The 72,089-nt window shown below is 37.9% G+C and overlaps 1 pseudogene; it reads left to right on the top strand.

Moving 5' to 3' along the window:
* The first annotated feature begins 56,950 nt into the window (after positions 1-56,950).
* Positions 56,951-62,457, top strand: LOC119530801 (annotated as a pseudogene).
* Positions 62,458-72,089: the final 9,632 nt, after the last annotated feature.

The following is a 72,089-nucleotide window of genomic DNA, read 5'->3' as shown; positions in this document are numbered from 1 at the left end:
GTAAAGAAGCTAGCTAGAAATGACAATCACTGCAGCTTTGGATTCTTAGAAAGATCACCTGATAGAGTTTTATTAAAGTCACTGGCCAAAAGCATCAGACAAATTTAAAGCAGATTTAATGCATAATTATCCCTGGGAATATAGCCCCATAGTTATTACTTTTGGATGCAGTTGAAGGTAAGCCCTTTAAAGATCACTTTAAAAAAACTGCATAGAATTTCTGTTTCTAGAATATTGCTAGACTAGTTATTAGGATTAACTCCAGCACTAAAAACAACTAAGATTCTGAATTTTAAAAATATTTTAAATATTGAAAGTATAATTTTCTGACAAGCAAATAAGGAATACTCACACATAACAAACTGAAGACAATAACACAAAGAATATGAGTACCATTTCCACCCTGGGACATTTACTGAAACTGCAGTTTTCATGCCACCAAGAATGAAAGGAACAGAAGCAAAACCCAGGACTCACACAAAATGGGGAATCTAATAAAGGGTCCCTCTCACCGTGAAGTTGAGACCTCAGAGGGTTTAATACTTGTAAGAATAAATGGCAATAAATGTTCAACATCATTAGTCATTAGGGAAATGCAAGTCAAAGCCACAATGAGATAACTACTTCATATCCACTGGGAATGCTATTACTTAAAAACAAGACAAAACAAAAATAAAAATAACAAGTGTTGGTGAGGATACAGAGAAGTAGGAATCTAGTTTGATGTTTCCTCAGAAAGTCAAACATATAATTACCATAAGACCTGCAATCCCACTTCCAGGTATTTACTGAAAAGAATTGAAAACAGGATCTCAAACAGATATTTTATACCAATATGCATAGCAGCATTATTCACAACGGCAAAAAGGTGGGAGCAATCCAAGTGCTCATCAACAAATGAATGGATAAACAAAATCTAGAATATGCATACAATGGAATAATTATTTAGTCATAAGAAGGAATAAAGTTCTGATACATGCTACAGCATAAATGAACCTTGAAGACACCATGTTGAGTGAAATAAGGTAGACAAAAGAACAAATATGGTATGATTCGACTTATGTGAACAACTAGAATATGCAAATTTATAGAGACAGAGAACAGATTACAGGTTACCAGTAGCTGTGGGGCCCAGGGGAAGGAGATAGTGAGGATGGGAAGTAATTGTTTAATGGGTACTGAGTTTCTGTTTAGGGTGATGAAAAAGTTTGGGCAGTGGATGGAGATGATGGTTGCATAAACATTGTGAATGTAATACATTGAAGTGTACACATGAAAGTGGTTAAAATGGGAAATGTTGTGTTTATATATATATATGTTATCACAATAAAAAATTTAAAAATAAAATAATAAACAACAATGAATCTACTTAGCACCACCACTGGACTGAAAAAATAATTATTTTCAAGCACTCTAGAGTTAAGCTGAAGGTAGTATGTTAGCAATTCTCACTGACAAATTCAAACCACAAATCAGCACAAAGGTGGGTTTGCAGCCTCAATTTACAATACCTGGGTGGGGAAAAAAATACCCTTAAGTTAAAAATTAAGTTAGAGGAATCCCAGACTGGAAATGACTCGAAGAACTCCAAGCAAGCACAAAGCCTCTCTAAGGACTTCATCCCAGGCCTCAAAGGCTTCCAGATAAAAAAGTACAAGGGAAATAAGCAGATGTTAATAAAAAATAACTAAACACACAAGGAGGTAAGTTTCCATGAAAGAGAACCAACAAATAATGGAATCATCAGACATAGACTCTAAAAATGACTATGTGTAGAATGTACAAGGAAATATAGTCCATTTCTGTCTGTTTTAGTTTCCTTGTTGCTAAAGCAAATAGCATGCAATGGTTTGGCTTAAAAATGGGAATTTATTGGCTCACAGTTATGTGGCTAGGAGAAGCCCAAAATCAGGATGTCATCAAGCTGATGCTTTCTCCCACAAGACTGTGGTGTTCTGGGATTAGCTGCAGGCAATCCTTTGTCCTTGGCTTTTCTGTCACTTGGCAATGCAAATGGGTGGCCTCTCCTGGCTTCTCTTCTCTCTTCCAGGTTCTGTTTGCTTTCAGCTTCTGGCTGCTCCCTCTGGCTTTTTCTCTCTGTGACCTTCCTATAAGGCCCTTCAGTAATAGGATTAAGACCCATTCTGATTCAGTCAGGCCACACCCCTAACTGAAGTAACCTCATCATAAGGTCTTATTTTCAATGGGTTCACATCTACAGGAATGAATTAAGTTTAAGAACATGTTTTTCTGGGGTACATAGCTCCAAGTCACCACACTGTCATTCTTTTTGAGGTTTGATTTGTCCTAAACTTGGCCACTGAGAGTGCAGACTGCACTTCACTCCACACTCCTCCCCTTGGCTGGTGCTCTTGAGCAGTGATCAACCTGCAAAACCATACATGGGGGCTCTACCACCACATTGGAGCAAATGGATTGTAGGGCCAGCTGCTTTTACTCCTTCCTCCTCAGTCATAAATTCAGCTCTCTGCCTCCACAGTCATCCCCATCTCCCATCACTACCACCACCAAAGTCAGTGATCAACATAGAAGCCAAAGTGATCTTTTTAAAATACATCATATTGTGTGACCCTCTATTCAAAACCCTGCCCTGACTCCTCATTTCACCACAAGTAAAAGGCAATGATCTGCCAGTAGCTTCCACGGCCCTATGTGATCTGCCAAGCCCAGCACTGCTACCTTTCTGACCTCATTGCCCTCTGCTCCCCAATGAACTTGCTCTACTACAGTTACACTTGCCCCTTGGCTGTTCTGAGACACATCAGTCATGTCCACCCTTAGGGCCATTGTCTGACCTCCTTCAGGTTTCTGCTTAAATGTTAACTTCCCAATGAGACCCACCCCAACTATCCTATTTAAAACTCTAGTCTGCCTCCCTAAACCCTCAATAGCGGCTCCACTGTTCTGTTCTTTCCATAACACTATCATCTTCTAACTTTCCATATTTTTTTAATTATTATGCTTATTTTCTTTCCCCCATTAGAATGTAGACTCCACAATGGCATGGATTTTGTCTATTTTGTTTATTGATATATCCTAAACACCTAGAAGAGTGCTTGGCACATAGTAGTACTCAGTAAAAATACAGAAATAACTATATTACTTGGGATGCATAGAGAGTTGTTTAAAATATAAAGAAAAGCAAGGAAATAATTAACACAAACTTCTGGATCAGAGGTACTCTAGGACATGGATGGGGATGCCAAGAAAAAACTTCTAAGGAACTGACAATTTTGTTTCACAACCTGACTGATGAGTACACAGGTATCTGCTTTATCATTACTATTATCATTGTCATATTACTTAAAGTAATAGATTTTTTCTGCATGGATCAATGTGTGTGATATATTTCAAATTTAAAATATAAAATTATATTTTTTTAAATAAAGCAGTACATTAAAAAAGCAATGCAGTGAGTGGCACAGATGGAAATCACAAAGAACAAACAGGTCTTTTAAGTTGGGATAAAATTTCCAATTACTGCTGAATATATTGATTCAAAAAGTGCTGTAAATCAAACAACCAATGAAAAAGAAGAATGTGTGCAGGAAAGCTATGATCAATGGCTCAAAATAGAGATTAAGAAACAACAAAGACACTAACATTGAAGTTTCATGAAGAGTTTGAATAAAATAGTTTTATAAAATTAGGAAAAATATTTTTAAATAAGCAATTTCAAATATGTGTATAAGTACATCAATTTTTAAAAATAGACTGGGAAATTTCGTCTGTATCCTTGAAAATTTATAAGCTTACATTTCTATATGGTATTGTATTTGTGCATATATAGTAAGACTGTAAGGGATCCATCAATGTAATCTAATACATAGTAATATCCATCAAAAGGGCACTGTTTAAATAAATTAGGGCATGTATATATGATGGAATACTACTCAACCATAAGAAACTATGGAGAAATTCACAATTATTTGCATAGAAAGTCATATATTGATGGTGGGAAAAAAGCAATCTCATAGCATGTCAGATAGGGTCTTATTTCTATAAACTGGTTACGGACATAAATATTTACATAGAGGATGTCTGGAAGAATCCCCATAAAATGTTTACTCCTTATGATATAATTTCAGGCAATTTTTACATTTCTTGCTATACCTCTCTATATTACAATTTTTTAATGATCCTGCATCAGTTTATAAGAATGATAAATCTTTTTTTGAAAGAAAAGAAAATCACATAGCTTTCATATAACATACAGATTCCTATGCAACTGTAATTTCTCATGATGTCATCATAAATATCCCTGACCTTAATTTTAATTTCAGTAGCCTTTATATTTGTGTTTACAACATCAAAGAGAAGAGAGAAAAAGAAGACCTCCAAAACCATAACAATCTATTGAAGAGTATTTAAATGCATGAGATTTTGGCCCCGTGTAGCTCAGTGTGATTCTGCTGCTTTACTTCAAGCTTTTAATATGGCTGTTTTTATGTGCTCACACCCTGACTTATTTGGCAAATATCAGTTGAGTACATACTATATTAGAAGTCATGGCATAAACCATGATCCCTGCTATGATGTCAAGTTTTCAAATATTCAATTAAAGGCAGGATGGGAATGTGTTCTGTGAAGGAATTCAAATGCTACAAAAATTTGAAAGAGAACATCACTTTCAACCCCATGAGCAAAGGCATATCAAGGAGGTGGTGGCATCTGAGCCAGCCTGGGAAAGATAGGGAGAATCCAGGAGAGTAGGATAGAGAGAGGAAAGACACCTCCCCAATCCCATCCCCAGCAGAGGAGAAATGAAACCCAGTTCTCATATTCAGGTAGACTGAAATACAGATTTATTTTCTCTAACAACTTGTTATTCCAAGCCCCCACACTGTGGACAAATAGGAAATAGTTAATGTCAGCTCTACCCTTTCCCAAGGTTATATGAAGTGCCAAGGCACTGTGGGCCTGGGGAAGAAGGTTAATAAGGAGAGAACAGTCCACACAAATGGGTTGCTTCTGCGACATCCTTTATCTCTGTTGACATAGCCCCTTCAGTTTTTATGACTCTCCACAAATTCCGTTCAACAATTAAGGCAGAGAAATCTTATATGAGGCTGCAGGGTTCCCATCTGTCTAAATGAAACAGACAGCCCCTTCCTTTCTGGGGTCTTGAGCTGTAGGGATGGCACTGGCAGTGAGCAGGCCCCAAGCCCCTCTTCAACTGAGACCCCTGAGACTCTGTCCCTTTCCTCTCTTTAGGCCCTGAGGAAAGCTTTTTCCAGTCTGGGGCTGGTATAGCCTTGATCTCTTTCCAGCTTCTGCTCAAGCAGTTGATGTATTTCCACAAATCCTCTTCCCATAGCGATTTAGAATTTTGAAACACAAAGGACAGAGATCTACACAACATATGCCTGTTCCTTACTCTTTTGCAGCCCTCCTCTAAGGCAATGAGCCTATGCTGGTTTGAATCTATTATGCACCCCAGAAGAGACCATTTTCTTTTAATCCAGTCTTGTGGAGGCAGACTTATAGTGCATGGGACCTTTTGATTAGGTTGTTTCCATGGAGATGTGACCCCACCCATTCAAGGTGGGTCTTAATCCCCTTACTGGGGTCCTCTATGAGAGGATAAAAGGCAGAGACATTTTGGAGATAGCTCAGAGAAGCTAAGACAGAAGCTAAAACAGAAGCTAAGATAGAAGCTAAGACAGAAGCCTAGAGACATTTTGGATAAAGCCACAGAAACCAGAAGCTAAACCCAGGAGAGGATCAGCAGACTCCAGCCATGTGCCTTCCCATGTGAAAGAAACCCCAGATGCCATCAGCCTTTCTTCAGAGAAGTCATCGTCCTGTCAATGCCTTAATTGGGACATTTTCATGGCCTCAAACCTGTAAATTTGTGAACTAATAAACTCCCTTCATAAAAGCCAATCCATTTCTGGTATATTGCATTTTGGCAGCTTTAGCAAACCAAAACAGAGACCAAAATTGACTGCTTGCCTAAGTATGGAGAAGAGAAAGGAAAAAAAAAAAAATACTATGGAAGAATGTTTCAAATATTATGCCAGTCATAATATTTTAAAAGGCTTTCAGTCAATTCCTTGTGCCTAAAGTAACATTAAAGCACAGCTATATATCAAGAAAGACTTCCCCTGAGGGATTAAACTGAGAGTTGTCTTCTTCCCCTGTGGAAAGGTTGCAGGCAAGAGAATGACTTCCACAGGACTCATCCATCTGAAAGCACAACAAAAACAGCAAGTTGGTCACAGATCAGTCCTGACTTCAAGTTACATTGTTACTTTTATAGTTATGGGGAAAGTGAGTTCAATAAATCATTAAATCACATTCTCTAGGAAGACTCAGATTAAAAGTTGTTTGCTCCAAGAACACTGGTTATATTAGTATTAAATCATTTACTCACAGTATAGCCAGGGGTTCCTAGAACTGGGATCTCCTACTGTGTGGCCTTTGAGCAAATTCAGCAGCAGGAAAGATATTGTCCACATTGAAAGCAGCTTTATGATGTAGAGAATGCATCATTAGTGCCACCTAGTGGTAGTATTCAGTAAAATCCTAAGGTTTGGGTCTTGGTCAGTGAAATCTGAGCAGTTAAAGGCTTCAGGAAAGAACAGTCTCCATACTTATCTCCACTTCCCTCCAATCCCTGAATTTCCCCATGTTTCAACCAGCGAAACAGAGAGCTGTTTGATGGCAAATGCTACAGTTTGCCAGACTGGAAATAGCACAAACTCTGGATTTTCATAGTGTTCAAGTCTCAGAACCCATCTCCCATACATTTCCTCTGACTTCTTTTAAATTCATACAATTGGTATTCTTCAATTTCATTTCATTCCTCAAGTTAATAAAAGCGCACTATGTCCCTTTCAGTGTCTAAACTTACGTATAAGAATCTCCTCTCCCTTACTCACCAAATACTATCAATATCATAGATAAAGAAGGTAGCAGGCTGAGCACAAGGCAAAGTTTCCATGTTAGCAGGCCTCAGATGTGTGCTGCCCCCTGCCACTTTCCCAGAATGTGGAGAACCCCGCGGAGTAGAGGAAATCATCACAGCACTTTATTGTTTGGAAGGATACTGTTCTAGTTTGCTAATGCTGCCTGAATGCAAAACACCAGAAATGGATTGGCTTTTATAAAAGGGAGTTTATTTGGTTACACGGTTACAGTCTTAAGGCCATAAACTGTCGAAGGTAATGCATCGACAATCAGGTACCTTCACTGGAGGATGGCCAGTGGCATCCAGAAAACCTCTGTTCAGCTGGGAAGGCACGTGGCTGGCATCTGCTCGGTAGTTCTGGTTTCAAAATGGTTTCTCCCAGGATGTTCCTCTCTAGGCTGCAGTTCCTCAAAAATGTCATTCTTAGTTGCTCTCGGGGCATTTGTCCTCTCTTAGCTTCTCCAGAGCAAAAGTCTGCTTTCAAAGGCTGTCTCCAAAATGTCTCTGTAAGCTGCACCTTCTCTCTCAGCTCCTGTGCTTTCTTCAAAGTGTCCCTCTTGGCTGTAGCAAGCTCACTCCTTCTGTCTGAGCTTATATAGTGCTCTAGTAAACTAATCAAGGCCCATGCTGAATGGGCAGGGCCACACCTCCATGGAAATTATCCAATGAAATATCTCGCCCACAGTTGAGTGATCACATCTCCACGGAAACATCCAATCAAAAGTTTTCAACCCAATCAACACCAATATGTTTCCTGCCCACACAAGACTGCATCAAAGATAATGGCATTTTGGGGGACATAATACATCCAAACCAGCACAGATACCTATCACTTTTTTGATGAGGAAATTGAGTCCCAAAGAAGTTTTTATATGTCCAGTTTGATGAATCTAATTAGTACACACCTGAAACTAGAATCCCTGCATTTTAATTTCCAGTTCAGTATCCATTCCACGAAATGTCAGTACCTAACTTCCCTCTGGAACATTTCCAGCATAGAAAGCAGATTGTCTTAGAAGAATGAGACCAAGGTTCAAAGAAAATCACTGTAAGTCTTGGCCCAGGTCCTAAACTTAAGTATGCAGAATGGGAAAAACATTTAATTTGTAATCAACAAAGCTTGCCTCCTAATGACTTTTTCATCATTAGGCAATGTTTCACACTGCTTTTCGGTCCTGCAATTATTGGACCATGTACCGCTGAATTGTATTTGCTATTGTTTTATTCATTTTATAGAGTACAGAGCACCCACACATGCTCCCACATGTAGTCCCACTTCTGTCCTGTTCCAACACAACCTGGATTGAGGTATTCCATCACTGTGTTGTCAGGAGCTTAGGAATTATCATCTCAGTTGTATTTTTCATAATAAGTCATACTTCTTGCTTCAAGGGTAAAAGTTCTTTAAACACAATTACTGAGTTGCATCTTGCAGATGGCATAATTACAAATTCTCTCCTAAGTAGACAAAGCATTAAAAAAAAAAAGCAAAATTTTGTCAACCTCTTTATATTGTACACACAAAGCTAAGGCAAAAATAGCTAAAATATCTGACGTATTTTCTTATATACATTGTCCATCCTCCTCTGAAAGGAGAGTCCTTACACTAAAGGAAAATAATATTTTACATATTTTTAAGCTAATTGCCCATAAATGTGGGTGTCTTTACAATATATGAGAATAAAACTGATTTCACGATTATGTTTTAATTAGAAATAATAAAAGAAAAAATTAAAATCTAGTTGTCCTTTTGTTCATGATCTTAATTCATTTTTCAGTTTCTAATTGCTCTTTTTCTAGGCCAACTGATTCTTTTCACCTCAGGTAAATTTCATTCAAACTTCTATTCTTTGTTTTCTGTATCTATTTACACAGTCAGAAGAATAGACATAGTTCAAAAGAAAAATACTGAGCCCAATATTCCAATCACTTAAACCTTCTCGAAAATGAATGCTTTCCTATGCTCTTTGTAACTATGAGAGTGTGGCCTTTCACACCGGGGTGATGGGTGAGAATTTAGGAGTCACAATCTTGACAGCTGTGAAGCTAATGAGAGCAAGCATCCACGCTGATGTAAGCTAGTCGTCTTGGTACTTTCCTATAGAAAAAAGCCAAGAGTTGTTATTAAATCTCAAATGTTATAGCTGGAGACTTAATAGCCTCACCCCAAGTAATTTTTATTTCTCTGCGTAAATATAGTTTTCTAGAGTTCCTTATGCTGAAAAGAGAATCTGCTGATTAGCCAAATGGAACTTAAGCCTTCCTTCCCTGGTCTAGTAAACAGAGTTGCAGGCTATGTGCCACTCACCCCTCAAGTGTTTCTGGGCACAATTTAGTTCACTCGAGGTCCCTCAGCATCACCTCTCTATTGTCCCACACCAAGCAATGAAGTTGATGACAGGCCAAGCCATTAATTTGTAACTCTTCTATAATTGAGGTCACATTAAAGAATGAGAAAATATTTGGCTAAGAAAAATAAATCAGCCTTCCATGTTCTTTGCAGTACATACTATTTGTTTCCAGATTAAGCTGAATAAATGCTGCTTTCCTGAAGATCATACAGAGCCAAAAGCAACTTTAAAGACATTTCTTGGCTGCCTTTGCCTCACCATCACCATCCCCACTCCTGTCATCATCCACCAACCCCAATCCTATCACCATGTGAAAATTCTGAAAAATTCCAGTTTGGGAACTTATACAAAAACATTTCATGTGATGAAATTTGTTAAATTCCAAGCTCCTATCCCATTCCCACATGAACAAAAATAACTTCCAGGGAAGACCACAAATGTGGAAGTCAACATTAGACATTTCTTAGAAACAGGGGTGCATCATGAAAGAAATTGAGAATATTGCTAGTGTTTGATCCCTGTCTCCATTGCAAAATGACTTCTGTCTCAAGCAAGGGTAATGGAGAAGGAAGACGGGTATGAAATTTCCTGTGCATTTATTCACCCATGGAGTCAAAGCATTGAGTATAGCTGATAACAAGAGGCAAGAAAAAGGATGTATATGGTTCCAAACCAAAAACATGGCCTCTGGTTTCTGGTAATCAGGGAATTGCAAGACATCTTTTGGCACAGAAACAGAACCCAGTTTGAATGCAAAGTAAAAATGTTCAAAAGAAAGATGCTTTAGGCTGTCTCTATGAAAAACTTCACAGGTAGCATGTTTGCAGTTAATGTAATCTATCCAAACAGTAGAGCCCTGTTTCTCCAGAAAAGCATCTATTCTGATGATGCAAGTGAGCTAGCAGTGAACACCTTTGCAATAATTAGGGGTAGAATGCCTTATGCTTGCTTGGGAAAAGATATTCCCCTGGTTGGAAAAGGAAAGAACATAAGGAGAAGAATTGTGTCATCATTGAGCCAGTTGCCTCAGACTCTCTCTCTCTGCAGATGATTTCTTCCCCTTTTTGCCTCTTTTCCTTTCTTAGTTCCTGTCTACACTTTCTCTTTTCTTTGAACTTTTATCTCAGGTCCTTCATATGCTTCTAAGTGATTTGGCTGTATTATGATTAAGAACAGCCTGAAGAACTTACTTTAGCCTTTTCTGATAAAGGAGGCAGTTGGGTAGCAAGTCACCCATATCAATGAAGGACATTTTACCATAACAGCTAATGAGTGAAATTGTAGATCTAGACCTAAAGAGAGAATCTAATTGCCTTATCACAACTGAAGCATCCCCATTCCTTAAAGGTCTTAGGAAATACAGCTAATCAGCCATTCTAACTTAGAGGCTCACCTATTTGTCAGCCAATCAGTCACTGTTATAGCTCAAATATTTATGGAGCAGAGCTCTGTGCTAGGCACAGGAGATAAAATAAAGGAAAAGATAGCCATGAGCCTTACACTTAGAGCTTAGAATTGAAGGCAAGTGCTTTCTGCAGATGATCTGCAGTTGCCACAGAGGCTTTATTCATAGACCTATATTAAAACACAAGCTTCTCAAGCTGGTCCGCAGCATTATGGTTGGGCAGGGCACCTAGTTGGGGGGCTGAGTAAGGACTGAGAACCAGCTTGCATTCTGCTTTCCAAAACTCTGCCCCACCAGGAGGGGACACCTTTTGAAAAATCACACAGAGGCAGCTCCAGGGAGCCCCTGCTGTACGTTAAAGCTCTTCCCCTTTCACAGGAGTTAAGGCAACTTTCCTCTCCTCCCCAGTCCCACTCCCTGGATTTCCCCAGAACTGCAAAGGCTATGCCCCACTCCTATCAGACCTGAACTGTGGGCCTAAAGGGCTGAAGTCAAGAAGAATGCAGTATTCAATTTACAGTAGAAAAGCAAAAATCTATACACTAATGGAACAATAATCGTGCAGCTGGTTTCAGATCTTAGGTGCTTGGGCTCAAACAACTGTTTTTTGGTTGTTGTTCTATTTTAAAGTTCCTGTCCAGCTTTTCCATCTGATTAATAAACACTCTGAATTCCAGAGTTCTTTGTCCAAGTTCTGACTGCTTTATTATGCACTTTTTCCCTCCTAATGAGAGCAATAGCCTTTCTCCAACTGACTTACTACATCCATAGACTTGTGATTAGTAAATATGTAAGAGAGCAAAACACAAAAAAGGACTATGAAGGAAGCCAAGTAAGACTGCATAATTTTCAGATAAAGATATGGGACTACTTTTATACAGTTGATCTGCTGCTGGCCAGTTCTGCAGATTATAGGGGATAGAAATGGTGTGTTTTCATCATGTGTCTGCTGCCTCTGCTGCAAAGATAAACCTTTAATTGGCAAGTCTTTGAAATCTAATGGCATGTCATGTTATGGTCTGCTAGAAATAATCTGTTCAGGCTTTGTAAGAAAGTTGTTTTGTAAATCCCTACTAATAATGGAGGAAAAGCCCTGATAATGCATGTGTTCTTATTATGGTATTAAAATTTTACACTAGCTTTAGTCAAAACAAATTCTGATCCTGTCACTTAAAAATGTAATTCTTATTCTTTCAATTGTAGAAAGTTAGTAGTAAAAGCTTTTAAAAGCTAGTTTTATACATAGCTCTCTGCCAGGTTACTAATAACATGGTTCTTCCATTAATTATTTGAAATATGTTTTGCCCATAAAGATATTCCATCCAAAAAACAAAAACAAACAAAACAAAAAAAAAGTGCATCTTGTATTTTAAACCAAGTCCCTGATTGCCTCCCACTGCCTCACAATTAAAAAGCTCCTATAAACTGTTCCTGAATCAGTTTTCATCTATTATTAAACCTCATCTTATATGGACAAGTAAGCAGCAGTCAACACATGGATTAAATGGTATCTAATAATCATTAATCCTTTTGATTTTTTCATCAAATAAATTAGCTTTATTGTTCTTTGAACACAATTTTGCTGCACTGCCACAACAGGCTTCAAATGATATCATATGGCATTGTTCTGTCTTTTATGAAACAAACCAAAAAAAAAAAAAAATCCTTTGTCTTGGTGCTGCTTTGAAGCTGTTTTGTACCCCCAGAAAAAGGCCATGTTCTTTTAATCCATTCTTGTGGGTGCAGACCTATTATGGGTGGGACCTTTTGATCAGGTTGTTTCGATTGAGATATGACCCACCCAATTCAAGGTGGGTCTTAATCCTTTTACTGGAGTCATTTATGAGAAGATAAAAGACAGAACAAACCCAGAGAGTTCAGAGAGAAACACCCAGAGAAGTTTGGAGAGCGCTTAGAGAAAAAGCCCCCAAAGAAGCTGAGAGAGAAAAGCCCCAGTGAGAGCTTTTAGAGAGGAAAAGCCCTGGAGACGCTAAGAGAGGACCCACAGAAGCTCAGAGAGGAGGCCACTGGAACCAGGAGCTGAAAGCAATGAAACCCAGGAGTGAAGGACCAGCAGACCCCAGCCATGTGCCTTGCTATCTAACAGAGGAACCCCAGATGCCAGCAGCCTGTCTTCAGAGAAAGTATCTTCCTCTTGAAGCCTTACTTGGGACATTTTCACAGCCTAAGAACTGTAAACTGTAAATTAACAAATCCCCATTGTAAAAGCCAATCCATTTCTGGTATATCACGTTCAGTCTGCTTTAGCAAACCAAAACAGCCATTAATATGAGAGGAATCCTAGGGACATAAACAAATAACATAGGTTATACCTCAAGGTATTCTTATAAGCATCCTCTCAGGCAGCCCCCTCAGGGATCAGACCCCTCCCCATAAACCCAACAAAAACCCTTCTCATGACTACTTCTGCCCATACCAAATTCCAAGTAGCCACAAAGTAGAGAAAAACCTGGTCCCAAACTCTGATATTGTGTTTTCTCCCCCTGGAATGCCTGTGTCCCCTACCTACGTCTCTCTGGTCCTTCAAGATTTATCTGGGACAGCTCTTTCTCCCAAGCCCTTTATCTGCCCCCAACTCCTCTTCCAGTCTGGATTATATGTAGCTCCCTCTTAGCACTTACCACAGTATAAAAAGCATCTGTTTACTTGTTTTTCTCCCACTAGAATGTGAGTTTCTTGAAGTCAAGAACTGTGTGTTTTAGTCTTTGTATTCCTAATGCCAATCATTCTCCTGGAATATAATAAAGCTTGATAAATGTTTGCTGGATATAAGAACTAAGAACATAAGGATAGAGCAGTACATTCCCTCCAGTGAAAGACTGGTTCGGGAATACCTGCTCTATTCACTGACTCCCTGAAGAACTAGATATAGCACTACAAAAAGTTGGCTTCCCTTCAAACTTTTTCATTTTCAGCAACTCCCACAGCTTAGTTATACCTCTCACAATGTCTGGTCAGGCCAGAAGAGCCAAAATGGTATAGAATACTACCTACAGTGTTTATTAGAAGTTAACAACAGATAGTGATCACCTAATTGTTATCTGTGAATGTCTCAAACCTCCCAAGTCATTTTCTCTTTACCTTGGCTTCTAAACTCTGCAAGTCCTGAGAAGCTAGGCTATTTGACACATGGGCAAAATTATCATTTCTGCTCCTTAGCCATTCATCTTGACTGAAAGAATAGTGTTTCAAGAATATTGTTCCCTGGCTATTTGCTTTCATTTAACCACACGCACCCTTATTAGGTTAAGCTCCTGAATGAGTTCACAATACAGCCTCTAAGCACACATCTGTACTCATGAAAATGGACAGTCTTCATGCCCCTGAAAATTAAATTGTTACTTCTTAATTTGAAAAAGTATACATATATTGCCTTCGAATATGCTGCCGATGTGTAGATTTGTGAAAATCTGGCATTTCTAAAAGGTTGGATCTTGATGTGTCTGTCTCACAAACAGGTGCAGTTCTTTGTTCTTCAGTTGGAATCGCTAAGGTAAGCTGTTCATGAGCTGAAACCGTAGGCATCATTTCTCCATTGCTCCACAGCACCACTGAGATGCCACGGGCCCAAGGAAAGCAAAAGGCACGAAGAGAAAGAACATTTCTCCTTTTTTTTTTTAGCTTAAATGCCTGCAGGAAATCAAGCCCAAGAATCTAGCTGCTAAGGAAAAATATAGAATCCATCAGCATTTCCCTGGGAGAAGGTGGGTCAGTTGCCCAGACACAGAAAGATGCTGCTGTGAGAGAAAGAAGGGAAATTAAATCAAGAACTAAGCAATTCTAAATAGCATAATGTTAAAACTCTGAAACAATGAGTTAATTATTAAGGAGACCTCTTTTTAAGGGCTCACATTGCCTGGCTGTACTATAAAATCATTCTTCTTGAAATTCTCTACAAGTGAACCAAGAAAAGATGCCCCCTAACAGTGAGGAAACATTATATTCAATTTCACATGATGTGAACACTCAATTTGACATGTGGTTCCTAGAGCAGGCCATTACAACACACAAAGTAAGAAGTAGAATCCTGTGTGTCACACACCCAAATTAAAAAGAAATCAATCTGCTGGCTCCTTAACCAAGGATGACAATCTCTCCAGACTGAAGGCTGTGGCCGTTAGAACTGCAACTGGCTATTATTATCCCCTCTCTGTGTTATTATTCCATTCTTATCCAGAAGAGTTACTCTATCAGCCTGAAAGCATCAGTCAAACTTCTGTTTGACCACAAGAGCACTGATTAATATGGACACCAGAGGAGTTCTGTTAAAACTGCAGGGTCTTCCTCCAAACAGCTCAGGCACACAAAAAGTAAAACTTGCTACTGCAGAAGCCAGTGTAAGCAGCTTGTTATTTTTAATTACATCCCCTCCATAGCTAGGTCTCCCCTTTGGAACAGGATTTTTATTCAACAACTTTTGAACAAGAGGAGTGTGCACACCATCCAGTAGGGAGCCAAGAGGGTTCTCGATGCTTCCTGTGTTAGACTTGCTAATCGATTCTCAAATGAATTGACATGGCTAAAATGAAAGTCAAGGTGCACAGTGAGTACTAGGGTCTTAATTTTAGGCAAACAGCACTACCCACACAACACAATACATCTTGAATTTAAATGTATGGATACTAACAACTTACAATTCAAAGCCCATGGATTCTTAAAACAACAGGATACTTCCAAGTGAACTCTAAATGTTTTTGACATGTTGCTGAACAACATTTGGAGAGCTTTTGTGCCTCTATTTTTCATATGTTTTTAATGTTACTATTGTGTAGGTTTAGAACATTGGTTCTCAACCAAGGATCAATTTTGTCCCATAGGGGATATTCAGCAATGTCGGGAACATTCTTGGTTGTCACAACTGGGGGATGCTACTGACATCTAGTGGCAAGGGATGCTGATAAACATCCTACAATGAACAGGACAGCCCCCCACAACAAAATCTTTTCTGGTACAAAGAGCCAATGGTGCCAAGGTTGAGAAACTGAGGTTTGAAGGGAAAGAGAAATAAGAAATATATTTTCATTAAAAAAAAAAATTATCCAAGTAATAATGCATGTACATAATTTTAAAAGTTAAATAACACTAATAAAACTTCTCATAAGAATTAGCAATCCTCTGCTCTACTTCTTTCACCCTTGAGTTTCCTTCCCAAATGTTTCATTATTTCATCTTACTACCTTTTATTTTTAAAGAATATACTTACACCACTAGTTCTTATTTAAGCAGCTTTAGATATTCTTGATACTTTATTATGCAATGAAGGGATTTAGCACTCTTTCACCATCTCACTCCTTCACTTCCCTCTTAATTATCTTTTCATTTTTCTTCCCGTTTTCTACCTCTCTCTAGAAGATTTTCCTAACTTCATCTCTAATTCTTTTGTCAAACTATTAATTTCAGCATTTGTACTTTATTTATACAATTAATTGTACAATTGTACAAAGTACAAAAAAAAATTGTACTTTGTATTCCCAAAGGCTTTTCTTGATCTCTTTTCTCTTATTGTTCCTTTTTAGTAGCAACCTGCCCTTGTCTCATGGATAAAACGTCTTCTCATATCCCTCTAAGTTATAAATTACATTATTTTTTAAATTTTCTTTTATTCCCTGCTTTGTTTCTATTTCCTCTCAGATTTATTTTTCGTTTGTTTATTATGGTCACTCTCTTTAAAATACAAACATTAAATGTCTGGTGATCTCTAGCTGTCCCGTCCACTACGGGCTTCACTGAGAATGATCAGCATCAGCCATATGGATGGCAGTTCCAACTGTCAGCCCCAGCGTTAGTCAGGATAAGCTGGTCCTAACAATCAATCCCAAAATTTCAGTGACACAACACACTGGGGCTCCGATTTAAATATGTCCACGGCAGGTCAGGTGGCACTGCAGGGCCTCTGTGCTCCTTGTGGTGGCTCGGCATCCAGGCCACCTGCTGGCTGCACCTCCTTCATACCAACACACAGCTTCCATGGTCACCATGGAAGGGTGACCTGTGTCACTTCCCTGTACTTCCCTTTACAGCCCATTGGCCAGAAACAGTCACATGATTCCATCTAACTGCACAGGATGTGGGGCATATGGGTATTTTGTGAGGGCTCATTCAGCTTCCCTACTGGCCTGACTCACATGTGCAGAAATGGAGTTTTGAACCATAGGAGAGTTTGGAACATTCAACAGGAATATATTACATCTGTCTTAACTGCCACCCAGTTTGTCACAAGCTCTCCTTTTTCACTGCTTTAGGGTTGGATTGCACAGGAGAGGTTTGTCATGGTCCAAGTGGGCCTTTGCTGCCGAGAGACCAAAGAAGACACTGGGCTTGTTCAGACGCATGAACTTTTTATTCAGGGCTTACTTACAAGGAAAAATGGAAGTCGATCACGTTGCCTGGATTCAGGAGATGCTCTGAATGGATTCAGGAGCTGCTCTGAAGGTGGCGGATTCAGAGCTCAATGGGAGGATACTCTGCCCTTCAGGGGTACTGAACAAGCTGGTTATAAGGGCTTGATATTCCAATGGGTATGAGAGCATAAGGCTGGAGCGGGCGGGTCTTGCAACATAGGGAGGGATCGATTGTAATCAATAGGGAGGAGGGGTGGATTATAGATTATCTTGTAGATAATAGTATCTCAGAAAGTTTCAGGAAGGAGGTGGTTTCGGGAAGGAGGTAAGTTATAGATTACGTTTCCTGATTTTACAAGGAGAATAGATCAAACCTTAACTGACCTAGGTCACACAAGCTGCTGTATATAGTCTTCAAGGCTCTTGGGAAGGCTCAGGGCCTGGGGTTCCCACAAGGTTAAAGAGGAGAAGAATCTCATTCCTGTTTGTTTTTATCTCTTGGTATTTCCATGCATGGAATTCCCTTTAGAAATTCAAATCAATAGAAGGGTGATCAGTGTGACTGTGACCATCAAATGAATTGTTAGCAAGGACCGGGAAACAATGTAAATTTTTAAGTTTTCAAATATACTTTTTTAGACTTCAATAACTACATTTACAAAATTCACTGCCTTCAAAATGTAAGGCTAGATGCCTACGCCAGTTATCTGTTGCTTCTTAACATACGACACCAAACTTAATGACCTAAACAACAATCTTTTCATTATGCTTATAGATATGTGGGTCAGGAATTCAGAAAGGTTTATGTTCCATGACACCTGGGGCCTCAGCTTGGGACACTTGAAAAAGGAAGAAGGTGACCAAACAGCTGCGAGCTAGAAACATCTAAAAGGGCTCATTAACTCACATAACTGGCAGTTGATGCTGATTATCACTTGGGACTGAATTTCTTACTTGGCCTCTCCATGTATCTGCATTGTTTATCCATGGAATCACAGTCTAGTTTGCAAATGCAAACATTCCAAGAGAACAAGGCAGAAGTACAGTACATAGTATTTTTATGAGCTGGCTTTGGAGGTCAGATAACCTCACCAATATTCTACTGGTGGAGGCATCACAAGGGTCTAAGAGAGAGAACATAAACTCCACCTTGTGATAGAGAAGTCGTAGGAAAGCATATTAAACACGTGAGACAGTAGATATTGTTGCCTAAGATAGAGAAGCAAGGTTTTACCATTTTAGTCCTGCATAACAACTTACATAGAACTTAACTCATACAGACTTCATTACCACTTACCAGTATCACCTTGTCCTGTTCAATGGAAAATCTGAAAGTCTAGGCCTCCAAGAATAAAATCCCAGCAATTCAGGGCAAATGAAAAGCCCAAACTCACAAAAAGTGAACTTTGGTATGTAATGTGTAATATGCTACATTATCCATCATCTTCTCAGTCTGGCAGTGTCTGGGTGAGGAGGATGTAAAGGGAAAGACTATTCTGTGTGTATCCCACACAGAATTTCATCAAAGGAATATCTACTCTTTCATTTCCCTCAATTATTAAAGATCAATAGAACAGGACAAAGAACAGGATTTCACAAATACATCTCTGAGCTGGAATTCAGTTGCCCAGTTCATTCATTAACACAAAAAAATTTTTTGAGTTTCTGCAGCATAAACAAACATAAAACAGAAACAAGACCTTTCCTTGCTTGCAAGAAGCTTCTACTCTAACAAAATAGCAATACATTGTTTTAATTGCTATCTGGGTAAACAAGGGGTCTCCTCCTGAGGGTCATTTAGCCAGCGGTTCATAGTCAACATCTCTGTTGCGCTATTCTGTGTTTTGATTGCTTGGTTCCCATACCACAGCAGGTGATAACTATTTTCAATAGCACCGCTGGTGCTATTATAACAGATGTGATGGGCACCTGAGTGTCTGACTGTCTGGGGAATGGTAGGTATTACACTAGAGCAGTAGCCTACAACGCAAAGTGAAAAGTGGCAAGGAAGGACACTGAATTAATAAACTGTGGTCAGAAAACCAGTTTTCTATGATATTTTTTGTTAAGTGGGGAAATATTGAAGGGATATTAATCAAGAGAGCAAGCCAAACAGAATGGTCTTCAAAAAAGTATTATTCTGTCTGCCTGTGAAAAATTAAGAGGGGCAAAGATGATAAGCAGATGCTAGAAGGCAATTTCCAGAACCCAGGGAAAAGAATGGAATAGACATGGTGAGGATGAAGGAAAATAGACAAATTTAAGACATGAAGAAGGTAAAATTTAAAGGGTCTTTGATTTTTGGATGTGAGCAAGGTGGAGGGGGGTGGTGGCGGTGGTACAGTATCAAGGAAAACACTCAAATTTCCAGTTTGGCAGCTGAAATGATAATGGAACAAGTGCTGCCAAAGCAACAACCCTGGCTGACCTATGGCCACTGGCTACTGCAAGGCAGGAAAATAGCAGTGGCAGCCAAGTGCCAGCCGAGCCAGCCAGGGGTAACAGGACATCATCAGGTTGGTGCTCGGATCTGGCTTGGATGGGAACAAGAAACCAAGAAGTTCAGGTGGATTGGCAGGAAATTTTTCTCTCTCCCTCCATCTCCTCTGCCACACAGCTGGAGACCATATGTGCCAGTTTGGACATATTATGTCCCCCAGAAAAAAGCCATGTTCTTTGATGCAATTTTGTGGGGGCAGATGTATTAGTGTTGATTAAGTTGAATCCTTTGGATTAGGTTGCTTCCATGGAGATGTGACCCACCCAACTGTAGGTGAGAACTCTGATTAGATAATTTCCATTGAGGCATAGCCCCACCCATTCAGCATGGGCCTTGATTAGTTTACTAGAGCCCTATATAAGAGCTCAGACAGAAGGAGCTTGCTGCTGCAACTTACAGAGTCATTTTGAAGATGGCCATTGAAAGCAGAGTGTTGCTGGTGCTTTGGAGGTACTAGCTCAGAGTTTACCCCACGAAGCTGACACAGAGACATTTTGGAGAATGCCGTTTTTGAAACACAACCTGGGAGCAAGCAGACACCAGCCACATGCCTTCCCAGATAACAGGTTTTCCGGAAGCCAATAGCCTTTCTCCAGTGAAGGTACCCTTTGTTGATGCCTTACCTCGGACACTTTATGGCCTTAAGACTGTAACCTTGTAACCATTGGCATTTATAAATGCCAATCCATTTCTGGTGTTTTGCAAAATAGTAGCATTAGCAAACCAGAATACCACAGTTGCCATTATAACTCCAAACACCTGAAGATTAAATCCGCCATAAGTGAGCAGTGTTGGTGAAGGACACGGAGATTTCTTTAAGACGCTAATGGAGGAAAGAGCAAAATGTGGCGAGATTGAACCCAGATGGGAACCCCAAATTTACCAAGAGGGACAGAAGGTAGATCCTGGGCTTTATACTCTCCCCCAGGGAAATTTATTAGCCCTTCTTTAGCAAGGGAAGGTACTCAATGGAGCAAGGTTTCCAGAAAGCCTAGGGGCTGGCACATCATGACCAGGAAATTTAGATTTTTAATAGCCCCATTTCCTTCTGCAAGTGGAAACTCCTAAAATTAAATTAGCCTTGAGTAGGGTTGCAAAACTTAAACCATAATAGAGACTTTAGGGAAGGGTGAGCAAAAAAATATTGTCTCAAGTCTTGGAGAAATATCAATATCAGGGATCCTACGTGGTGGTTTTTTTTGCCCAGGAATTGTTTCCTGTGGGTCATTTCAGTTCTGGAGCTGCCCAAAATGCCCCCCCCCATAGATCATGATTAGCATCTGATCTCTCTATTGCTGCAAGTTCCCCTTAAAATTACCTGATATGAAGTTCCTGTTTCTTAAGTAATTCTTAGTTATATTTAAGTTCAAAAATCTCTTTGTTTAATACCTAAATAATCTTCCCAGGGATTCTGCCATTTTTAGAAAAGGTCACTTGGAGACCTTGTTTCACAGTATGTCAAAAATTCCTGCTAAAGTCATTCATCAGGTAGTTCCTTCCAGTATCACTTTAAATAACCATAGAGATTTTTTTTAGCTTCTTGCTTTTAATATCTTTGGGTCAAGTACTATTGCAATTGATTAAAATGCCCCTTTCTCAGAGGAAACTTAGGAGTTTTTGTATGCTTGAGTTGCTAAGATGTGTCTCAGCTTTGGACAAGAAAGACAGTATTCCAAAAGCAAGCCACTCCATGGTATTAAAATGTAAAAATCATCTAAGAATATATCATCATTTGACAAAATTGTAAAACTGGTGGTGTTTGGTACCCTGACTCTCTTCCTATTGGCCTCTCCTCAGATTTCAGCTATGGATGGGTGGACATCTCCACGATTGGCTTGGACATCACCCCGATAGAGTCTCATCTCAGATTTGTGTCATGTCCTTGGCTTTTTGACCCAGGAGGTTCAGCTCCACATGTACAGTTCAAAAGTGCAGGGAAGGTAGCATTCCCATGGGCAGCCCTGAACTAGTGGGGGTAAGGGGCTGATGGGTAAGCCCCCTCTCCCTTCTCTTGGCAAGCAATTCTTGGAGGCATTCTGGATGTTTCTCAGGAGGTTGCAGCAGAATGGAGCCCCACTGCCCCCAGCAATAACCTCAATAATGTTTCCTTATATCGGCTTTTTCTCCTTTCCTGTCCCACTCTCTCTGGGCCTTCCCTCATCCTCCCTGGGATGGCTGCCCAAAATAAACCACCTGCACACAAGTCCTTGTCCCTGACTCTGCTTTCAGGTGGAACCCAAATTAAGATGGATATTATCTAGTCAAACCCCTTCATTTTAAAGATAAGGACACATCTTGTACAATAGTACAATATTAGTGACAACAGAAACTTAAGATATCAAATTTCCACACTCCCAGAACAGAGTTTTTATTTTACTGCCTAGGGCCCCATAGAATACTGAACAGAATGAGACAATAACTAAGGGCTTAACTGTGGTAGAATGGAGCCTCTGTGTAGCTGGTGTTCAGAAGGGATAGCTGTCAATGAATACTGGTGCAGGTGGGACAGCCTTCATAGAGGAAGGGACCTTAAATTGAGCCTTAAATAATTGCATAGGCAGAGGTAGACTGTCACAAGAAAAGATAAGATGAATGGAAGTATTAGAGTCAAAACCAGCATCATATATTCTTAAGATATCTGGTACATTAACCTGGCAGGTCACATTGAGGTATAGAAAGAATGTTGGATAGGTAGGATAGTGCCAGGTTATGAAACTTGGAAGCCAAGCAAAATAATTTAAAGATCAGCTAATCAAATCCTTTCATTTGCACATGAATCTGCCCACTAACACTCAACTAGGAATTGATAGAGGTAGAGGCAGGTCCAGAACCCCTGTCTCCACATTTTTAAATCCTGTGGTTGTTTCTTCACTATTCCAAAAGTTAGCTTGACACATTTTTAAAGCTAAGGATTACCTTTTAATGTAATATCCATGAAATAAAATACAAACTCCTTAGCCTGGATTTTTAGGCCCTTTGCCATCTGGGCACTGCTTATCCCTCCAGTTTGACTCACCTCACTCAGCTCAGTACCCATCCTCCAGTAGTACCCATGGTCACTCACCTTCACCCTCATACTCACCCTCAGGAAAAGTTCTTCCTCCCTTGAGGTTGTGCCATGCTGTTGTGCCACATTACCCCTCTCCTTCTTGCCCTTATTTACTGAACTTCTACTTATTCACCCTCATTAATTGAGACCTATGTCCTGGGCTCCCTGGATCTTTTTGCTTCCATTCCTGCTCAGATTCCACACAACCTTAACATCCATGCAGGTGACCCATATAACACCATGACTTCACATCTTCATGACCTCCTGGATTTTAACTATCATCTCTCACTTCAGCCACAGCCCGGACTTTGTCATCAACCAGAACTGCACCAACTCTGAAATCTTAAAATTCCAAAAATTCTCTAAATACCATCTCATATTCTTCCTTCTCTTTCACTGCTTTCCTGTATTTGTTTATTCATTCAAGTGTCTAGTGTGTGTGTGGGACACTGGAGAAACATACAAGGTCCTTGGCTCGAGGAGCTGGTTGCCTAGTGAGAACAACTAACCAAAAAACTACTATAGTGGAAGGACAGGATGCTATTGGAGCTTATATGAGGGACACCCAACCCAGACTTGGAGATCAAGGGGCTTCTCGGGGAGTAATGTCTAAGAAAGGGCCTCTCAAAGACTCTCCAGGTGTTTGATCTCTCCATTTTGCTCTCATTTGTCACCATTCCTCCATGGCTTTGCTTCCTTCCCTCTCTAGCCTAAACTCCATGGTGCAATCATTTAACTACTCTCTTCCCAGTCCCCTAATCTTTCTCCCACAGCTACTCTGCAAATCCTAGACTTTGCATAAACTCAAAAATCATCATTCCCTGATCTTACAGCCAGGCTGCTGAGAACTTCTTGAGAAACCCACACAAATGTGCAGACTGGTGCCAATGTACTCTGGGTCTCTCATCTCCACTGGACCCTCCATACCCCCAGAAATCCATATATGTTACTCTTGTCCTAGTCAGATCCTCTCTGGTTCCAACAATAAATATTTCAATACTCCCTCCTCTTTTTCAGTTTCACTATTTTACTAATGCTGCTATTGCACACATGCCAAATCCTAATGATTCTTTCCAAACTGTCTTCCATGACTTCTCTGGAGCATTTTGACACTTGAGGATCTCTCTTAAGTTCTTTAAACTCTCTTTTTATTTTACTTCTATGAAATCACTCTTTCCTGGATCTCTGCTGGGTACTTGGCCTTTTAAGCTCTTATTTCTCCAGACATTCCTAAATTATTTGTACATTTCACAGTTTTATCCTTGATCCTCTTCTCTTATCTTTGCACATACCACCAGAGGTACCTATCTAATCATAGAACTGAGAATAGAAACTCAACCCAGACATTGCCCTGAACTCCAAGCCAACAGCCAACAGATATCTCTGCCTGAATATTCACAAGCACTCTAGACTGTATATTTGTAAAATTAAATTTACTGTCATTATTTCTTCCCAACTCATTTTCAAGTCTGCTTTCTCTCATAGTCACTCACTTGGAATTAGTAATCTCCAACTACTTAATCAACAAAGATAAATCTAAAAGTTATAGTAAATTCTTCTCTTTTCTGCACCCCCACAATCAATGATAACAAATCCTGTTTATTCTACTCCAAAAACATTTTTATTATCCATTTCCTCTAAAATTGATCATGCTACTCTCTACACCCTATACATACAAGATGCTGGATATTACCTCAGATCCAGTCTATTTCTTCTCTCCATGGCCTTTCTCAATTTGTTTTATTATCTGAAATGCCCATTTCTTCTTTTTCATCTACCCATTTTTTAAGGACTCAGATAGTGTTATCTCCTCAATTAACTTTTTCTTGATCTTCCCCTGACTGCACACACTTACCAAACATATAACCCCCTACTGAATCTCATACATATCCTCAACAGCTCATCTTTAACACACTATTTATTTGCGTGTTTACATGGCCATATCTATCCCAGATTATTACAACAAAAGGTATCTCTGGAAAGAGATCATTTCTAAGTTTGCTGTGTATCCCTAGATACACAGGACTTAGGACCTAGCACAATGCCTGGCTCAGTAAATTTCATTAGATGAATTAATGAATGAATCAATGAATTCTGAGCAACAAGAAGTTCCTGTATTATGTCATTTTGTGCAGCAGAGTAGACATTGATAATGTGGGCTGTGGAATCATATAAACATTGGTTTAAGTCCTCAGCTTCACCGTGTATAAGTTGTTGGTCCTTGACAAGTTAAGCTCTCAAAATTTCATTTTCCTCATCTATAAAATGGGAATTAAACCACTACCTCACTGAGTTCTTGTGAGGATTAAATGGGGAAATGTACGAAAAAACACAGATGATTTGGCACCTAACAAGGCCTTAATACATGTTAGTTATTATTATTAGTATCCTGTCCCTTTGCCCATGTTGTCCCCTCCCCAGGATGACCTTCCTTTAATTTTTAACCTAGCAAACACCTTGTCTTCTTTTAAAAGCCATCTTTCTCCAGCAACATAACACATGTTATACATGTTGCATTTGTAATATATGTCTCTTCTAGGAGTCTTCCTGACTTCCCCTACTTCCCCTACCCTGTGGTTTAGATAGTACTCTTCTTTTCCATTGTTCTCAAAGCACCTTATACTATCTCTCCCACAACACAAATCATACAGAACAAATGTCTGTTTGCTTGTCCAACTCTTTCTTTAGACTGAGTTCAATAAGAACAGAGACTATGGATTTTATGCCCCAGAACCTAACAAAATGCATAGCAAGTACTTTGTATTCAACACATGTTCACAGAATGGAGAAATACTGTCTAATAGAGTATCCTGAATGCACTGGACTTCCAAATATTTCTTGATGATGCAATGGGATCAAATAAGTGATTTACTGTGTCTTACAATGTTATTCAGAATAATTAAATCAATTCCAGATTGAATTAAATGGTCTACATAGAACAGAAAGAGACCATGTGGCTAGCTATGATATTTCACTTTGGTCTATATGTAGGGATTATGTCTGTCACATAGCCTCAAAATCCCTTATGAACAAGCTACCATTTCCATATGTTTGCAGCAATACCTTACACCTAAGTTCAAAAAGTAAGCAGAGCCAGGAGAGGCTAAACCTGCTTATAATTGTGCCTAAGAGTCTCCCCCTGAGTGCCTCTTTGTTGCTCAGATGTGGCCCTCTCTCTCTAATTAAGCCACCTTGGTGGGTGACCTTGCTGCTCTCCCCACTACATGGGACCTGACTCCCAGGGGTGTAAATCTCCCCGGCAATGCGGGATATGACTCCCAGGGATGAACCTGGACCTGGCATCATGGGATTGAGAACATCTTCTTGACCAATAGGGGGATGCAAATTGAGGCGAAATAAAGCTTCAGTGGCTGAGAGATTTCAAATGGAGTCGAGAGGTCACTCTGGTGGACATTCTTACACACTATATAGAAAACACTTTTTAGTTTTTAATATATTGGAATAGCTGGAAGTAAATACCTGAAACTACCAAACCAGTAGCCTTGACTCTTGAAGACGATTATATAACAATGTAGCTTACAAGAGGTGACAATGTGATTGTGAAAACCCTGTGGATCACACTCCCTTTATCCAGTGTATGGATGGATGAGTAGAAAAATGGGGACAAAACCTAAATGAAAAATAGTGTAGGATGGGGGGGTGATTTGGGTGTTCTTTTTTTATTTTTATTTTGTTTATTCTGACTCTGATTCTTTCTGGTGTAAGGAATATGTTCAAAAGTAAAGTGGGGTGATGAATGCACAGCTATATGATGGTACTATCAACAGTTGATTGTACAGCATGGATGATTGCATGGTATGTGAATATATATCAATAAAACTGAATTTAAAAAAAAAAAGTAAGCAAAGAAGGCTAACCCAACATGATGTAGAATAAAGCTTGATGGCAAATTCTTTTAGTCCTGAAGGCTATTTCTTCCCAGGCTTTCTTATTGTTATTTTAAATTTTTATTGCTTTATTCTCCATTCTACTTAACACAAGGAATTAAGACTATTAACACTTGTCTTAATTTCCACACATCATTACAATGAGACCTGCAGAAAATTGCACGTTTTAGTTTATATAATTGAAGGTTTGATTTGTATTTGACAAAGAAGAAAAATTCTTCCCTGAAAACAGCATGGAATCTTGAGATAATGGCTTAAAATATTTATTTATAATTGGGAAAGCAGACAGACTCTTAATCATGGCATGGCTTAATTATAGCAGGGTAAGCATAATTAGCACTATTGTAATATATTAACAATTTATAAGATGAATTATCTTGTCTCACTCTTCAAAATAGAAAGAGTTCTACACATTATTGTATGAATTCTTGGTTTAAATTATTATTCTTCTGAATCCTGTCTGCTGACAACTAAACATTAAAATTTTTCTTTCTCTACATATTAATTTTAATATTTTAGAGTTGAAAGTAGAAAAGCCTAAGAATGCCAACCTATCAGCCATTTAAATTTGCATTATTCATTGAGCATCAGCTTTCACCATCCACAATTTTTAACTTTATTCCAAACAGCTCTCAATACTTGTTATACTTGTCATTGATATGTAAGTAGAAATCAACATTATACTTTTATGCCTAAGGTATAGTGAGGTATAGTAACTAAGGATGAGAAATGCCTTACAGATTATACAAGTTAATATCTGAAAAAGTACTTCATAGGTCATTCAAATTCTTCAGAAGACATTCTGTATTGCTGTAACAATGCTCTATTTTATTTTTCAGCTTAATTTTTAAAATTCACTTTCAAAGTGGCATAATTTTCTTTTAGCAATCATTCTTAGAAAAGGAGACCATGAAAAAAAAAATCAAAATGTCAGTATTTTTAATGTCACCTATCTCCAATAGTTTTTTTCCCTTTATTACTTTGCTATTCAGTGTAAAGTGTATTCTGGTAATAAACTCTAGGGCCTTCCTTACATATGTTGCTGGAGAAAGATGGCTTTTTAAAATTCCTTTTCCAGTATGATTTTTTGCACAAATCCCAGGCATTCATTTTTCCTTTTTAAAAGCAACAGTCTGAAAAGAATTTGCCATGGTTTCACTGGAGGCCAGAAAGTTTCCCGTAAAACTAAGTAGAGGATTACAGCAAATTTCAGGATGATCTAAGTTCCAGTATATCCAAGGCAAATTGGTTCAAGGAGCTTGAATTCCCCTGAAAGTTGACACAGTTCTCCAACTCAGTTTCAAATTGTAGGGGGTAATACATGGAAAGAGTTTGTACACTTAAGCCTGGAGAAATTCAACATAAAATCTGGGGTTCTGAGATCATTTTCTAAAAATAGAGAAGTGATCACCTCATTCAGGTGGTGTCTTTATTCCCAGCCTGCTTCTTTTCAGAATCACTCATCAGCTTCCGATCAGCTCTGCAGATTGGCCTGAGGTACAGTCTCATCACAAATGTCTCTCAGATCAGTATTAATGAGATAAATGCCTCTGCCAGGATTTCAAGAATCCAGCCTCCATGAGTCAGCCCTAAAATAATTTGCTATGGTGGAGAGCCCTGTAGAATCAAAGTGGAAAAAACTAATTAAGAAATTTGGTATAAATATTCGATTAAACAATAAATATTTTAATTTGAAGACACTGGAATCTGCAATAATGGTCTTTCCCTTTATCTAACCTCTTCCTAGGCAATCTGATGGCTTCAGTCATAACAATGGAAGTCTAGCTTACATGAGTGAAGGAAAACATCACTTAAAGCTGACATAGTCATATTGCTGACCTTGAGCTGCTTCTGAAGAAGATGTATTGGCTTACTGAGGCAGTCAAGTGGAAAGCAGAACCCATCATTTCTAAAGGTTTGCAAGGTAAAAATCCTCAGGGACAATCTTTTGTCAGTGTCTAAACCCGGATTAACAGTCTTAATTCACTGTGATTAATGATTTTTTAAAATTCTGGGGCACAAGTTTCCTTATATGTGGTATTATACAAACTTTGCAAGTGGGGTGTTCTTCAAATGAACACCATAACCTACACCCAGACCACATCAGTAACTGTAACAGATAATTATGTATCATGTCATTCAGTTAGTATGAAAGACATTTCCAGGTGAGGCCCTCATTCATTTAAATAGAGATGTCAATTTCTCACCCGAAATAAATATCTTACCACGCAGAGAATTTTTCCTTCATCAATAAAAGATACCCCATTCTTCCTGTTTCCACAAGTGACTGTCCCTTAAAAGACCCACTAATGATTTGTTTTTGTCAAACTTGGATTTAAGTTGTAGCATTTAAAAATCACTTTACTTTTTAACTGCTAGTGACTAGAAAATATGAAATAGAAAAAATGAAAATGAGTGCCTATGGAATATCAAAGCTCTGCATATTCTTAAAGATAATGAATTCAAGTTTCAACATCCAATGCAAATTATATAAAATTTGGTGGACTGCTATTATCTAAAGTGAATAGGACAAAGGCTTCTATCTTTAATCAAAAGTAGGATCAATCACAAACTTTGGCCACAAAAGTTGTAAAACTAATAGAAAAGATGTATCAAAATGCCACAGTCTTTCTCTGTGGGATGGGAAAATGAAAAACTGAAATTTTCTCAGAATTGATGCCAAACACTAATGCACTGTTGTGTTCTACTCAACCTCCCACTACCCTCAAAGCTGATTTATTTCAGGTCCGGAAACACACAGGTAAGGGGACATGCCTCAGACCTCCAGGTTCTCCCTAAGTATGTGAGCAAAATGCAATGCAAACTCTGGGGCTTATTTATTTCTCCCAGGTTTTAGGATAAGTCATAACATCATGACAAACAACCAAAATTATTCAGACACCAAAGCATCATCCACTAATAATACTGCCTCAAAGGATTTGCTCCAAAAGTATAACCAACTTTAGAAAGGAAGGGATATGTTGCCCTTGGGCTAAAATTGGTGTGATGTGTACATCAGATGATAATATAAAACCCTCAGAAGTTACCAAGTTTAAAAAACACAGACAAAAAAGTCTACAAAGAAATGAGACCCTCATCCCAACAATCTCTTTCCCTTAACAAAACTTATCTCTAACTAGTGAAAAAAATCATAAATTATAATTTTGCTGAAGCAAATAAATAGAAATGTCTTCTCTAAAGTTTGTATATTTCATTCTAGATACAGAATTCATCATTTGAATTATGTTTTCTTTTTCCAGAAGGGGAATAATGAGCTTAATTTTATATGGTTGGTATGTGTTTATGACAGCTTTAAAAAGAATACCACAGGTCTTTATTCATGGAAAATAATTTTGTTCCAGAGAATACACTGGATGGTCATTAGATTTTTTTTCCTGTATCTCTTCTCTATGTTAAGCTTACTTGATGATGTAGCTCAGCTATCTCTTAGTCATGTAAAACTTCTTGATATCAATAAAAAAAGATACAAATTAATCCACAGGGGAAAGAAATGAATATGTAGACATATGATCTTTAGGGTGTTGATAAGTGCTCATTAGTCATTCTTAGAAGGTAAAACAATACAGCTCCCAGTAAAAATCTGCAACATTTTCTTTAGCACAAAGTCTTTGACAGTTGAAAAATCTACTCTATTTCTACCCTTGTTAATAAAATGCATGACTTATACCTCTGAAAAATTTTATAGCTAAACCTCTAATGACTGACTTTCTATACTGTACATCAAGGGAGAATGTATATAAGTGGAGCTTTGGGATAAGATGACCTTGAGAAGTTTTTTCATTGGATTATCCCCCTCTTTATTTTATTTTTTTATCTCTCTTTTAAAGAAGGAAGTAAAGATCCATGCTAAATAAATGTTATCTTTCCCTTTGTGCAAAGCCTATATAACAAAATAGTTCGTGTCAATTCTCCTACAGCACAAGAAGTAAGGGACAATTTCTTTATATTTTTTGCTAGCTAGTGAAAAGTCTAAATGGAGATGGACATGTTTGTATCAGTTAGCTATTTGCTGGGTAACAAACTAAAGCAAAATTCAAGGGCTAAATAATAGAATTTATTATTACAGTTCACACACCTGTGAGTCTGCTGACAGTCAGCTTATCTCAGCTGAACTCACCTATGCATCTGTTGGGCATGATTTATGCAACTGAAGGTTGTTTAGGGACTCTGCTCTAGATTATCCTTGGCTGGAGAAGCTAACTAGGGCAACTCTGCTCCAAGTGTCTCTCATCCTCCTCCTAAGACCAGCAGGCCAGGCTGAGCTTGTTCTTCTCATGGTGATGGCAGAATTATAGTGAGCAAGTGGAAACACACAAGCACTTTTTCAAACCTCTGCTTACGTCATTTCTGCTAGCCTCCCACTGGCCAAAGCAAATCATATGACCAATCACAGAATCAATGGACAGGGAAATATATCCTGCCTCTTCATGGGAGGAATGGCAAGAATATCTGGCAAAGAATGTAATTAACAAGGAGGGGTGAAGATTGGAATCATCAATCTACCACATCACTGATAAGAGCCATGCCATAGATAGTAAGTGGCATTAATGTAAATTCTACACAGCAAACTTGCAAACACTGGAAAATACTGCAAGTTGGGCAAATTTTCCACATAACAGATGCCCTGAGGCTTACTTGTCTGTATATGTATATCCCCTGGGTGAAAACTGACCTAAGCCATTCACTGTTATCCTGTTCTTTGGTAAAGTGCCTCTAACCAATAGAGGGAGGTGGAAGGTCTGTGATTTCTCCTCCATGACCTGACTACCAGGGGGTATGTTATAATGAAAGTAAGCTTTGGACTGAATTCTGCTATACATAAAAACACACATTAACCATCACACCCCAAAATAGCTACATAAGCTTTTTTATTAGCTTGGTAATACCCACACTCTCCTTATCTTTTAGGCAATCTGGCAAGTACACTGCATAGAAGGTTCATTCCAAAATGGACACAACAATATTCTAAAGGCAATGTCTGCCAACCACCTAGCATATCAAGAAACAGAGTTCTCTGGGACACAAGAGCAAAAGAAACTCCAGACCTAGGGCACAATTAGCACTGTTCTATAGGAGTGAGGTTTTGGTTTTTTTTTTTTTTTCCAAATTCTTACTCCTTGTTTTTACAAGGGAGGTAGTGAATGTGTAATTCTTCAATCCATCAAAATTTCCCGAACACCATTCATTTCATCAGTCAATAACTATTTCTAACATTGCTCATGTTAACTAACGAACCTTTAGATTTAGAAAGTGATATTTGAATTGTTTGCTATAACAACCTCTGGAAGTATATATATTCTTCATTAAGGCACTTTATAGAGTAACCAACAATTGTGGATGTGAATTCTGAATAGGGTATCTTTGATTTTAAATAACAGCCCCTAAGATGTTTGTAAAGCAAAACATTAACTTAAATACACATACCTCATACTATTGTACTGAAATATTTTAAAGTAAATTACAGACGATATAATCCCCATACAATAGAAGATCTAAAGGACAGACTTTGAAAGAAAGTCTGGCAGTACAGTATTTGCATAATATGCAACAAACCCCTCCAAAAAGTTGCTTCTTCTCATCTTCCAACATACACGCAGTCTCGATTTTTAAGACTGGCTCTTCTTTTCTTTCCAACTGTGATTCTAATCATCTTGTTCATTTCACAAACTCTTCAAATTACTGATTATAAATGCCATCTTCCTTTCTTCAGTGCCCCTCATTCCTCAGTTCCTTAAAATCTTGCTACTACAGTCTGAAACTGATATCTACAAACCATTCTTACTTCTCAAGCTCAGAAATCTCTCTGCAGTGTTTGATATTGTTGATCATCACCTCCTTTCTAACGCTATCTCCTATGGGATTCTAACTCCCTACAATGGTTCTTCAACTAGTTCCTCTGCCTTCTCCTTCCTCTCACCTCCCGCCTCATATCCATGTAGACCTCAGCACATTTGCACTTCTTTGAGGGATAATTTCTCCATCAACTCATTTTCATAGAGAGTTCATCTATCACCATAATATTGATGACAACTACATTTGTCTCTCCAACACTGACTGCAACTAATCTTCAAGCCCATGTCTTCAAAACATCTCCTCTTCTCTTGACTATTTCCCACCAAATTATCTGCCATCCTATCCTTTGTTGTCCTTTCCAACTTTTCTAATTCTCATCATTCTTTACTGTTTTAATAGTCACTATCCTTCTCTTTCAAAACATGCATTTAACAAATATTTGCTGAATACACACTTCTTGGTAGGCAATGCTTTAGAGGCTAGGGATACAGCAATCAATAAGATAGACAGCTTATGAAGTTTGGACACCTTCCTTCCAGAGGCTTTCTAGTTTCTACATTCCCTTCAAAGTGCATTTCCATGCCCGGAAAGCCAACCCATTCTAATTCTATACCACCATGGTTTCTATAACTCACTTTCATTTTCTGTACTTATCATGTGGTTCTTGATTTGAATAATTTTATAGCTAATACAGACATAAATAATCCACTCATGTATATGTATACATATTTAATTTATACATTAAATAATATAGATAATATGAAAAGTATATGGAAAATTTCCTAACTGCACCATAAATTCTTTAAGGGTTTATGTATTTCTATTTTATACCCCAGCATAATTCTTAGCACTCAGTAAGAATATAAACATATTTAATGAATGAATAAATGAGAATACTACTGGAAAATGAATATCTTTTTGTGCACAAATGGAATTAAAAAATCTACTTAATTGCTCATAGCAATAATAGATAACTCTTATTAAGCACTTACACGTGTTTCAAGCATCATTGTAAGTGTTTTATACTAGCTGATCCAAAAAAAAAAAAAATCTTAAGAGGTAGGTGCTATTATGATCCTTATTCTTTACATGAAAAACTGAGGCAGACAGAAATTAAATGACTTCTCAAGGCCAGTAAATGGTGGGGTCAGAATTCAAATGTAGGCAAATTTGATTCCAAATCCAACTTTCATATCTACTTTGCCAGACATACCACCTTTCATGAGTCTGCTGACACTATAGTATGCCTCTGTCCTGATAACCTTCATAAGTGTCTACATATTAATGACATGGTGAAAGTTCAATTGTCAATAGAAGAGAAAACCCCCTAAGCAGTTCATGAATTATTCTGAATTCTGTTAACATATCAGCTTTGTATAGGGTGACCTCATAATTTATCATTTAAATCAAAAGACTAGGGAGTGGATACCGTGCAACTTAAAACAACAAATTCTTGTTATCAGATCATTTCTGAAGGTCATGAATCCAGGAGAGGCTTACCTGGGTAGTTCTGCCTCATGAAGCTGCACTCAAGATATAGGCCAGAGCTACTGTGGAAAAGTTGGGTGGCTCCTCAGAAAATTAAGTGCAAAATTACCATATGACTTGGCAATCCCACTTCTAGGTATATATCCAAAAGAATTGAAAACAGGGACTCAAACAGATATTTGCACACCAATGTTCATAGCAGCATTATTCACAATTGTCAAAAGATGCAGGCAACCCAAGTGTCCATCAACAGATGAATGGATAAACAAAATGCAGTATATCCATACAATGGAATATTATTCAGCTGTAAACAGGAATGAAGTCCTGATGTATGTGACAACATGGATGAACCTTGAAGAAACTATGGTCAGTGAAATAAGCTAGACACAAGAGGAATGGGGATAGAGAATGGGGAGTTAATGCTTAATTGGTACAGAGCTGCTGTTTGGGGTGTTGGATAAGTTTTTGTAAAGGATGATGGTGATGGTAGCACAAGATTATGAATGTAATTAACACCAATGAATTACAAATTTGCATGTGGCTTTAAAGGGTCATTTTCATTTATACGTATATGTTACTATAACAAAAACTTTTTTAAAAATCCAAAAGACTGTACAACACAAACAGTGATCCCTAATATAAACTATGAACTATGTTAGTAGTAATTATAATATCATTTTATCAGTTGTAACAAGGGTACCACACAAATGCAAAGTGTTAATAACAGGGAAAACTGTGTGTGTGAGGGGTGGAGCAGATGGGAACTCCTATTTTCTGCATGATTTTTCTGTAAAACATAAAACTTTTTTTAAAAAATAAAAGAGAGAGAGAGGCCAGGACTGCAATCATCTGAAGACTCAACTGGGCTGGAGGATTTGCTCCCACACTCACTTACATGGCTATGACAGGAGGCTGCAGTTCCTTAAGTGAGCCTCTCCATAAGGCTGCTCCTGACATGGCAGCAGGCTTTCCCTACAGTGAAGGATCTGAGAGAGAGAGAGAGAGAGAGAGAGAGAGAGAGAGAGAGAGAGAAAAGAAGAAGGAGGAGGAGGAGAAGGAGGAGGTGGTAGAGGAGGAAGAGAAGGGAGGGAGGGAGGAGGGAGAGGGAGATAACCACAGTCTTTTATAATCCAATCTCAGGAGTGACTTACCATAACTTCTGCATTATTCTATTGGTCACACAAACAAACCCTAGTTAACTGTGACAGGTTGTGAATCCCAGGAGATAAGGAATTTTAGGGACCATCTTGGAGGCTGGCTACCACAGGTGCTATTAATAATTATTCCAGGACAACAGGAATAAACCAGGACTGTCCTGGATAAATCGAGATTTATGGTCACTCTACCTTTATCATATGCCTTGATATATATTTATCACACCAGGAAGTAATTTTCTACTTCTAAAATTATTTAGTTCCATGACCAAGTCCCTAAAAATTTGTAATATGGATAACTGCTGTCCCCCTCATTCCCACCAAAGCTTTCCTATGACATTGTGGTGGAAGTTACTAGGAGTCAACAGCTAGTGGTTTCTTGACCTGATCACCTCCCTCCCACTGAAAATATTGGACTTCTGCCCTTCTGTGATGGTATAAAGAAGTTATATTTGGTGCCTGGTCATCCTGCCTGGCCTAGTCATAAGTTTCCCTTCTAAGTGGCCACCACAGTTAGCCCTGCCCTGGGCATAACCAGAATTAGCAACGCCTACACCTCTATATTGCTTGGGATGATAAAGGCCCCTGGTCACTTCTTTCCTTCGGCGAGGCAGCACATGTAGTCCTATATGGTTTGGATAATAAGAAGCTGCCCTTGTTTCTCCCCAAAAGGCTGCTTCCACTTTTTGGGCCATATGGTTTGAAAACTCCAATCCCCTGCATCTGTGGGAAAAACCTACCCCTCCCCCCTGGGTCACAATAAAGGCAAGAGCCTGTGACCCACATGTGCTCTTCCCCTCCTCGCAGGGGCCTAGGGTAGACAGGACAGGGCCCCTCCTCTGCCTCTCCTCCTCCAGGCTCTTTGGTCTAATAAAACTGTCCTTTCATGAATTCCCAGCTGGCCAGCCATTGTGTTTGTGAAAGAAACTTCACATAACATCCAAAACACCCTCTCTGTCCCTCACAATTTCACCCATGCCCCCAAACACCCACTGTCTCCTCAGATATCTGGGAGATTCATGAACAATTAGAGCTTCAGGGACCTTGCCAAACATTAATAATTTTGAAACTTCAATACTCTATAGTTAAGTAGGCCTTGATGAGACTAATCCTGGGTTTACAACCATTACATTTCCTATGACAAAATCAAGTACTGAAATCTAAACAGGATTTGCTAATAATTACTGATACTCCCTACTGTGACCATTTTCCCTTGGAAAGTTAACTAGACCATTATGCAACCCTTATAACTTCCAAGTGAACTTGTCTCTGATGCCAAAGTCAACTCACTCACTTTCTAAGTCTTTAGAGCAGGAAATAAAGCAGAGGCAACATGTAAAGGGGTTTGGTTATTAGGGTTAATACTCTTTCGTTCTAGGATATAATTCTGAATATTAAGCAGATCTTCCTATACTCTGATATAGGACAAAAAAGAAAATAATGGTGAATGGTATGGTGTGATACTATATTTTTACTAAATAAAACTGAGTTAAGTAAATCAATCAAGGGAGAAGAACAATCTTTTCCTTCAAATAAACGTTAAAAGCTAAGGCCACAAAGGTAAATAACTGTGGACTTTAGAATTAATGGGAAAGGACTGAGTCTTTTCTTTTTTACTCTGTGCATATTATGTAAGACTATTTTTTCAGGGGATTGCTCATTAAAGCTGATTGTGATGACTGCATCAAACACAGCAACAGCCATCAGTAGATCAGAGGGGTAATTTGGGAGTCAAGCTTAAAACCATAGAGTCCATGCATAATTCCATGTCACTGATGGGCAGAAGAGGTAAAGAGAGAGAGAGAAAGAGAGAGAGGGAGAGAGAGAGAGAGACCACAGAGACTACACCTCCTTGCCCCTAAATGTTTGTTCAACCCCATGACCAGGGAAGTCAAGAACTGATTGTCTGAAGACTGAAAACAACTATAAATGTCCCATGAAAGTCAAGCAAAGAACATTAAACCAGGAGAAATAGAAAGCATTTCACCAATGTCTATCATGATTCATTACTTACTTTCATCCAATTTCCACAACTATCTTGACAAGTCCTGTTAGCAAGGATAAAGGAAAGTAACTGAACAGGGTACATTAAATTGCATTCTTTTTTCTTCTTCAGTTGTGTTAAAGAAACAAGTTGATTGGCTATTTTCTGATTGTTTCCCCTGTTGATAATATATCTTGCCATCATTTGTAACCACAGATCCTTTTTCTCATTTCAGTATTAAAACAAACCTCCTGTCAGGTGAAACTGACTTTGCCTTGCTCAAAGCTGGGTAATTCTTCTAGGCAGTAGTATATCTCATCAGTTACTTCAATGTTGTTTTCCTCAGTGGAGTCCTGTCAACTGTTTTTTTTCCCTGCTCATCTATTCTCCTCCAGTTCACGGACCACTATTGATTTACCCTAAATTAGGTCAATTTACTACTGAACATTTCTAGTTGTGATTTGGGAATATTCATTCACATGCACAGAACACCCACCATCAATCAAATTTGCATGTGTCTTTAATCTTAAACCTTTAAGCCTCTGCTAGAATTAGTCTCGCTTCTCTTTCATTTTTTTGTAATACACCTGCAAAACCTTATTTAATGGAGAAGAAAATTGCAAATCTTCTCTTTGTTTAGGAGAGGTCATAAAATAGATACTTGCAGGCAGAGAAAATGTTTTATGTGTTTACCAACTGCATAAATGAAAAGAATATGCAACCCTATTGGAAAGAAAGTACGAATTGACCTTATTCCTTAAATTATGTTTTCTAGACGAACTGAAAGAGTTACTTTTCAGGTCTATTCTGAATTGCCCAGTTTTTCTGTCAAGATTTCCTGGACTTTAGAGTAATAGAGACTTGTTCTTAGACTGAATTTCTGATCATATATACAAAGCCAATATAATTAGCTGTTGTTAATCACAGTCCATGTAGTTCTTTACTACTGGTTATCACATGCTATATTGAAGTTGTTACCAAGATGAAGTTTTACCCTTGGATTAGCACTTATAAAAATTTCTATCCAGCCTTTGTCTGAATTATGCTTGCTCTCAGAAACTAAGTGCAGGAAGCCATTCCACATAACCTTTGTCAGAGCTATGCTTGCTTTCAGAAAGTGCTTTCAGGAACTAAGCAAAGGAGGCCAGTAACCACAAGAAGCAGCCTCGACAGCCTTCTAAACAGCTCATGAAGCACCTGCTGAGAACCTGGGCTTCATGGAGCACGTTCAAAACCTTGGACATAGACACTCCACTAATTTTATAGGTAAATAAACAAAGAATTAGAGGCATTATATGACTTGCCTAGAGTCATCAGCCAGCCCGAGGCCAATCCAGAACATGTCTCCTGACACTCAGGTTCTGCATTCTTACCAAAGAACCCTAACTACTTATTTTGAATAATACTGATACTTTGTCAGAAATATTTTTGCTTGGAAATATTTACCTTTTAAAGCCTGATGAATTCTTAAGATAAATTTCATTACATCTAGGGAGCAGAAAAGAAAAAACCTGCAGAAATGATCATCTTTGATGTTAGACCACAAGATGATTTTTAAAAGCCCCATCCCTTCCAGTAAAAAGATAAATGAGAAGAGGGTGGTTCATCCCCTCCTAGCAAGCCACAGCATTAACCACTCTAGCTCAGAGAAAAGAAAGGAATTATTCACCTATGCAGTATTGAAAGAAATTCCTATTACTACTTACTAATGCCTCTCCCAGCAAATAGCAAATATGCATACCTCCAGAATAATAAATCATAAAATAGCAAACATTGTTGTATGTGCAAGACTGCTATCCTTCCCAGACTGTCCCTTGTCCTCCTGTTGCTTTGCTGTTCTGCACTACTGCCCCAGATGCTTTCCACTTCCTCTCTCAATACCTAGAGGGAAGTAATGTCACAATCTGTGCCAGTTGGAATGTATTATGTCCCCCAAAACACCATTATCTTAATGCAGTCTTGTGGAGGCAGACGTATTAGTGTTGATTAGATTGCAATTCTTTGTTTCCACGGAGATGCGACCCACCCAACTGTGGGTGATAACTCTGAATGGATAATTTCCATGGAGGTGTGGCCCAGCCCATTCAGTGTGGGCCTTGATTAGTTTACTAGAGCACTATACAAACTCAGACAGAAGAAGTGAGCTTGCTACAGCCAAGAGGGACACTTTGAAGAACGCACAGGAGCTGAGAGAGGAACTGCAGATGAGAGACAGTTTGAAGATGGCTGTTGAAAGCAGACTTTTGCTCTGGAGAAGCTAAGAGAGGAAAAATGCCCCAAGAGCAAATAAGAGTGACATTTTTGAGGAACTGCAGCCTAGAGAGGAATGTTCTGGGAGAAAGTCATTTTGAAAACAGAACTCCAGAGCAGACACCAGCCACATGACTTTCCAGCTAACAGAGGTTTTTCCGGATGCCATTGGCCATCCTCCAGTAAAGGTACCTGACTGCTGATGTGTTACCTTGGAACTTTATGGCCTTAAGACTGTAACTGTGTAACCAAATAAACCCCCTTTATAAAAACTGATCCATTTCTGATGGTTTGCAAAAGGCAGCATTAACAAACTAGAACACAACCTTTGTCGCCACTTGTCTATGTCATGTGCACTGCTGGTTATAATTCATTCCCATTGCTGGGAATAGAGTGGCAGCTGGGACATAGCAGCCAGAACAAGAATAATCCCTTTCCCCACATCACTGCACATTACTGATCACCTGAACTACTTTAAAAACTAATTTGGACAGGCTTTATCTCTAGCTCTTAATCACAATAATTTTCTTACCTCATCAATTAGTATGTATTCATAGTCAGGAGTCTAGCACTTAAAAAAAAGTTGTTTGGATCTTTTATTTAAAATAAAAACATTAACTGTTACTCCATGCTATGCTAATAAAACATTAAATCCAAACTCCTGAGGTACACAGCTCCTATACTGCAGTGAATACTGAAATGTGACCCTTACCATTATAGATGGTGCAAAAGTGAAATTTTATGTCATCCCAGCATGCAGTCTGTTTTTAAGGATAAAAATAAAGTAAAAAGAATGAGGAAGAATGAGTTACAAAGACAGTTGGAGCTATCAAACGTGCTTAATTTATAAAGCATTTCCCGTAGTCATGGTTCAAGATATTGAAACTCGTAACTTAATTAGTTTATAATTCATCTGCATTATATTGCTTAATCATTCAATTATTACCATGTATTCTATTTAAAGAGGCCAAATGACTTTCAGGATAATTGCTTTCTTTTTTGTTTTTAATATACACTTAATTCCTTGAAATGGCAGATCAAGTACCTCATCAGATTTCCTCAATAAAGAACTTAGCTTTATGTTAGATAGCCGGTATATTTTGGAAATTTTTCCAACAATATTCAGAAGCTATGTATCTTATCTGATGTAAAGAATAGCCTGCTGATTTTTATATTTGTATAAAAAGTCATGGCATTATTTAATCATAAAAGTGTCCACCATATAATGACTTTGTTCAAAAACTACACATATAATTATTCAGTTTTAGAGAAAACAAAGCAGAGGTTTGCTACCCCTACAAATTTAACCTTATATATGTAAAAGTTAGATCTCCCTAAATGTTTTGTGTTGTGTCAGTTTGAAGCTGTTATGTACCCTAAGAAAGACTATGTTCTTTAGTGCAATCTTGTGGGGGCAGACTTATTATGGGTGGGCTCTTTTGATTAGGTTGTTTCCATGGAGATGTGACCCACCCAACTGTGGATGAGTCCTTCTAATTAAATTAGTTCCATGGAGGTGTGACCTGCCCATTCAAAGTGAGTCTTGATTAATTTACTGAAGTACTTAAGAGAGCTCAGGAGCCAACACAGACCCAGACTCTTGGAGATGCAGACAGAAAGACTTTTGGAGATGATAAGCTAAGAAATGAAGCCCAGAGTTTGCCCTGGAGAAGCTAAGAGAAGACCCCCAGACACTTAGAAATACCCTGCGAGAACAAGCAAGGATGCACAATTGCTGAGAGAGAGAAGCTAAGAGAGACAGAAGCCCAGAGACATTTTGGAAAAAGCCATTTTGAAACCAGAACCTGGGAGCAAAGGATCAGCAGATGCCAGCTATGTGCCTTCCCAGCTGACAAGGTCATTCTAGATGCCATCAACCTATCTTCAGTGAAGGTACACTCTTGTCGATGCCTTAGTTTGGACACTTTTAGGGCCTTAGAACTGTAAATTTGTAACCTAATAAATCCCCTTTAAAAAAGGCAATCCATTTCTGGTATTTTATACAATGGCAGCTTTAGCTGTGGAAAAAGAAGAGATTTAATGTTTCAAGTAAAACAATATAAAATAAACCCAGACTCATGTTGTGTTAATTATTCTTACCAATAAAGGAAGAAGAAAACAGGGTAATTCAGATGCTTTAAAAATATAATAGGCCTTTGTTACACATAAGAACACGTCCTGAGAACTTCATGAATCCCAGATTAGTGAAAATAATAATGCATATAATTTCCTCCTTAAAATTCAATGAAGTACAACTGAAAAATTTAGGTGATTACTTCAGAACCTTAATGATTCCATAAAATATAAGACTGGAGTCATTTGTAAAACTATTAAAATGAATTCTGCCTCTAAAATAAACTTATCACTATATTATATGTCACTACTGTAGTAATGTAACACAAAATTAACTGAATCTCTACATTCTTATAACTTAATTTGGGTCTTGCCCAGGGATGCATGGCCAAGTGTTTGTGTAGAAGGGCCAAAATCCACTTGGCAAACTAAGCACCCAGGCACAGAACTGTGTCAGCCTAGTGGAAAAAGTGCCACTTTTTAATTCTCACAAAGACTCTGTAGATTCTAATGATGGCCCTACTTCTCCCACTAACTCTGGACAAGTCAAAGTTGAATAATAAATCATATATATAGTTAGAACTCAGATTGTCTTTCCTAGTCTACTTATCGGCAACACTACTTAAAAGAAAGCACCAGGTCTGGGAGAATCCTGGTCTGGGAAAATATGGCTGATGACTGGCTTACTTCTGTTTAAGGATTCAGAGCAACCTACGCAGACTGAATCTTGGATTTCTCAGCCTTTCCTTCCAACCCCAAGGGAGGATGGAGGGAGACGAGGGAATGCATCCACAACTTACAGCAGCAAGCAGAGTCAGTAAGTCACTCTCTGCGGGGAACCAGGTAGCACATCTCTCTGAACTGCACTAAAGAAGACAGCAGAATTGGAAAAGTGCCTGGCATATTCTTTGGGATGGAGTTGCCCAAGAACATGGATGCCAAATACTATATCTGATCTATTACAAGGTCAAGTTGAAAATTGGCAGGGAGGAAAGGGATACGACTCAGATTCCTGAGGGAACTTGGGAGATGTTCTAATGGTGAAACTGAAAGTTTTCCCAAGGGGAAGGAAAGAAAGGCTCAGCATCCAGGTGTCGAAGGCAGAAAGTTCCTTCTGCAAGATTTGCCCAAGGTGCTGGATGAGAAGATAATGACTTGGAAGATAGAGAACCAGAGAATGCAAAGCTCAGCCATGGTAAGAGTCAAGAGAGCTAGAGAATTAGAACAAGCATAGAGAATCTGAATGTAACAAAGCTGAAGCAGATAATCCCTGCAAGCTCTTGGCCATTCTGAGAGTGGGACTGATAAGGCAACAGCTAACCCTGCTGAGGGATCTGTGCCAAACCTTGAAGATAATGGGAGGACAAAATGAGAAGGTACTTCCCCTCCTCTTTCTGCTCAGGGGAGTAGATGGTTATGAGCAGTATGGGACTGGGACGACTAGGGCACACTTCCACAGTGTGCCCAGAGGCTTCCAAGTGCACATGGCAGTGGTCACAAGGGTGTTAAATCACTGTGCCAGGAAAGGGGATGTCATAATGGATAGCAAGTGAGGAACATGAGACAGATTACTTGAGACCTGATTCCCGGGTTCTGAGTCCAGGCGTTGATCAAGGAGGAACAGGAGAAGAGGGGAGCTCAAGGGCAGCCAGGGAAATTAGCTGAATTCTTTTTCAAGTAAATCTGCTCTCAGAAGCAAGTGGGAGAAATCTCTGTAAGTGCTCAGAGATACCGAAACCCCAAAGGAGAACTAGATAAATACCCAAAGGTTTCAAATGGTGGAAGGAATATATCTGAAGCTAAGAAAAGCAGCTTCATTTTTATTGGCCTTCTCTGAAAAGGTGGCTAGGAATAAATCAAATTTCCAAGCTAATGCTTTCATCTATGAGTAACTCTCTTTTAAAATGCAGATGCCAAATCTTTCATCCTAAGTCTCTAAGATTGTACTGAAAACCAATTAGGTTAACATGCATCCAAAGTCTTCAGAATTTCCTTCATTGGAAATATACATTTCCTCTGATAAAATTAGAAGAAATTTTTGTGAAATTTCTGCTTGAAATAGGTCTGTGTGGTGTATATGGGACCTGAGCAAAGGGACTGGTGAGATATTAAAACTAGGTGAATGGGAATGGGGAAATCTCTACCTTTAATTATTTCCAGGATGGTTCACAGTTCCCACATACACTGAAGTGCAACAGTCTTGAACAAATTAAAATAAACTGTTATTATAAATATGATTGTTCTAAATTACTTATGTCTCCATTTCAGGGATAAATTTTTTTTAACATAGGCCTGATCTAGACCCAAAGAAAGAGATAAGGAAGCATGTAATTTAACAGCAATATGTGCCAAACAAGGCTGTCAAAATGTTCTTCCTGGGGCTGAGTTTTGAAATATATATATATTTACTCCTTGTAATATCATTTTAGAATATTGGTCCAAAGTCATAGTTTCTGAACCCAACAACATCACCACTTCTACCACCACCACACCCTTTTTAAGTAAGACTGATTTGCTAAAGAAAATTATAATACACATTGGAAATGTTTTCTACTTGAAACTCTTTAATACCAAAATTTTTTCATAAAAACTGAAAACTAAAAGATGGTGAAAATGTGTGATAAAATAAAACAGAGAAGGCAAAACATTTTACTTCTGAGATGCTCAAACTTTAAAATGGAATTTAAAATTGTTATATTAGGTTCTTTTATGGGCTTTAATTCTTTAAATATTATTTATTCTCACAGGTGACATATATTAAATATTATTCATTCTCATAGGTGATATATGTAATAACATATACTATATCTTTTGTAAATAAAATATGTTCAAATCATGATTCTCAAACAGAAAAAACTAGAAAAAGGTGTTCAATAAAACTTGAAAGCCAGTGTTCTCTTATTTTGCCTTCTATTGTTATCTTTTATTATGTGTGCAGGGACTCCATTTGTGAAAATGGGTGATGAGAGATAATTCTCCATGGACTCTTGCATTTCTTGCAAAGAGAGTCATTGCTAGCTTCTGTTCCAGATTATCTTTTCAAGGATGTTTGTATAGCAAGCATACTGTCCAGGACGTTATCATGAAAGTAAAAAGACAATCTACAGAATGGGAGAAGATGTTTGAAAACCATATATCTGGTAACAGTTTAATATCTAAACAATATAAAGAAATCCTACAACTCAACCACAAAAAGACAAGCAACCCAATTAGAAAATGGGCAAAAGACTTGAATAGACATTTCCCCAAAAGCACAGGAAAAGATGCTTAACATCTTTAGCCACTAGGGAAATGTAATACAAAACTATTTCACACCCACTGGAACAGCTACTGTTTTTTAAAATGGAAAATAAGTGTTGGAGAGGATGGGAAAGGATATGAAGAAATAGGAACATCTGTTTACTGTAGGTAGGAATGTAAAATGGTGCAGCTGCTGTGGAAAACAGTTGGTGCTGCCTCAGAAAGCTAAGTATAAAAGGCCATATGACCTGGCAATCCACTGCTAGGTATATACCTCAAAGAACTGAAAACAGGAACTCAAAGAGATATTTGCACACCAATGTTCATAGTGGCATTATTCACAATTGCCTAAAGATGGAACGCCCCAAATGCCCATCAACAGATAAGTGGATAAACAAAATGTGGCATATACACACAATGGAATATTATTCAGCTATAAAAAGGATTGAAGTTCTGATGCATGAAACAACATGGATGAACCATGAAGACATCATGTCGAATTAAATAGGCCAGACACAAAGGACAATTATTGTATGATCTCACTGACATGAAATAATTGCAATATGCAAATTCATTCGAGTCAGAAACTAGAATTCAGGTTATCAAGGCCAGAGTGGGTGTAGGGAATGGGGAGTTAATGCTTAATTGGTACAGTTTCTGTTTGGGATGTTGGAAAAGTTTCAGTAATGGATGGTGATGATGGTAGCACAACATTGTGAATGTAATTAACAGCACTGAATTATATATTCGAATGTGGCTAAAAGGGGAAATTTTAGTTTGTATGTATGTTACCAGAAGAAAATTTTCAAAAAACCATACAATTGTACAACATAAACAGTGAACTCTAATGTAAACAATGGACTACAGTTAATAGTATAATTATAATAATATTGTTTCATCAATTGTAATAAAGGAATCCTCTAATTCAAAGTGCTAATAATAAGGAAAACTGTGTGTGACGGGGGTTATATGGGTACACTGTGCTTTCTGTATGCTTTTTCTGTATCCTACAACTTCTTTTATTTAAAAAAATAGCTGACAAAGATAAAAGCAGTAGCTCATAAATGGAGAGAAATAAATTATTTATGCTTGAACTTAGTAAAAGCAGAGATCAGTTGTACCCAGCATTAATCACCAGACACAAGTGGAACATCTTTACTTTTTGAACTTCACTCTTTGTCCAACTTTTGTTCCTCCATTTGTACCTGACATTCCTTCTAGGCTTGTTCCCTCACCTAGAGACTTTAAAAATGATGCTCTGTCAAGTGCCACCAAGAAATTTTTTTTAATTCAATTTTATTGAGATATATTCACATACCATGCAATCATCCCCGGTGTACAATCAGTTGTTCACAGCACGATTATCTAGTTGTGCATTCATCACCACATTCAATTCTTGAACATTTTCATTACCATACACAAAAAGTAATAAGAATAAAAGTTAAAGTGGAAAAGAACAGCCAAAACATCCCATCCCCCCATCCCTCCCTATTATTCATTTACTTTTTGTCCTCATCTTTCTATTCGTCTGTCCATACACTATATAAAGGGAGTGGGAGCCACAAAGTTTTCATAATCACACAGCCACATCAGCAAGAGATTTTAATATGTCACAGTGTCAACAGACTTCCTTTGCAGTTTGGTTTACATGGATTTTATATGTTTTGATGTGACCTTGATTCCTTAGATAACTCAAAAAAATATATAGAATGGATGGCTAAAGGGAGAGAGGGAAAGAGTTCATCAAGTTCACACCCCTCATTGTATAGATGAGAAAAATAAGGCCCAGAGCCATTAGTGTGTATTATCCAAGTTGACATTGCTATATTTGAAATCCACTATGACAATTCAGAAATCCATATTGCAGGGTTCTTTGAAGTAGGAGAAAGAAATATTGTGGAGAAATCTCACTTCTGATATCTTAATTTGACAGTATCATCAAATTATTTTTGACAAATATTTCTCATTTTTCTAATGTTGTCCTCAGTGTGAAGCTTTAGAAATCCTCAGTCTAAAATCTTTGAGATTTGATGTATGCTTTTAAATATTTATTCTAAAAATGGATATTATAAAATGGCAAGTTTCAAATAATTTTTTAAAACTGTGCTAAAAATTGTAAGAAATAAAAAGATTGCCATTGGGTCAAAAAGGATTAGCCTCTTTGGGGGAAAGCCAGTTGTGTATTATGTACATTTTACCTCTTTAAACTCTTTGGGCTCTTTTCTAACAATATCACTACTGGACAAAATTGCTCCTTCCTGTTCTAAAATTTTTAAATTGTTAATCAAATGAATGACTTCCTTCTTAGTAACTAAATTACATTTTTATTTTCTTTTAATGACAGTACTTAGGTAAAAATAAAAACATCAATGTATCCTAGTAATCATCCTCCAGTTTCTCTCTGGAAAATCTATTAAGGTTCCAACAGATTTCAGACTGTTCTTAACATTTTTCTTGGTCATTTTCTCACTAGTGCCTAAAATTAAGATGGTCATAAGTACTGAAATGCCTTAAAGTTCTTACTTTCATACTCCTTATTCAGAATAGAAGAGTAATTGAAGTACTTATGTTTCTATTTTTCTGCCCTTGACAAAAGAGTAAAGAAAGAAAACCAACTAAACTCAAATTTAAAGGAAAAAACGATCTTTTTAATCTAGCAATTTACCAGTATTTGCTCTTGATATGGGCAATTTCATTAATTCCTATTCATTAAGTTAATATCACAAAATGGTATGTAATATTATAGCCTCTACTTTGTAGTGAATCATTAAATAAATCATTTTCTTTCTACACATGAGTACAAATACCACACTAAAGGTGAACAGCATGGAACCTTTGTTGCCAAATTATAGGTAAATGTATTATTCAGGTTTGTTGTTCTTTGAAACACATAATATTACTAATTTGCTAAAATTGTATCCCAGTATTAGGAGTATTGTGTGTGTGTGTATGACCACTTAGCATCTTTGCCTTATTATAAAGCTGGTACCTCTTTACAAAATTTGTTTAAAGATTCAAAGAGTGAATGGACCTGGTATAAAAGAGGATTATCTTTTTTTACGCTCCTTTCTGTGATCACATAAAAAAATGAGTACTCTCTAGATTTTTTGGTAAACATTTTATGTTTGCATTTGAACTTTAAATGTATGAGCAGAATGAGACAATCAGTTAAAATCAGGAAAAGTGTTATTTAGTGGCCTTATCTTGCTGTAGCAATCACATGACCAAGTGCAATGGTTTGATTTAATAAAAATCATCTTTTAAAAGCTGTTGCTATGGGGAAATAAAGAAAGAATATCCAAATGGCCAGTAAGCATATGAAAAAGTGATAAACATTGTTCACCATTGGGGAAAGGCAAATCAAAACCACAACTGAGTTCCACTATACCTGCCCAGAATGTCTAAAATTAAAAACTGGCCATATCAAGTGTTGATAAGGATGTGAAACAACTGGAACTCTCATACATAGCTTGGGGATGACTATGACAGGAAACATGTTGAGAGACAGGAACCAGATATAAGAATGCATACCGAACAATTCCATTAGCATGAAGTTAAAAATAGGCAAACCTAAACTGTGGTGATCGAAGTCAGGCTAGTGGTTAAATTGGGGTTGAGGAGGGAACAGGGGATATAAACAAGAAAGGGTAAGAAAAGAAATTTCTGGTATGACGGAAATGTTCTATGTTCTGTATCTTCATTTGCTGGTGGCTACAAAGCTGTATCCATATGAAAAAATTTATTGAGTTGCATGTACAGTTAAGTTTGGTGTGCTTTACTACACGTAGAAATCAATTAACATTTTTTAAATGTATGTACTATTTGACCAATCCTAATACTTGATTTAGAAATACTGAATGTGGTAGAATGAATTATGTACCCCAGAAAAGATGCTCTTAATCTTATCTTCATTCCTGCAGGTGTAAATAGGACCCTTTGGAGATGTTATTTTTAGTTAGAGTATGGCCAACTGAATCAGGGTGGGTTTTAATCCATATCACTAGTGGCCTTAAAAAGACAGGAAACTGGAAGCCATGAGTCAGAAAAGCCACGGGAGAAGCCAGAAGCCAGAAGTCAGCATAAACCAGAATAGAAGGCAAAAGGAGAGGGAGATTGCCATGTGACCATAGGCAGAAATACAAAATAAGGATTCCCAAAGAATGCTAGCAGCCAGCACCGGAATGCTACCGATACTGGGAGAAAGCAAGCCTTACCATTATCTTGATTCAGACATTTTCTAGCCTCAAAACCATGAGCCAATAAATTCCTCTTGTTTAAGCCAAAAAAAAAAAAAAAAAAAAAAAAAAAAAAAAAAAAAATTTGCTGCTATGAATTTTTTTAGCCATAATTTTTCACCCTTGTTTTATCCTGACTTGCCTTTAGAAACAATTATGTAATGCAGTTGTAGTATTCCATAAAATTCCGTAAAAGTATGGGGAATCTCAAAATAGTATATTTCACTGACTTGTTTACAGGTGCTGTAAAATTCCTGCTTCTCCCTCAAAAAGAAAAATAATAATAATAAAGAAGAGTATTGCCCAAAAAAAATGAAATAGCACTTTTAAAATGATCTTGGAGAATTATTTGAATCAGTCCCACATTTGTTCACATATACCAGTCTCCTTGAAACTTGGCAGTTTTAGTAGTTTTCCAGTTCCCTTCCAGTCAATATAATTCTCAGCATCTACCAACATTCTTCTTATTTTCCCATTCACCATCCTGCCTCCAAGATCACAAAATTAACTTGTCACTTGTGCAGCCACAATTGTCATCACTATCAGGTCAAATGTCTCATCTGGCCTCTTCCTTTTATACTTTTTTTGTTGATGTATTTTGCTCAGTGCTTCTGACTAATCTACCATTTTCCTAATCTCAGCTCAAAACCCAGTCCACTTAACTGTTTGTACTACAATGGCACATCTACTTTAAATTGTTGAATCCACCACAATCAGCACTAATGAATAAAAATAGCAATAATAATTCAATTCTTAGTTCCCTCCAAGGTCACTTGGGAGAGCTTGGTGTCCTCTGACAACGTCTTCCCTTTCTTAGGGCTTTAGATTCTTCCTTCAAATATTTGTTCTATCCTTATCAATTATAAGATCATTTTCCTGAAAGAGAAAATAAAGATAAAATTGGACTTGTGAGTCCTGCTTCCTCTTTCTCACTCATCTGCTTTTCCATCAGTCCTGAGTACGACATGTCATTTTTTAGCCTCGTCATCTTTTCACAAGACCCAAATAATTTGAAGATATAGCTGTTCTGACTCTATTCTTAAAACCCATATCAGTCTCACATTCATCCTTAGTCATGTGCTCTTCTTTCTATCTTTTGTTCATGGCTTTAAAAATACGAGCTCATTAGAGAATTCTCAGTATATCCACACTGATTTCTTTGGGTCATTCTCCCTTTTCTTCCTCATTTGTAATCATGTGGCAAGAATTGTCTGATAATATTCCAAACCCTTAGCTCATTTCTCTTTCAGGGACTTATGCCATGTAATTATGCCTATTTTTTTCCTCTCAATTTGAAAGTCTGCCTTCCTAAAATCTAAGCTTTTTATCATGCCCAGTCTTCCCCTCACTGGTTATCATTATGTCTGTAGTCACACAATCACAGAAAACAGGGTTAGAATCAGAAAGACCTGGATTTTAATCCCATATTTAATTAGCCTGTGACCTTGGACAAGTTATATAACTTATCTGCGCTCCAACTTCTTCATTTAAAAGTGCAGCTAATATTCTAATACCAACATCATAAAATTACTGAGAGGATTTAGTTAAAAAAAAAAATAGGGTATATATAAGGTGTCTGCCATGTCGAAGGTGCTTTATAAATATTTGTTCCCTTACCCATCTCCAGGAATTCCTCCTTGTTGACCAGAATTAAATCCCAAGAAGCAGATCCTTTAGTTAGATGATATTATCAGTAAATCAGGTCAAGAACAAGTCAAGTATTCTAGGTTATAAGATGTTTAAAATGTTCTGGATAGCTAAAGACACCCATCACTACAGCAGCTTGCCTTTATGGAAATTTTATGATCTGATGATAAAAACTTTTATTATTGTGCTGGTTTCGATATATTATGTCTACCACAAAGACATGATCTTTTAATCCAATCTTATTAGGTGGAACATTTTGATTGTTGCCATGGAGATGTGTGACTCATCCAAGTGTGGGTAATACTTTGATAAGGTTATTTCCATGGAGGTGTTACCCCACCCATTCAGTGTGGGTCTTAATTAAATCACTGGAGTCCTATAAGAGCACACAGACAGAAGGAGCTCAGTGCTGGAGCTGAGAAACATTTTGGAGATGGCCATTGAAAGCAGAATTTTGCTGATGCTTTGGAAATGCTAGCACAGAGTTTGCTCCAGAGAAGCTAAGAGAGGACAAAATGCCCCAAGAGCAACATTTTGGAGAATGCCATTTTGATACACAACCTGAGAGCAAAGGAAGAAGATGCCAGCCATGTGCCTTCCCAGCTAATAGAGGTGTTCCAGATGCCATTGGCTGTTCTTCAGTGAAGGTCCCCTATTGTTGATGGACAATTTTATGGCCTTAGGACTGTAATTTTGTAAACACATAAAACTCCCTTTAGAAAACCAATCCATTTCTGGTATTTTGCAATGGCAGTATTAGCAAACCAGAACAATTATCATATTTTTTTATTATGCAATATATTATATATTGCATATTATGCATATACATAGAAGTGATGACTTTCCAAGTGCAGTTTAATAAGTAGTTAGAGAGTAAATTTCAAAGAAAGTTATGGATTACAGTTCCACAGTTTTGGTTGTTTCCTTATTGTGAAATATAACATATATATAAAAAGGTGATAACTTTCAAATTACAATTTAACAAGTAGCTATAGAAAAAATTTCAAAGGATGCTATGGGTTATAGTTCCATCATATCAATTCTTTCCTTCTAGTTATCCTAATACCATAGCAACTAAGAAGAAGAAAATTATAGAGATTCAGTATTCATAATCCTTTGTTAAATTCCGTCTTGTCCGTTGCTACCCCTTCCTCTAGTTTAATCACTTTCCTGATCTTCAGGGTTGTCTAGGCAGTGATCACCCTTACTTGTTCATGTTGTAAAGGGGTGTTGACATTATGGGAAAAGGAGACACATCCGGTTTATGTCCTTGAAGGGGATATTGCCTCTGGGTTTTGGAACTTAGCTGGCATAGGAGTTTTCTGGAGGATTTAAGTTTCAGAAGAATAAACTTAGTGAGTGGAACTTTTATAGATTCTCAGATAGGGATCTGGGTATTCCCTAGGGTTTTTGTGTCTACTGTTGGCTTGGGCTTATCATACTGTGGCCATTTTGCATATCTAGCTAAAGCTTGCATAGGAGTAACCTCCAAGGATGCCTCTTAACTCTATTTGAATTTTATTAGCCACTGAAACCTTATTTTTTTGCCTTTCTTTTCCCCCTTTTGGTAAAAAAGGCGTTCTCAACCCCTCAATGCCAAGGTAAAGCTCATTCCCAGAATCCATGTCCCATGTCAACAGGGAGACTCATTCATTAGGGAGGTCTTGTCCCACATCAGGGGGAGGGAGAGAGTTAGGCTTAGAAAGAGAAAGTCCACATGTGAGCAACAAAAAGTTTCTCTGGAGGTGACTCCTAGGCATAATTATAGGTGGGCTTAGCCTCCCGTTTACAACTGAGTTTCATAAGAGCAAGCCTCAAGATAGAAGGCTTGACTTAAAGAAGTGGGGTCCTAAGTTCACATAGGATATGTTATGCCCACAATAATCCATCCATATCTTACATTATCATCACTTAGTTGTGAAATCCTTATCACTCTCCATTTTAAACAATTCTCATGACCCAAAACACCTCGTAGCTCTTTTCAGCCCTTAATTATTTGGCCCTAGTATTTGTGTGGTACTAGTACGGTATTCCTATTAATTATAGTCCCTAGTATACAATAGATAGATTTTTCCCATATGCCATTCTATTGTCAACTCTCTATACTAGTGTCATACCTTAGAAGTATATCATGAAAGCACTTATCTATATTTGTAGTGCTGATCAGTGGGATACATACCTTTAAACAACCCCTTTCAGTCCCATTCACCTTCAATACATCTCTGATACTTATAATCCCATTAACAATCATCACCCCTATCCATTACCATTGTAATTTGCCATCATTAACAAATCTGAACATATTAGACTATCATTTCCCCTCCACTAGCTTCTATCACTAGGTCCCCAATATTCTACATTATAAGACACTATTTGGAAATACAAACTTTTGATAAACTGTTACTTGACTAAATTTCAGTCATGAGTTTCATACCACCAGTGTTTCCTAAATTTATTTTGTTTATTACCCACAATTAGTATAAGTGGCAGTCCTCATCCCTTCTTAACTGTTGTGTTATCTACACAAATCATCTTCTTCATTCTTCCCTGTAAGTCATACCTGAAACATCATTAACCACTGTTTTCACTGCTTTCACTGTGTATTTTTCTCTTTCCCCTTTTATATTCAATTTACCACACTCTTCTCAAATTAACTGGTCTCTATCCAAATGCATTCTCTCCTATTTTCATGAAATGCATTAACCAAGAGTTAAATCAACTGGTATTTTAATTCTTAGGAGAAAAATACAACTCCTATTCATAAGGAGCATCTGTATATGCAGCTGTTTGTGTCTCAGGTCATCTCTCTTCTTGTGTATCAATATTCAGCAGGAAAAGTCAATAAATTAACAGCTGAGTTCCTAATTTCTTCTGATTCTGTTATGGTTAGATATTTTACAATGGGCAGGCATATTTTACTTCTGTAATCAGGAAAATAAACACTAAAGATATTTAAATTTTAATTCAAAGAACTTTGGAAAACATTCACCTTTTCTACCAAAGACAAAATCATGCCTAGTTTTAAATTCATAGTTTATCTCTCTAAAGCTACTCAAAATTCTGTCAGCAAAATATCAATGCTTTCAGGAGCAGGTGCTGATTATCTTTTTATGGTAATATGCAATGAATGATAATGATAATAATGACCATTTATAAGATAACTACTACAAGCATTATTGTCTCCAATCCTCACACAACCCCAAATGGTAGATATCATCCCTACCCCCCATTTTCAGCTGAGGAAACTGAGGTTCAGGGACATGAAGGGACTTAGCCTCTGCCCCTCAGCAATTTGAAACCAGATCCAGGATTTGAACTAAGTCTATCTAACTCATGAGCTATCCAGAATGCCACCCTGCCTCTTAGTGTATTGAAATATATATGCATAAACTTCTCCAACAACTGCAGGGTCACTTTTTATGAAGCTTCCAAGAGAAGAAGTTTCATACGAAGCATCAAGAATCAGAATAGTGTTGAACTTCTCAATGACAACTAGAAATTAGAGGTCAGTAGCACAATGACTTCAAAATTCTGAAGGGAAATTATTTCCAGCATAGTATTCTATAGCAAACAATCAGGTGTCAAGATAGAAGAAAAACATGTTCAACACTTTTTGTCATTTTCTTAAGAAGATGACATTGATTATTTAAACATATTGAGAAGAGGTAAATTAATAATTACTTTGAAAACAAAATAATCAAACAAAAAAGACAATTATTAACCTAAAAAAAAAAGTTGTGCAGGAAAGGAAATAATTGTATTCTCCATGGTTCAGCTTTCAGTAGCATACAGTCTTTTATGTAATATAAATACTGAATTTTAATCTAACCAAAATTAAAATATAACTAAATTGAGAGGATATGGAATAAGAAGTGTATAAGGGTTTATGTACACATATATGAATGTGCATACTGGGGGGTGGGGTGAGGTTTGGAAAAACAAAAGCTGAAGCCACATCTTCCATAATAGGAAATAAATAGATAATGCTTTAAACTGGAAAATCAAGAAGTAACAATATAAGCTTTTTGTTTGAAGATTTAGAGATAAATAACCAAAAGAAAATGGTTAAAATTGTTGAAAATGGTAAAAATGGTTGGGAGGCAAGATGATGGAGGGGAACAAACTGCTCCTTTTAAGACTTAACTTTGGTAAATTATTTGGATCTTTAAATTATGATTAAAAAACAAAAAGAAATTAATGTTAAAAAAGAGAGACTTCCAAGGAGATGGCAGATTGGGAGAGAGAGAGCAAAATTCTCTTCCATGAAAAACACTAGATAAAGGACAGAAAGAACCCCAGAACATCAGTTCCAGGGTTCAACAGGCTTGGTAGGGACTTCTACACCACATAGTGTGTACATGCTTGGAGAAGCTGAGAGACTGCTTTTAGGAATGGTGAGTGTCAGCCTAGAACACTGCTGGGGAATGCGCAAATGGAGCAAGCTGATGAGTGCAGAGGGGAGCCTTCCATGCCCTGTGCACTCTCCTCAGCACTTAGGTGAGATGAAAACTGTTGCAGACCCATGGCCAAGAACCCACATGCCAGGGACTGGTGGTTAGAACAGACAGACAAGCATGGAAGGGGGCAGCTTTCCATGCCCTGTGCAGCCATCTTAGCAGCTGGCTGGGGAGATAACCCTTCACAGCCCCATGGATGCTGAACTGAGGACTGGCCACTGAGCACAGAGCAAGCTGCTTTCTAAGCCCCATCTCTGCAGTTCGCTAGGGAACTAACTCTTCACAGCCCTGCAGCCAAGAGCTCCCCTGAGGGAATTTGGGATTTGGCAGACTTGTGACAGCATCCACTCTTCCTCCATGGAAGTCCATAGTGTGCACAACCTAGAAGCAGGGGCAAAACATGGAAGTGCCAGGAGCCTTCCCCCAATCCCAGGGACTCATAGGCACACAGCAGACAGTGACTATGGGGTGTTTGAGCTGGAAGGTGAGACGTGCAGCTCTGCAACCCCAGAGTACTCCATTCACAGTGGAGTACTCTCCACTGGGAATGACCAAGACCACCGTGTCCTGGAGTGGACTCCCTGCCAAACTGTGCAAGGCATGCCCCCACCCACACAGCTGGCTGTCCTTGGTACACACAGAAAATTGGTGCACTGATTGGATTTCCACATGATTTGCACCCTCACTCAGTGCATAGACAAAGTTGGGGGAAAACTAGCTTTAGGGTAAGAGGTAGCTCCAAAGCACCATCTGCTGAGAGGACAGGGAAAATGTACACCACAAAGCTATAGCTGTGCCAAATTATAGAAAAGTGTTCAAATAATCCTACATATCCTCAAAGAACCCTATCAAGAAAGCAAATGCCAAGGGGCCAAAAACAACAGAAAATTACAAAGCATATGAAGAAACCAGAAGATATGAACAACCCAAATGTCCAAATTAAAACACCAGAGGAGACACAGAACTTGGAGCAATTAATCAAAGAAGTATACACAAACATCAATGTCATGGCTAAGGATATAAAGGACATCAAGAAGACCCTAGAAGCGCATAAAGAAGAATTTGCAAGAGTAAATTTTAAAATAGCAGATCTTATGGAAATAAAAGATACTGTTGATCCAATTTAAAAAATTCCTGAGACACTTAAGAGCAGATTTGAAAAGTCAGAGGAAAGCAAACCTGAGGCCAGGGTGATGGAATGCAAAAGCAAAAAAGAACAAATGGTGAAAAAAATTAAAAAAATTGAAATGGATCTCAGGGAAATGATGGACAGCATGAAGTGCACAAAGATAAGAATCATTGGTGTTCCAGAAGGTAAAGACAAAAGTAAAGGGCTAGGAAGACTATTTGAAGATATTGCTGGGAAAATTTCCCAATCCTTCTAAATGACATAAATATGCAAATCAAAGATGCCCAACAAACTCCAAATAGAATAAATCAAAATAAATCCACTCTGAGACATATACTGATCAGACCATCAAATGCTGAAGAGAAGTAGCAAGTTCTGAAAGCAGCAAGAGAGAGGTGATTCACCACATACAAGAGAAACAACATAAGACTAAGTACTGACTAGTCAGTGTGCACTGTGGAGACAAGAAGGCACTAGTATGACAAATTTAAAACTCTGAAAGAGAAAAATTGCCAGCCAAGAATTGTTTATTCAGGAAAGATCTCATTCAAAATTGAGGGAGAGCATAAAATTTTCACAGACAAACAAATTCTTAGAGAATTTTTTAACAAGAGATCTGCCCTACAAGAAATACTCAAGGGAGCTCTACTAGCTGAGAAAAAAAAAGACAGGAGAGAAAGGCCTGGATTAGGGCAGAGAACTGAAGAGTTATTAGTAAGGGTAACTTAAAGTAATTAAAGAGAGAGAGAAGGAAAAAATAGAACTGACAACTAAAAAAGGATAAGACGGCTGATTCAAGAACTGCCTTCACAGTAATAACATTGAATGTGAATGAATTAAACTCCTGAATTAAAAGATATAGATTGGTCAAATGGATTTTAAAATATGAACCATCAATATGCTGTTTACAAGAGACTCATCTTAGACCCAGCAACACAAAGTGATTGAAAGTGAAAGGATTGGGGCTGTGCAAACCAACATCCTGTGCACCATGCCTGGCTGAGGGAAGACCCTGCCCAACAGCCCAACACTCAACATGCACCTGGTCAAGAGCCACCACTTTCAGGATGGCATAGTAAATCCAACAATAATGAAAGATTTGAAAACTGCACCAAAATTCTGCTATTGTCCAATTGAAGGATGCCCTAGAGACCCTGACAGATTATTTTCTCAATTCTCTCTTGTTAAACAGTCTCTTATGATCTTCCAAGTACTTTATGAAAATGCATGCTGAAAAGAAGCATAAATGTAATAAATGCAGCAATTCTTATAGTACTGAATGGGACTTGAAAAGATACACAGATGATTGTGGTAAGATCTTTCAGTGCACATGTGGCTGTCCGTATGCCAGCAGAACTGCCTTGCAGTCACACATCTACTGAACTGGCCATGAGACCCGTGCTGAGTACAGGGACCCACCTAGTAAAATAAGGAAAATGGAGAACTCCAGAAACATCCAGAGGTTGTTAAAAAATACCATTGGGATCTAAGATGGTGGCATAGAGAGGAGTGGAAGCTATTTAGTCCCCCTGGAACAACTAATAAACAAACAGGAACAACTAGAAAAATAACCTGGAATAACTGTGGGGAGACAAATGTGACTGTCCACTCATCATACACCAACCTGAATTGGGAGAAATGCCCAAGATCACAGCATAAAATCTGTAAGTAAAAACTGTGGATCCAAGCTGGGATCCTCCTCCCCCCATGGCCCGAGCTGCAAGGCCTCATGGTGCTAGAGAGCAGCTCTCTCTGAGCAAGTGAATACAGCTCAGATGAGCTCCAACTGGGGTTTTAATTAAGAAGCATGGACTGCTCAATATGAATCCCCAACAAGCAGACAGAGGTTTTGGGTGAAGACCAACCTTGGAGAGCCAGAGGGTGGCCATGGACTGGCCCTGAAGGGGGCTTTCTGTCCCTGTTTTAGCTCAGTGGAGAAAGCCTCAGCCATTTTCAGTTCCCAGTGCTCTGAACCAAACAAGTGTGGAGACAGCACAGGCAGAGAGAGACTATTGAAATGCTAATGACCTCTCCCTAGGGGGTCTATCTTCACTAACAGGAAAGGGATGGGGCCCAGCTCTACTACCCACCTTCCATTCAGAACCAGACCCCAGAGCTTGGGGGAAAACACCCACAGGCCACACCTCCTTACACCAGTCTGGAGTTACAGGCTGACAGGTGCCACCTGCTGGGCAGAAAAGCACAGTGACCTGAGGCCTCACAGGGTGTACCAATTTTCTAAGACACACCCACAGAGAAACGGAATACTGAATAGTTCTTCCTTCTGGGACCTGAGCCCATTCTGCTCTGGGAAAACCTGATTGGGGTAACCAAGGAAACCATGCCTAGGCAACAGAAAACTACAGTCTACACTAAGAAAAACAAAATTATGGCCCAGTCAAAGGAACAAACTTACACTTCAACTGAGATACAGGACTTTAAACAACTAACACTAAGTCCATTCAAAAAGTTTAGGGAAGATATGGCAAAAGAGATGAGCCATATAATGAAAATACTGGGCATACATAAGGTAGAAATTGAAAGTTCAAAAAACCAACTGGCAGAATCCATGGAAATGAAAGGCAAAACACAAGAGATGAAAGACACAATGGAAACATGCAACAGCAGACCTCAAGAGGCAGAAGAAAACACTCAGGAACTGGAGAACAAGGCACCTGAAAGCCTACACACAAAAGAACAGATAGAGAAAAGAATGGGAAAATACAAGCAACATCTCCGGGAACTTACGGACAAAACAAAAAGCAAGAATTATGTATCATTGGTGTCCCAGAAGGAGAAGAGAAGGAAAAAGGGGCAGAAGCAATAGTAGAAGAAATAATCAATTAAAATTTCCCATCTCTTATGAAAAACAGAAAATTACAGATCCAAGAAGTGCAGCGTATCCCAAACAGAATAGATCTGAATAGGCCTATGCCAAGACACTTAATAATCAGATTATCAAACATCAAAGACAAAGAGAGAATCCTGAAAGCAGCAAGAGCAAAGCAATCCATCACATACAAAGAAAGCTTGATAAGACTATGTGCAGATTTCTCAGTAGCAAGAAGGAAGTGGGGTGATATATTTGAGATACTGAAAGAGAAAAACCCCAAGAATCCCATATCCAGCAAAACTGTCCTTCAAACATGAAGGAGAGCTTAAAATATTCTCAAACAGACAATGAGAGAGTTTGTGAATAAGATACCTACTCTACAGGAAACACTAAAGGAAGCACTGCAGATAGAAAGGAAAAGACAGGAGTGAGAGGTTTGGAAAACAATTTTAGGAGATAGTAGCACAGCAATGTAAGTACACTGGACAAAGATGACTGTGAGCATGGTTAAAAGAGGAAGGTTGGAACCATGTGGGACACCCAAACAAAAGATGAAGGATAAAGACTGGGACTGTGTAACTCAGGGAAACCTAGGGTTCTCAATGATTGTAATAAAAGGTACAAATAATTTTTTGCATGAGGTAGAACAAACGAATGTCAACATTGCAAGGTGTTAAAAATAGGGTGGGATTTGGGGGGAAATACAATCAATGCAAACTAGAGACTATAATTGATGGAAACATTGTATTATGCTTCCTTTAACATAATAAAGGCAATATACCAAAGCCAAATGCATATGGTGAGGGGGGAGATAGGGAAAAGGTATGGGACTCCTGGCATTGGTGACGTTGTCTGATTCTTTATTCTACTTTAGTTTAATGGTGTCTTTCCTTTTGCTGCTTTCTAGCTGTCATGTTTTTTCTCTCTCTCTTTTCTTTTCTTTTTCTTTTACCTCTCTGCCTTCTTTGACTCTTCCTCCGTCTCTGTGGAACAAATGGAGATGTCCTTTTATAGATAGTGGCAATGATGCTGAATACATAGTTATGTGACTATACAGGGAACCAATGATTGTTTACTTAGGACAGAATGTATGGTGTATGAACAAAACCATCTTAAAAGAAATAGGTTGATGAAGAAAACTTGAGGGCACTATAGTAAGTGAAATAAGACAGACACATAAAGGCAAATATTGCAGGGTCTCACTGATAGGAACTAATTATAATATGTAAACTCATAGACATGAAATATAAGTTACCAGGATATAGAAATGAGGCTAAAGAATGGGGAGTGGTTGCTTATTATGAACAGAATGTTCAACTAGGGTGAACTTAAATGTTTGGAAATGGACAGGGGTGATGGTAGCATGTTATGAGAATAACTAACAGTGCTGAAAGGTGTGTGAAGGTGGTGGAAAGGGTAAGCTCAGTCACGCATGTCACCAGAAGGAAAGTTGGAGGTTAAAAGATGGGAATGTATAAAACGGTAAATCTTGTGGTGGACAATGTCCGTGATTAACTATACAAATATTAGAAATCTCTTTCACAAACTAGAACAAATGTATGACACTATAAATAGAAGTTAATACTAGGCATATAGGAAGAAATATATACCTATTGTAAACTATGTACAGTTAGTAATATTTTAACATTCTTTCATTAACAGTCACAAATGTACTATACCAAAACTATAAATCAATAATGGAGGGGGTTAGTTAAGGGTATGGGAGGATTTGAGTTTCCTTTTTTTGTCTTTATTTCTTTTCTGGAGTAATAAAAATGTTCTAAAAATTGAAAAAAAATTAATTGTGGTGATGGATGATGGTACCATGGGCAATTGATTGTACACTTTGGTTCTTTGGATAGTTGTACAGTATGTGAACAATCTCAACAAAAAATATATATGTATATAAACACCATTACATCCTTGATCAATAAACCAAACTCTAGACCAGACATTCAAGAATTAGAAACTTCAGAAATAAAGGTAGCAGCTCCATTTGAAGACTGTTGCACTCTAACGCCAGAAAACAGACTCCTACAACACCTCCAAGATATCCTCAGAAGTTGCTTTTACCAAAGCTCAAAGTGGCTTCTGTTAAACTGCCTGTTGTGCAGTTTTCTCCTGTGCCTGTCTTTGTGCCCAGTATGGTTGACTTCTTGACCCAGTCTGTGGTAGTGGGTGTGGATTAACAGGGCACTGTCATGGGCACCATTCACTCACTCCCTTTGTCCATAGGAACCCTGATCCTCATCTTAGATTCAGAAGCTTGCTCTCTTAAGGAAAGCCTGCCTCTCCCCATTGCTGTTGAGCCAATCAGCACAAGTGTTGAAGTGAACTTGGGTAAAAGTCCACCTACAACTTTACAGCAACTAGGTAACACATGTCAGAAGAACAACATTTCTTCCATCAGTGTGCAGATAGATCTGTCTTACAGCTCACCAAGCTTCCTGCCTTCTGCACAGTGGGCTTGCCCAGACTCCTCTGTATCATCTTTTTCTCAAACTGATCTGATGTTTGGGTCTCAAGTTTCACATCCTATCAGTGTTCATACTCAACATTGTTACCCAGTTCTAAAGCAACTTCATCTATAGCTGCTCAGACTGATGCTTTTTTCAGATGTTCATTTCCAGTCAGATGGGATCTCCAGAGACATGCAAACCAGTGGAGTGCAAAGTTTCACAGATGACCAAGTACTCGGGGACCAACTGGTAATGTGTGGAGACATTTTTGAGAATGTCCATTCATCCTACAGGGTTTCTATAGAAAATATTACAAGCAAGAGTTAGGTTGCAGATACTAACTCATGGTTTGTTACCTCAGAATGATCCTAAGACTTTAAATCAAGATATTGAGAAATCTGCACCAGTTATAACCTTCAGTGAGCAAAATAGTATTGTTCCTTCTCAAAACATGACAGATAATCAGACCCAAACCATAGGTTTATTAAGAAATTTAGAAAACAAAGTGTCAAGAAAACTGCCAGGTCAGACATTGGATAATCTCAGTCTTCTGTCTGACACAAACACTGAACCCGACACACAGCTCCCATGTGGCCCAACCCCAAATCCTGGAATAGATTTTGATATTGAAGAGTTCTTTTCAGCCTCAAATATCCAAAACTCAAATGGAAGAGAGTGAACTCAGCAATATGAACACTGAACTGATCTTGGAATCCCTGGACATCAAGACCCAAACTGACTTTTTACTTGCAGACACCTCTGCTCAGTCCTACAGTTGTGGGGGAAATGCTAACTTCTTCGGCCTTGAAATGTCTGATACACAGACACAAACAGACTTAAACTTCTTTTTAGACAGAAGCCCTCATCTGCCTCTGGACAGTATTCTGAAACACTCCAGCTTTTCCATGAGCACTGTATCAGTTTCTGACACAGAAACTCAAACAAGGGATTTCCACTAAAACCCTACCTGCTCTAGAAAGCAAAGCTCAGTTGAACAGTACAGAAACACAAACCATGATTTCTGGTTTTGAAACCCTGGGGAGTTTGTTTTTCACCAGCAATGAAACTCAAACAGCCATGGACGACTTCCTTCTAGCTGATTTGGCCTGGAACACAATGGAGTCTCAGCTCAGTTCTGAGGAAAACCAGACATGTGCAGAACTACACACAGTCTCCAACTTCTAAACGAGAAGTCCATGTGTAGGATGGCATCTACAGTTTTTGTTTGGATTTAGAAAATGGGGAATGGGGACAACAGTATTAACTATTGAATGTAGTTGTTTATGCAGTTGCTTAGATTCTTTGCAGTTCTTTGCCTTTTGTACTTGCAAACATGAAATTTGTGTATAAATGTGAGTGTATTTATACAGTATAAAGTCTATGATGCTGATCTAAAAATGACTGTTTTTCTGTTGCCTACCATTGCCCCTTCAAAATTAGTCTTTCCTTCTAAAAAAATAAATGTATTTCACACCTTTAAAAACAATATTAGCCATTTAGCTGACACCAAGCTTAGCAGGTACAAGGGTACAAACTTTCCAAATCTTTAAATGTTTTATTTTGGAGTGTAACATACTTAAATTGCACCTAAAATAAATTTTTAACAGTGCTTGTTAGAAATTCCTGTTTCTGACAGTAATCTGTAAAGTGAATTTAAACCGTAATGTTTAACATGGTTTAAGACTCATGCTGCCTACATCTTCATCTGTTTTGCCATCTCACTCTTCTGACTTGAAGACAAAAAGAAAACAATTGTCTCTAACTTTTGAAATAATTTTCATATAGTCAACTTCTCTACATGAGCTATTATTGATACCAATGTAAGTGTACAGTATTTTATCCACAAGAGGCTCATGGCTATAAAATTATTGTGTAAAGGAGTTATAGCAAGGGCTTATGTGTAAATAGTGATCCTTCCAATTTAAATAACAGTAAGCTATTCACTGCATGGAAACACTGGGGTGTGCCCTATTAACATCCTGTTGTCTACAGGAGTAATAGTCTAGATTGGTGCCCCAGAGGTGCTTCCTAAAGTGCACCCACAGGCTGGATCTGAACTTTATCATGTTGTTATGTTTTAAAAAAGTGGGAAGAGAAAAGGACACTTCCCCCTAAATTTCTATGTGTGGCACTTCTAGTAAGCTTAATAGGCAAGAATGCAATCTTCAATTATTTTAAAGTGACCCACCTTCCTTCATCCACCTCATCTCTTTTCCTTGAATGGTTTCTGAAAGACATCAGTCTGGCAAGGGTATTATTTGTGCATTAAGGGTAGCAATTACAGAATAGAACCACGTAAAATACAGTAGTCTGCATTTTGCTTTGTTTATTTTTAAGAAAATTATAGCAAACAGTCTTCTTCAAAAAGAACAAAGAAGTGAAGACCTATTGTTTCAATCAAGAACATTTTTTTGTTTGGAGATGGGAGCATGGTCAAGTATGCTTTCAGGGTTTTCTGCATTTAGGAGTTCCTGCTCAACTGTTGGTCAACTTTCAGAAAAGTAAGTGCAGTTTGTAAGTATTATAAGTTTACAAAGAAATGCTCTGTCCCTTCTTTTGCACACAATTATGCTACAGAAAGCTAAATCTTCAAAAGAAAACCTAGCAAGGGGACTAAATTCCTTAAAGTAAATTGACGGTATTACTACTAATTCATATCCCATGCATCAGATACAGAGCAAGTGTTGGTAATGGGTAAATAACATATATCCTGGGCAGATGAACTGAACTTGGTAGACAAAAGAGTTTGCTCTGATAACAGCTGCCTATGAATATGGGTTTCAAAACAAAGCCTTAGCTTGAAATTTCATTATGATTTAGAATCATCACTGCCTTAATGTTTAAATATCCATTTAAGATCTCTTAATAAAGGAGAAATGCATGTTTGTTTACAGCTCTTTGTAAATATAAATGCATTGACCTATGGCTTAAACAACAAAAACAAAAAAACCCACTTTGTTTCTGTGACAGTGTTTGCTAATCTAGCCAATAAAATTATTTACAGAAAAATTCTGCATGTAATAGAACTGTACAAGAACTGCTCTCCCCCAAAACCTTAGTTACCTGAATTGTTCTAAGAGTAATTGTAAAAACTGAAATTCCGTGATTAAAAAGAAGAAAGATTTTTTTTTAAAAGTGAAAGGACAGAAAAATATATTACACACAAACTACAGCCAAAAGAAAGCAGGGGTAGCAATACTAACTTCAGATAAAATAGACTTTAAATGCAAGGATGTTATAAGAGACAAAGAAGGACACTATAGGCTAATAAAAGGGACAATTCAACAAGCAGAAACAATCAAATATTTATGCACCCAATCAAGGTGCTCCAAAGTACATGAGACAAATATTGGCAAAATTGAAAGAAACAGCAGATGTTTTCACAATAATCATGGGAGACTTCAGTACAAAACTATCTCCTATAGATAGAACAACCAGAGGACCAATAAGGAAGTTAAGAACCTAAACAATGTGATAAATGAATTAGACTTAACAGACATACATAGAGCATTACATCTCAAATTACCAGTATATTTATTCTTCTCTGTTACTCATGGAACTTTCTCCAGGATAGATCATATGCTGGGATATAAAACAAACCCCAAGAAATTTAAAAAGATTGAAATTATTCAAAGCACATTCTCTGACCACAATGGAATGCAACTAGAAGTCAATAACCATCAAAGATCTAGAACATTCACAAATATCTGGAGGTTAAACAACACACTCCTAAACAATCAGTGGGTCAAAGAGGAAATTGCAAAAATGTCACTCTTAGTTGCTCCTAGGGTGCCCATCCTCTCCCAGCCTCTCCAGAGCAATAGTCTGCCCCCAAAGTCTGTCTCCAAAATGCCTTTACAAGCTGAAGCCCCTCCCTCAGCTCCAGTGTGCCCCCCAAATTGTCCCCCCTGGATGCAGCTCCTTCTCAAAACATCACTCTCAGCTGCACTGAGTTCCTTCTGTTTGCCAGCTCATTTTTATGGCTCCAGTGATTTAACTTAGAGCCACCCTGAATGGGTGGGGTAACACCTCCATGGAAATTATCCAATCAGAGTCATCACCCACAACTGGGTGGGGCATATCTCCATGGAAATGCTCAAAGAATCACAATCTAATCACTGATACGTCTGCCCACACAAGACTACACCAAAGATAATGGCATTTTAGGGGACATAATACACCCAAACCTACACAATGACAAAGTGGGGTTCATCCCAGGCATGCAAGGCTTGTTCAACATAAGACAATCAATCAATGTAATACAACACATTAACAAATGAAAAGGGAAAAATCAACGATCATCTCAATAGATGCTGAAAAGAATGTTTGACAAAATTCGGCATTCTTTTTTGATAAAAACACTTTAAAAGGTAGAAATTAAAGGAAACTTCCTCAATATGATAAAGGGCATATATGAAAAACCCACAGCCAACATAGTACTCAATGGTGAGAGACTAAAAGCCTTCCCTCTAAGAACAGGAATGAGACAAGGATGCCCACTAACACCACCATTATTCCACATTGTGCTAGGAGTTCTAGCCAGAGCAATCTGGCATGACAAAGAAATAAAAGGCATCCAAATTGGAAAGGAAGAAGTAAAACTTTCATTATTTGCAGGTGATATGATCTTATGTTTGGGAAATCCTGAGAAATCAATAACACAGCTACTTGAGTTAAAAAACAAAATCAGCAAAGTGGTGGGATAGAAGATTAATGCACATAAATCAGTAATGTTCTTATACACTAGAAATGACCTAACTGAAGAGACACTCAAGGAAAAGATTCCACTCACAATAGCAGCTAAAAACATCAAGTACCTAGGAATAAACTTAACGAAGGCTGTAAAAGACCTCTACACAGAAAATTACATAAGTCTCCTGAAAGAAATAAAAGGGTACCTAAAGAGGTGGAAAGACACTCCATGTTCACAGATAGGAAGACTAAACATCATTAGGTCAATCTTACCCAAACTGATCAACAGCATCAATGCAATTCCAATCCAAAGTCCAACAACCTACTTTGAAGACTTGGTAAAGCTGGTTATCAAATTTATTTGGAAGGGAAAGGGACCTCATATTGCTAAAAACATTCTAAAAAAGAAAAACAAAGAGGGAAGACTTACACTTCCTGACTTTGAAGCCTGCTATAAAGCCACAGTAGTCAAACAGCATGGTATTGGCACAAAGATAGACATATTGATCAATGGAATTGAATTGAGAATTCAGAAATAGACCCCTAGATCTATGGTTGACTGATTTTTGATAAGGCCCCCAAAACCACTGAACTGGGACAGAACAGTCTCTTCAACAAATGGGTCTTGGAGAACTGGATATCCATATCCAAAAGAATGAATGAGGACACCTACCTCACACCCTATACAAAAATTAACTCAAAATGGATCAAAACCTCAATATAAGAGATGTACCATAAAACTCCTGGAAGATAATGTAGGGAAACAACTTCAAGACCTAGTACTAGGAAGTAGCTTCTTAGACCTTATACCCAAAGCACAGGCAATGAAAGAAAAAACAGATAAATGGGAACTCCTCAAAATCAAAAGCTTCTGTACCTCAAAGGAATTTGTCAAAAAGGTGAAGAGGCAGCCAGTGCAATGGGAGAAAATATTTGGAAACCAAGTATCTGATTAGAGACTGATATCTTGCACATATAAATAAATCCTACAATTAAACCACAATAGTACAAACAGCCCAATTAGAAAATGGGCAAAATATATGACAAGACATTTCTCTGAAGAGGAAATACAAATGGCTGAAAAACACATGAAAAAATGTTCATCCTCACTAGCTATTAGGGAAATGCAAATCAAGACCACAATGAGATACCGTCTCACACCAATATGAATGGCTGCCATTAAACAAACAGGAAACTACAAATGCTGGAAAGGATGTGGAGAAATTGGAACTCCTATTCATTGCTGGTGGGACTGCATAATGGTACAGCCACTGTGAAAGACATTTTGATGGTTCCTCAAAAAACTAGATATCAATTTACCCTACAATCCAGCAATTTCAATTCTCAGTATATACCCCAAGAATCTGAAAGCAGTGACACAAACAGATATTTGCACATTGATTTCCACAGCAGCATTGTTCACAATTTCCAAGAGATGGAAACAATCCAAATGTCCTTCCTTCAACAGATGAATGGATAAACAAAATGTGGTATATACATATGATGGAACACTATGCAGCAGTAAGAAGGAACAAGTTTGTGAAACATATGACAACATGGATGAACTTTGAAGACATAATTCTGAGTGAAATAAGCCAGACAAAAAGAGAAATATTGTATCTTACCACTAATGTGAACTCCATGAAAAATGTAAAACAAGTGTCTTATAATATAGAATATAGGCAGGACCTAGCGATAGACAGAAGCTAGTGAAGGGGGAATGATAATTTAATAGGTACAGATATGATAAGGGTGAAATTAATGGTATGAGAATGGTCAGGTTTCACGATAGTTCGTTAATGGGATTATAAGTATCAGTGATGCATTGAAGGTGAATGTTTTGTAAATGGTTGTTTAAAGGCATGTAGCCCACAAAGTAGCACCACAAACCTAAATAAGTTTTAGCATGATATACTTATAAGGTATGACACTGGTGCAGAGAGTTAACAACAGAGTGGTATATGGAACAACTACCAATTACATATTATAGATTATCTTTAATAGGAATATCTTACCAACACTACACTAATACTAGGGATGAATAATTGGCAGCTGATAACAGCTTTGGGATGTTTTGTTATGATAATTCTTTAAAGTTGAGAGTGATGATGATTGTGTGAAGAAATGGTAAGAAACTGACCATTCATCTTGGGATAGAATATATATTAAGTGAATTTAGGAACCCATTACTTAATAAATCAAGCCCTCTACTTGAGGCTTGCTCTCATGAAAACTAGGGATGTAAATGGGAGGCTGACCCTTCCTATAATTATGCCTAAGGGCACCTCCAGGGAACCTCTTCTGTTGCTCAGATGTGGCCTCTCTCTAAGCCCAACTTGGCAAGTAAATTCATTAACCTCCCCCCAATGAGGGACATGACTCCCAGGAATGAGCCTGGGCCTGGCATCAAGGGATTGAAAATGCCTACTTGACCAAAAAGGTAAAAAAGAAAAGTAACAAGCTGAGGTTACAGTGGCTGAGAGATTCCAAATAGAGTCAAGAAGCTATCCTGGATGTTTCTCTTATGCATGCTCCAGCTGGACATCCCAAATGGCCACAGTATTCCATGCCCTTACCAAAAACAGTTCCCGAATACCTAGGTCCCTACCTGAGATTCTATAAAAGATTCACTCACTAAGTTTTATCTCTCAGAAACTTAAATCCACCAGAGTGTTCCTATGCCAGACAAGTCCTAAAATGCAGAAGCAACAGCCTTTTTAAAAACAACAATCAGATGCAACCCCCTTCCCCACACTGTTGACACCCCCTTTCAATATGAACAAGTTAAGGTGGTCACTGCCTAGACACCCCTGAAGATGGAGAAAGAGATTAATTGAGAGAAAAGGGTAGCAACCAATGTGATATGATTTAACAAAGGTCTATGAATACTGAAACTTTATATAAATATATGCATATATATCTTAGATGCTGGAGTGTTGGAATAGCTGGAAGGAGGTAAATGATATGGTGGAACTGTAACCTATACATTCTTTGAAATTTGCTCTATAGCTACTCATTGAATTGTGCTTTGAAACTCTTCACCTTTCTGTATATACCCTATATTTCATAATAAGGAAAGAACTGAAACTGTGGGATTCTAATTCATAACAATTTTTGATATTACCTATATAACTGCTTGTTGAGCTATAAATTGAAAGTTAACATTTTTCTGTATGTATATTTTACAATAATGGAAATAGCTGAAATTGTGGAACTGTGACCCATGACATTCTTTGAAATTTGCTAACTACTTGTTAAATCATATGTTGAATGTTATCACTGTTATGGATATATGTTAAAATTCACAGTAAAATGCCTTAAAAAGTTTATGTAAATATCACATTGAATGCATTTCTTCTGCTGTTAAAAAAGAAGAAGAAAGAAAAAGACAGTTGCCCTCAAGATGTTCACAATTTAATGGAAGTTATCAATGGGCAATACACAAAATGTTTGGGGAGAACAGGAGGAACAAATCATTCTTCTTTGGGCAGAGAGGAGTGGTGAAAAGCTGTACAGATGAGGTCCTCTTTGGGCAGAATTTTGCCATGTCAACCCTCCTACTTAGAATAATTTATGACATCATTTCTCTTAAGATGAAGACCAATACCTTTATTCTGGTCTTCAAAATTCTGCAGGTCTGGTCTGAACATCATCTCTACCATATCCTTCCATGGCATGAAGCCATCTCTGTGTTCCAGCCACAATGGCCTTCTTTCGATAATTTGTGCAACACCAGTCCTTTGCACATGATCCTCCCTCAGGTTTGAACATTATTCCAGTACCCCACCACTGCCATCACTTCCTCCACCACTTTCACACATGCCTAATTAATTTCTACTCATTATTCAGATGTCTGCTCTCAGGACGTCATGAATATATCCTTTGTGGCATTTATAATGATTGTAATGTTCAATTCATTTGTAAGATTATTTGATTAAGGTTTGTTCCAGTTTGCTAATGCTGCTGTTTTGCCAAACACCAGAAAAGGATTGGCCTTTACAAAGGGGGTTTATTTGGTTACAAAGTTGCAGTCTCAGGGCCATAAAGTGTCCAAGATAAAGCATAAACATAGGGTACCTTCACTGGAGAAAGGCCATTGGCATCCAGAAAACCTCTGTTAGCTGGGAAGGCATGTGGTTGGCATCTGCTTGCTCCCAGGTTGCGTTTCAAAATGACGTTCTCCAAAATGTCGGTGTCAGCTTTCAACGGCTGTCTTCAAAATGTCTCTTTCAGCTGCAGCAAGGGTCTGGGCCTGTGTGGCTCTTTTTTAAAGTACTCCAGTAAATCAATCAAGACCCACCCTGAATGGGTGGGGTCATAACTCCGTGGAAATAATCTAATCAAAAGGTATTACCCACAGTTGTGTGGGTCACATCTCCATGGAAACAATCCATAAGTTCCAACCTAATCAACACTAATACACCTGCCTCCACAAGATTGCATTAAAGAACATGGCTTTGTGGGGGGACATAATATATTCAAACTGGCACAAGGTTTATCTTCCCTTCCAGACTATAAGTTTCATATGAGCAGGAGCTATATTTGTTCTTGCATATTGTGATACCTGGAACATAGAAAGCATTCAATATGTATTTGTTTAATTCATGAATGAATAAATCACATGTTTACTGAAATTTTTAAGAATTTTTAAGCCTGTAGAGAACAATAAGTAGTTTTTTCTCATATGGTAGCAATTCCAGAAGTAGCAGCTCTATGACATCATTAATATAACCTAAATGGGCAAGTTGTTCTAAGACAATGTTGGTATAAGAAACACAAGAAAAATACAAATAAACATAAAATATAATTAAAGTGAGCTCTAGAATGGCACCCTTAAGAATTTATGTGATCTAAGAAATCAGCAGGTTTTTACCATATTTTAGGTGCCCCACCCTTAATCTTTTATCTATGTCTTTTTAAGAATCAGCACCGTACTGAGAACAGATTCTGAGTAAGTTGATAAAAACACAAAACTGATTCAATAAGTAGTCCCCTCTTCCATTTCCTTCTGAGTAGAGAGAGGTGTCATCCTCACAAAGCTTCTAGCCATCAGCAGGCCTGATAATCCATCTGTTTTTTTAATTAAACAGACTGAACATTTCTTCATTTGAATTGAATACTTTCCAATCTTTCTAAAACTTTTCTACCCACAAAGCAGCCTATCTATAATATCTCATTTTCACTCTTACTAAAAGTAGAGATGCTGATTCGCCAAGTTTTTAATTTCCTTAATCTATTTTAAACTAGACACAGTCTCCAGAAAAGAAAATTATTAACATTTTAATTTAATTAACTATGGATGTTTAAGTGCTGTTATGACTTCTCTTCTTAGATGGGTAGGTAGAACAAAGAAGAAGGTTAGCAGTAAATATATTAGCAGGAAAACTCCTGTATTCTATTGACATTAACTCAATAAATCACCAGCCTTTAACTATCATGTCCATAAAGGAATTAATAACCCACCTTTATTTATTTCTATAACAAAGGTTAAAAATGCTTGCCAGTTACTCTACTTGCTTGTGGGGGAAAGAGATGAAAGATACAGTCCCTGCCTTCAAGGAGTTCAGGGTCTAGTGAAGGAAAAAGAAAATAACTATAGTTTGTTAAGTGCCAAGACAGATTCCACTCATTCCACATGAAGAAAAGAAAGAATTATCTGAACAAAGAAGGAGAAGGGAATTGAGACAGAAGAAACTTCATGAACCTTGAAAATAAAAGGATTATAGAAACTGTAAAGGATGAAAGTCAAGGCTGGAATGGTAAGTAGAATTTATGTTAAGAAAGACCTTACATATTGTACTGAAGAGTTTGTATTTTTTTTCAATTTTCTGAAATTAAAGAGAGAATCATAAGCAGGCTTGTAACATCAAATTTCTCATTTAGAAAAATTATCTTGGAAGATGAACTTGAAGGAGAAAAGCTTTTCATAAAATCTAAAAATGTAACTTCTAAAATGGAAGACAGTTTCATATTACTATAAACATAAAAAGAATTGGTTTAGTTTCCCAGATGCTAAATCAGGAATTTATTGACTCACGGTTTCAGAGTCTAGGAAGTTTATTTCCTCCAGGGGTGAGTATATTCTGGCTGGTCAGCAATCTGTAGGGTTCCTTGGCTCTTCTGTC

This window comes from Choloepus didactylus, chromosome 4, assembly GCF_015220235.1.
Source record: "Choloepus didactylus isolate mChoDid1 chromosome 4, mChoDid1.pri, whole genome shotgun sequence".
Lineage (NCBI taxonomy): Eukaryota > Metazoa > Chordata > Mammalia > Pilosa > Megalonychidae > Choloepus > Choloepus didactylus.
This window is presented reverse-complemented; position numbering and strand designations above follow the sequence as displayed.